The 72,089-nt window shown below is 38.9% G+C and overlaps 4 protein-coding genes and 2 pseudogenes across 12 annotated transcripts; 1 reads left to right on the top strand and 5 right to left on the bottom strand.

Moving 5' to 3' along the window:
- The first annotated feature begins 15,796 nt into the window (after positions 1-15,796).
- Positions 15,797-27,049, top strand: LOC147508880 (villin-5-like). 7 transcript variants are annotated; one of them, XR_015218275.1, is made up of 12 exons: positions 15,799-16,353; positions 16,959-17,292; positions 17,433-17,573; positions 17,661-17,779; positions 17,918-18,122; positions 18,687-21,002; positions 25,087-25,212; positions 25,330-25,395; positions 25,660-25,981; positions 26,103-26,308; positions 26,386-26,572; positions 26,685-27,049. XR_015218275.1 is itself a non-coding variant. In XM_086601234.1 (11 exons), exons 7-10 carry the CDS (start codon positions 25,330-25,332, stop codon positions 26,470-26,472), a joined length of 681 nt encoding a protein of 226 aa, XP_086457360.1. In that variant the 5' UTR covers positions 15,841-16,353; positions 16,959-17,573; positions 17,661-17,779; positions 17,918-18,122; positions 18,687-21,002; positions 25,087-25,212; the 3' UTR covers positions 26,473-26,557; positions 26,685-27,049. The 7 variants fall into 7 exon arrangements, 2 of the variants coding, with proteins under 2 accessions (XP_086457360.1, XP_086457359.1); XR_015218276.1 differs by having other exon boundaries at positions 16,959-17,324; XR_015218279.1 differs by having other exon boundaries at positions 15,800-16,353; positions 16,959-17,212.
- Positions 27,050-28,840: 1,791 nt separating this feature from the next.
- On the bottom strand, positions 28,841-33,650 carry LOC147508879 (ribulose bisphosphate carboxylase/oxygenase activase, chloroplastic-like; annotated as a pseudogene). The gene is made up of 7 exons (XR_015218274.1): positions 33,591-33,650; positions 33,206-33,285; positions 31,872-32,075; positions 30,960-31,066; positions 30,781-30,836; positions 30,203-30,295; positions 28,841-29,107 (listed from the first exon to the last, which is right to left on the bottom strand). The product of XR_015218274.1 is annotated as a ribulose bisphosphate carboxylase/oxygenase activase, chloroplastic-like (transcript).
- Positions 28,841-43,601, bottom strand: LOC147508878 (protein NRT1/ PTR FAMILY 6.2-like; annotated as a pseudogene). The gene is made up of 20 exons (XR_015218273.1): positions 43,403-43,601; positions 42,751-43,304; positions 41,518-41,854; positions 41,357-41,431; positions 40,693-40,797; positions 40,265-40,596; positions 39,601-39,657; positions 39,296-39,450; positions 38,026-38,119; positions 37,487-37,581; positions 37,149-37,280; positions 36,851-36,928; positions 34,189-34,272; positions 33,591-33,808; positions 33,206-33,285; positions 31,872-32,075; positions 30,960-31,066; positions 30,781-30,836; positions 30,203-30,295; positions 28,841-29,107 (listed from the first exon to the last, which is right to left on the bottom strand). The product of XR_015218273.1 is annotated as a protein NRT1/ PTR FAMILY 6.2-like (transcript).
- A 1,204-nt stretch (positions 43,602-44,805) lies between these two features.
- LOC147508877 (uncharacterized) lies at positions 44,806-45,216 on the bottom strand. The gene has a single exon (XM_086597645.1). It carries the CDS (start codon positions 45,214-45,216, stop codon positions 44,806-44,808), a length of 411 nt encoding a protein of 136 aa, XP_086453771.1.
- Positions 45,217-45,800: 584 nt separating this feature from the next.
- LOC147508876 (tubulin beta chain-like) lies at positions 45,801-46,229 on the bottom strand. The gene has a single exon (XM_086597644.1). It carries the CDS (start codon positions 46,227-46,229, stop codon positions 45,801-45,803), a length of 429 nt encoding a protein of 142 aa, XP_086453770.1.
- A 9,385-nt stretch (positions 46,230-55,614) lies between these two features.
- Positions 55,615-56,286, bottom strand: LOC147508875 (uncharacterized). Its single transcript, XM_086597643.1, has one exon. The coding sequence runs from the start codon at positions 56,284-56,286 to the stop codon at positions 55,615-55,617; it is 672 nt and encodes a 223-aa protein (XP_086453769.1).
- Positions 56,287-72,089: the final 15,803 nt, after the last annotated feature.

Below are 72,089 nucleotides of genomic sequence, written 5' to 3'. Positions count from 1 at the left end.
AGACAGATTGTAGTTCGAAATAAGCAAACGAACCTTCAGACGAAACTTGAAATGCTCGAAAGGGGTCAGGACGATATCTTGTCTAACTTAGAGACTATCCACCAAAGATCACCAAGCCCAAGATTATCACGAGATTTTCGGGGACTAAGATGGAAGCACAGCGCTTGTTCCGAATAGAGATGCTACGACGCATGCCACCCGTGGAGGATTCTGTTCCAGCCGAGTCTGAGAGGCATGAGCGTCGTCGCCAAAGGACAGATGGCTCAAGTCATTCTTCATCCCAGGACCAATCTCCATCTCAGGGTCCATCTCCGTCACATGGCTAGGTGTTCACCATCAGTTTGTGTTCGCTGTTATTTCATTGTTTTTATTGTTTTATTAGTTGGATTTTAATTCAGTTTTTAAATTTAAATATTAATGTGTTTGTTTTATGTTGTTTGGATTTAAATTTTATTGCTTATTTTCGAATTGTGCGTGTTTTTATCATTAATCCCAACTTCCCGAATTGTTTGGGGGTGGTAATATTTATACCGAGCATAATTCGTTATATGATCATCTTCTGTAAGGTTGTCTTGGAGTAAAGGTTGAGAATTTGGCCAATATCGGCATATCTATGATTATGTGTGGTGGTAGCATGAAATCTAGGAGAGTTTAGAAGTTACTATTCTAAATCCAGTATAAAAGATATCAGGGTTGTTAGGAAACCAAGAATATGGTTTGTTTCCGTTTTCGGGTTTGGAATTTTTCTATTTCCGAAAATTGCCTTAAAACTATTTGGCAACTTGCCAATTCGTTTTGGAAGCTCATAACCTATTTAAACTCCCTTCATTCTACACTCACAAACCACACTACACCCCACCATCATCCCTCACCTTTCACTCTAAGCTTTTCCTTCTTTTTCCTCTTAAACTTCGCCCGGCCTTACGAAAGACTGCCCCTAGACACCGCTAGAAATTTTACTTTCGAGAGCGACCAGCGCTTCAAGTTGAGCGCAACTTCGGCCAAACATCAGTAACTCCTAAAACCTCGAGTCGACCGCCCTAAGTTGAAGCGACTCTTTCAAACACTTGTAACTCCAAAACATCGAGCGACCAGCTTCAAGTGGAGCGCTGCGCGCCCGCCTCCCGTAAACACAAAAAATTTCCAATTTTCTCGGTGGTTGTTCTAGGATTTTGAGCTGTTCAAAAGAGTAGTTAAGATGACATCTCCTATAGTCATACCTGAACAGTCTTTCGAAGACGTGTTGGGAACCGAGACCTATGGACATTGGTTCCGAAACAGGATCCTGCAGTTAGGATGGCGTCATCTACTGGTAAGTGATGACACCATCCTGCAGTTAGGATGACGTCATCTACTGATAATGGAGGAGATGGAGTTCGATCCTCATGTTCATGGTGGTCATGGTAAGAGGAAGGTTGTTACTGTAGGAGCCAAGGGCAACAAGCAACCTAGGAGAGCTGGTCGTCCGGCTGGTGGCATTGTGTTTAGGTCACCACAACGTGTAGGCGACACCGATCGTCATGTTGTGGAGCGTAGCGACCTGAGGCAAGGTTGCTAAGTCACTGGTGAGAATTCGTCTCGGCGATGCGGGGATGTGGGGAGCGAATTCTACTACCTTGGGAAGACGGGGAAGAAGCGTACAATGAAACGCTCAGACTATAGCTTCCACTCGGCACCCATAGTGACTAGCCTTCTGAAGGGGATCGTTTTGGATGGTGACAAGGCGGAGGTGAAAGATGAAGATATGGAGACGTTGTTAGGGACGATGGATATGGCCGCTTGTTTGGTGAGCTCCTTATGCGCTAAGTTGTTGTGTCTGTTTCCAGGGCAACTTTGATCTTTAACTTCGTACGCGCAGTTTCTTGCAGGGTATGATAAATTGAAAGATCCAGTGCAAAATGTTGAGACTGATGATAACCCTCATGTCGAGCTGGGATGTATGCGAGCTGCGTGGGGGGCTGACAAGAGGAAGCTAGAAGTTATGACCACAAAGTATCAGAATGCTGCTGCCGAGAACGTTGCGTTGGTTATGGATATGACTGATCTAAAGGGAGAGTTAGCTGAGGTGATTGCATATGCTAAAAAATGTCAAAGGGTAGCGCGCAAAGCACGGTATAGCATACCACGGCTGTGTCACACATATGCCGCCTCGGGCCGAAAGTATCACGCTCAAGAAAGCGACCGGGGGGAGCAGGACAAGGTATCGCGGCGTGATCTTTGAGATCTGCGCGGCACACTGCTTCTACTAGCGCTGCCCCAGAAGATAAGCATGTCTTGACTGATATTTGATGATGCAATCTATCCTTGTCTATTTCAGTGAAAAATTGTGAGTGTTGTTTACGTTCTCCTCTCTTATATGAGAGTTAACAATATAGTTGTGTCTTCAGGCTTGCCTGAGCAGTTCGTTATTTTAGTACAGAGAACTGGTTTCCACAGAAGTGGCAGTTCGATGCTTTGTTAAATTTGTAATAGACACCGATCTGGATTTCCTGGGTAGTCCTAGCAGATTGGTGGATCTAGTTGTTGTGGCATTGGCCAAGTATTGCTACGGATTGTGCTCAGAATGTATGTTTCTGCTTAATTGCTTGTAGTTAGCATCCTGCTTATTATGCATGTGGCTTGAGACTTAATAACTGAGGAGCTTGAGACTTAGATTAGAGACACGTTTTGCCTGTGATTAGCGCTTTCTTCCTTGTTCATCATGTTATAAGAGAAAAAATGTTGGGAGCATTCTAGATAATCTGCGTCTAGAATTAAGAGTTCTCCACTAGGTGCATTGATCTGAGCTTAGAAGTAATACTCAAGAGAGTGTTTTGCTCAGGCAAAGCGTGTTGGCTTATAGAAGCATAATGCTCATGGAGAACGTTCTCGTATGGTCGACTCTAGAAGTATAGGTTCTTCGACGAGCGAGGTTCGGAGAGGCTGTAGAGCCTATAAGCTCCAAAGAGTTGTCTGCTCACGGAGAGCGTTCTCGTATGGTCGATCCTAGAAACATAGGTCCTCGACTTGACAAGACTTGGAGAGGTTGTGGAGCATGTAAGCTCCCGAGAGTTGTCTGCTCATGGAGAGCGTTCTCGTTTGGTCAATCCTAGAAGTATAAGTCCTCGACTTGACAAGACTTGGAGAGGATGTGGAGCCTGTAAGCTCCAGAGAGCTGTCTGCTCACGGAGAGCGTTCTCATTTGGTCGATCCTAGAAATATAGGTCCTCGACTTGACAAGACTTGGAGAGGCTGTGGAGCATGTAAGCTCCAGAGAGTTGTCTGCTCACGGAGAGTGTTCTCGTTTGGTCGATCCTAGAAATATAGGTCCTCGACTTGACAAGACTTGGAGAGGCTGTGGAGCCTGTAAGCTTCAGAAAGTTGTCTGCTCACGGAGAGCATATTAGCTTATGACAGTGTATGGCTCGTTGAGAGTGTTGGACCTGGTAAGTGTACTGGTCGTTCTTCCGGTGCGAATTGTATGACGATGCAAGTAAATGGAGTAGATTGTAATAGGCAACATAAGAAATTTAACCTTGAGTTTATACTAAATGAAAAACAGAATATACAACATCAGTGGTTTTACTGATAAAACTTTTTCAGCAGATAAGTATTCCAAGGGCGAGGCAACAATTTCCCCTCTTGGGTTTTTATCCAGTATGCTCCATTGCCTACAACGCGTTCCACGATGTATAGGCCTTCCCACGTAGGTGCTAATTTGGAGTCGTCTTGCGTCTTTTTTAGCACTAGATCTCCAGGCTGGAAAGATCTAGGGTGCACTCGTTTATTGTAGGAGTTCTTCAGAGTTTGTTGATAAGAAGCGACTCTGATGGCGGCTATGTCACGCTGTTCTTCTAGCAAGTCGACCTCTCGTGCTAAAACGGAGTCATTGTGGTCCCGCTCTCTACGAAGTTCGACCGAAAGTAGTGACTGTCAATTCGGTGGGAATTACGGCTTCTGTGCCATAACACAAGGATAATGGAGATTCGCCTATACTGGATCGAGCTGTGGTGCGATGAGCCCATAAGATGTTCTCCAACTGATTCGGCCATTGGCTCTTGTTCTTTTCAATCTTTTTCTTCAAATTTTCTAAGATTACCTTGTTGCCGGGCTTCGCCACCATTACTCGGAAATATTGTGGAGTAGAAAATGCATGAACAATCTTCCACTTGGCTAGAAATTCTTTAACTGTTCTGCCTTTGAATTGGGGGCCATTGTCCATCACTAGTGTATGTGGTAAACCAAATCTGGTGATGATGTGAGTCCAGATGAAGTTTCTGACATGTGATTCTTTGACATGCGCTAAAGGAATGGCTTCAACCCACTTAGTGAAATAGTCGGTTGCAGCTAAGACGAAGCGGAAACCAGTGCTTTTCTGTGGAATGAATGGTCCCATGATGTCCATGCCCCACATGTGAAATGGCCATGGGCTCGCTATACTGATCAGCTCGCGAGCGGGCTGGATGATGTTGTGGCCGAATGTTTGGCATTTATACACTTGAAGACGTATGCTTTGGCATCGATCTGCATACGGGACCAAAAGTATCCTTGGGAAATTGCTTTGTGGGCTAAAGAGCGACCTCCGGCATGGTTTCCACATTCTCCTTCATGGATTTCCACAAAAATCAATTGACCCTGCTCTGGAGTAATGCACCGCAAGTGTGGTTGTCACACCCCGAATTTCGACAAAATTCGGAAAAAAACATTATTTGTTCTCGACTCTTCGATCTCCGAGGTGTGACGCACTCTCAACTTCCAAAACCCATAAACAGTTCAAATATGTGGATAATTTAAAACCAATAAAAATTTTAACTTAAACAAAAGTCCTCTTCATTACAAAAATTAACAAATGAAAATGCAAATAATCTTATCTCAACTGAAAATCTACATCACCTCAAAGGAAAACAAAGCCTATCTTGAAATGCGACGCTAACGCAAACCACAAGCAGCAACCAATCTCCTTCAACACTAAACCTGTCAAGACTTATCAACTGTGTCCATTTAATGAACACACCCGATAAGCGAACATGCAAATCGGGTCAAGATTATAAAAATGCTTTGGTGTGAGTAGCTCTAAAATACAACATATACTTATACATATATTTACACAATCTATAAGGCGCTTAGTTCCTCCACCGAGGCCTTTAACTCCCAAAGAACTAATACGACATTCTTAACTACAATAGGTAAGGCGGTGTAGTTCCTCCACCGAGGCCTTTAACTTCCAACAACTAATACAACATACCATACGCATAATAAAAAGGCATTTAGTTCCTCCACGAGGCGCCTTAGGTTCTAACTAAACTCCTAACCAGCCAAATATATACAATCATCTATCTAAAGATATATCATTTACCAACATATTACCATAATTATATTAAGTAAGACTTTCTTTGTGTGTCCCTAAAATTCACGTCGTATCTATGTCTTACCTAGTTTCCCTGGCTACCACAATCACTATCCAACGCCGAACATGTACATCCACATGCCTCCCCTTACATAATGTACCACTCCGTGCGTAATTACCCTGAGCGGGATGCCGCACACCAGGTAACCCTCACACGGAAGCCATTATGTAAGTACTGCCACTATTCGGCATAAAATATCGCGCGTTTCGTTCCAATATTTGCGAACGGAATAATCAAGCCACTATTCAGCTACGATTGCCCAACACATGGGTCAATCAATATCTTATATATACACCCTACACAAGGGCCAATCATATCACATACGCCCACACAGGGCAAATCACATGAGTTGTGGTAGTCAAGTTCTAGGATTTTCGTTACGTAATTTATTCAGGTGTCGTACCTTTATGACTCATAAACATTCCACTATATCACGTGCAGGTCAAATACCTTATTGCACTAAGCCACAATATTTAGAAATATCTTAATTATATCTCATAACCACTTTCATTCTTTCACGTGCCAATATATTATTGCACTAAGCCACAATCCCGTGGGAAAATATCCACACATGCTATACTACCTCATAGTAGCATCTCACATATAAAATAATTGAGCGTTAATACATTTATGTCTCCAAAACTATTGCATTTAATATATATATCCCAACATATTATATAATGTCACAATAACAACGTCAAATCTTAATTAGATAATGACCACCAAATTTATACAAGCTTCCACAACATTTTAGCATTTGATTTGTCCATACAATTTACATCATAAAATGTAGCACAATTAAACAGTCCACAGTCCACAATCAAAGCCCAATATATATATGTTTTACACACTACTCACGTCAAATCTTAATTAGATAATGACAAACAGCGTTATATAATTTTCTACAATATTTTATTACTATATTTGTCTATATTCTTAAATATGTGAAAAACTGGAAAAAAAAGTCAACATTCCATAGTCAACGGTCAAAGGTCAAAGTCAACACATCATGGTCGAAGTCAAACTGTTAGTGTCAAAGTCAAACTGTCGTTTCTATGTTCAACAGGTTCAGGGTCATAGCCATGGTTCATGGCTAAGGTCAATGTGCATGGCTCATGGGTTCATGACCAAGGTAATGGTTCGGACCCAACTGGCCAAGCCCAAACCTTAGAACCCGAAAGTCTAAACATTTAAAGACCCAATTAGATCTATTTTAAGTTATATGGACCGGCCCCAAAACTAACCTGAAACTGGTCCAAAGAAAAGCAATTAAAACTGACCCCCAACAAGAAATAGAACCGGCCCAACTCAAAAGATTAATATCGGCCCAAAACAGAAAATTGGATTTCGGCCCAACCAACTAAACAAGCTAGGCCCCAACCAAAACTAAAACATTTCGGCCCAACTAACAAAACATTTCGGCCCAAGACAAATAATTAGAATTTGGCCAAGCAAGAAATAGAACTCGGCCCACAACTAACACTAAAACTGGTCCCAAAACTTAATGAAATCGGGCCCAAACAAAACAATCTAATTGGAAAAGGCCCAACCAAAACCAAAATAGAATCGGGCCCAACAACAAATGAACTAGCCCATAGACTAAGCCAAATTGGTCTGGCCCAAACAAAACCAAAAGGCTTTGGCCCAAGGCCCAAAGCCCAAATCGGCAACTGTTCATCTTCTCCCTCCACCACCAGCCAAAATCGACCACCACCAGCCACTACTAATCCACCCATTCCAAGCCCACGGTTTTGAACCCCGCGACAACCCCTACCACTTTACTAAAAGCTAAAACCCCAACTCTTAAACCCCCATATTCTCCAAAAACTAGATCCGGGGAAACAATTCCTCCGCCATTAATGGTCGCTACAAGCTTTCAACAGCCCCACCACTCTACAACACTCAAACCAACATCCACAACCAACCATATCAACTAAAAAATCTGCTCAAACCGCTTTTATCATTAGCGGGGTTTGGGCAAGCCACCATTAACAGAGCTTCGACAGCTCCCATCTACCGCCCCCACACACCCTACACGACCCCCATCACCAACAACTTAATCCAACCACAATTCCATCTGCCTCCAGCCAACAAACCAATCAACCAAATAAAAATGAAATTCGAGTTTGAGCTGCCGTTAACGATTTCTCCAAGCTCGGACAGAGCTTCAACAGCCCCGACATCAAACCAACAACTCGAAACAACACAGTATACCTATTATACAGGTTCAAAACAATATATCCATACCACAACAAGTAAAGAAAGTTCAACAAGCCAATAGGATTTCATTACTGTTCTGGGCGACGCCATTAGCGCCCATAAAGCTTGGATAGTTCAAATGTAGATTTCCTAGCCTCAACAGAGTTTCGACAGTTCTATATCAAATCCGAGTTTCACTAGAGTTTTAACAACTCGACAACACGACTTCGAATAAAAGCAAGACAATGAGCAGTATAAAAAAAAACATTAGACAGTATACACCGATATACGTAAACTATAAATCCGGTGAAATAGCAAAATAGCTACTCACCTTAATCCCAAGCTCCACGAATTTCTCCGAGTCCGAGTCGTCGCGCTCCAACGCTCGAGCCTCCATTTTTATTATTTTATTTTTCTTAGAACCCTATTCTCTAAAACAATGTGTTTATATACTTGGGTCTGAAACCCAAGCCCAAAACAAACTCGGGCCCAAAAACCAGGCCCGCGTATCCCAAATCCAATCCAATCAAATATTAAATAAATAATTCAATTAATAAATAAATAAATAAAATAAATACGTATTTTAAATACGGGCGTTACAGTAGTCCACTAGCAGATTTCCTAAATAACTTGTTATGAAATAAGTAATAACGATGAGCTTGATATGGGATTTGCCTGGCCTTGGTACGTTCTACAGGGAGCGTGCCATGCTGGATGTAGTCTATGATGGGCTGCATCCATGTCTGACTCAACTGATTGACGGAGAAAGGGAACAGATCGCTTATTGCTAAGGCGTGCTCGACTTGGTACGCAGGTCGGTCGACTACTTCGATGAGTAGTTGTCTTGGGACACAATTCAGTGTTTGAGTGGCTAAGTAAGCTAAACTGTCTGCGTGACGGTTCTCGTCACGCAAAAAATGATGTATGATATCTTTCTTAAAAAAAGGCAGTAAATGATGTACGACTTGAAGATATTTCAAAAGGTTACCTTCATGGGTAATGTACTATTTTGCAATCTGGCGAACGACCAGTTGCGAGTCACTAAAGACTTGAAGTTCCTGTACACCGAGCTGTAGCGCCATACGAAGTCCCATGATCAATGCTTCGTACTCTGCCTCGTTGTTGGAAGTTGTGAAGTCGATTTGAACTGACTTCTCTACCATAGTTCCATCGGGTGACACTAAGACGACCCCGATGCCACTCCCTCCAGGGTTGCTAGAGCCATCTACAAAGAGAGACCAGATTGATTTGATACGTTCTTTTGTGTCTGCGAGCTCCGTTTCTGGTTCCCAATTTGGGTCATCGACAGGGAAATCTGCTAGAAAATTTGCGACGACTTGACCTTTCTGAGAAGTTCGAGGTACAAACTCCATGTGGTGTTAGCCGAGTTCTTTGGCCCATACTGCCATACGAGTAGTCTTGTTTTCTTTGTGGAAGATTTTCTTCAAGGGGAGGTCAGTAAGTACTTTGATCGGATGTGCTTGAAAGTACGGCCTGAATTTTCTTGCCGAATACAACAAAGCAAGTACGGCTCTTTCAAGGAAAGAACAATTCCTTTCAGCTGGCGTGAGCGTCTTACTTGTAAAGTAGATCAGTTTTTCTGAGTTGTTCTTCTCTTTGAAGAGAACTGAGCTGATGGCGAAGTCTGATACTGCAAGATAGAGCCCCAGTGTTTCTCCATCTGTTGGTTTGACTAAGACGGGAGGCGTGGTGAGGTACTCTTTGAGAGTGGCTTGGTGGCATTGATCATTCCATGAGAACTGCTCGCCTTTTTTGAGGAGTTGTAGGAACGGTCGGCACTTGTCTGACGCCCTGGATATGAATCGGTTGAGTCAAAATGACCATGCCCGCGATTTCTCGTATCTGTTTCTTTGTCTGTGGATCGGGCATGTCTAAGAACGCTCGGATTTGATCTGGATTTACTTCGATCCCTCGTTGTGACACCTGATATCCTAGAAACTTTCCGGAGGACGATCCAAAGAGACATTTCTCTGGGTTCAGCTTCATTCGAGTTCGGCGTAATCTGGAGAACGCTTGCTCAAGGTGAGTGAGGTGGTCGCCTGCTTTCTTGCTTTTTTGACGACCATGTCGTCGATGTAAACCTCCATGATATCTCCTAACATGTCTTGGAACATGTCAGTTACCAGACGTTGATACGTCGCTCCAGCATTCTTAAGGCCGAACGGGAGAACGTTGTAGCAATAAATTCCTTGCCCGATAATGAACGAAGTCTTCTCTTGATCCTCCTCAGTGAGTGGGATTTGGTTGTATCCGCTGTTCGCGTCCATGAAGGAGAGAAGTTCATGACCACAGGTTTGGTCGACAAGTCGGTCAATACGAGGTAGGGGAAAACTATCTTTCAGTGTTTATTGATTGACATTCGTGAAATCGACGCATAGGCGAACTGTTCCATTCTTTTTGGGGACTGCGACGATATTGGCGATCCAGTCTGGATAGTCTACCTTTCTGATGAAACCGACTTGCTTGAGTTTGTCGACCTCATCGTTGATAGCTTTCTGAAATCGCAGGGATAATCGGCGAGGCCATTGGAGAACTGGTTTAGCATTGGGATTTACATTTAATCTATGACATGCTACATTAGGATCTATTCCGGGCACGTCGATATACGACCAAGCGAAAACATATTTATTCATGGCCAAAAAGTTTACAAGTTGGGCCTTAAGTGTGGGGTCAAGGTTATCCCCTACATATACGAACTTGGGATCATCCTCAGTTCCTAGGTTCACTCGCTCTCTGTCTGCATGTTGAGGTGTTGTCTTTGGCGCTGATGCTTCCTCAGATGGTGATACTTTATCGATCTGAGGGAGAGTGAAATTGGCCGCAAGAGCTGGATCGATTTATATGGCGACGACAACAGGGGCTGGAATGGCCTCTGTGGTAATGACAACAGAGTCTGGAGTGACCTCCGGAATTGATATTTGTTTCGCGAAACATGACGGCTCGACTTTTGGGGTGCTAACTGGTGGAACAACAACAGCGGAGGTGACTTCTGGGGTCTTGACTACTGGATTGACAAAAACTGATGCGACTTCTAGGATCCGATCTGATGGATCGACAATGGTTGGACTGACTTCTGGAGTTGAAACATACGACTTAACCTTCTTGCTGGAGCCCCGGAGCGTGCTGTTTTGATGCTTTGGCTCTGACCTCGGCAACCAGGTCTTTGGCCATTGTATAACTGGTGGGCTCGTTCCTTATATGGATTGGTACACTGCCGGTCTTACTTGTTGATAGGATTTGGTTACAATGATACGCTTCAAGCTGATTGCTGCGCAGTTCCATCATTCCTCTAGGGCCTGGAAAACAGAGAATTTGATGTAATGTTGACGGTACAGCTTATATTTGATGGATCCACCGCCGACCTAGTATGGCGTTGTAGGACGACTTGATGTCCAGAACGCTGAAGCGTGTATTGCAGCTGACTTTATCTTCTCTAAACCCTATCGATACTGGGAGTATGATGTCACCGACGGGGTCGGCCCTGGAGCCATTGAACCCATATAGGGGGGCAATCGGATCTATGAGGACTGATTTGGGTAAACTCATTTCTTGAACGGTGTGATAGAATAAAATGTCGCACGAGCTCCCAGGGTCGATAAGGACGCGCTTTACTGTCCAGTCGCTAATCTTGACGTGGACGACAAGTGCGTCGTTGTGAGGGAGGCAGACCTTGTTGAGGTCGGCCTCTGTGAAAATGATATCTCCTAAGTTGCGACCTGAGCTTCGCGGAGCATGTGCTGCCTGGGAAGTGAAATGATACACTTCCTGAAGAGCGCTGACACGACGTCTTTTCTTTCTGGAGGAGGTTACAGAATCATCGGGGAAAGTAATTATATGAATGGTTCTAGCATTGTCACGATCTGACGAGTGTTGTCTTCGCTCGTGGCGAGAACGGTCTCTGGGACGTCCTCTGCTTTAAGGGTGAGCTTGAAACTCTTGGTGGTTACGGCGAGGCGGAGATCGACTGCGTACTCGGCGAGTTATAAGTTTATGGCGTAAGTCTCCGTCAGGAATATTGGTGTACTGTTTAATATGACCAACTTCCACGAGGTCCTGGGGATAGTGCTTAAGCCCCCAGCACGCATTGGTTTCATGGCATTTTGCTTTGTGGAATGCGCAGTAGGGTTTGTCAGGTCGATCTATTGGTTGCCTCACATCTGGTCGGAAATATGAGGCTCGCTGGATCTTGTCCAGTATGTAACTGGGAGAGCGTGTCAAGACAGCGAACTCTCTGTTGTTGTCTGGTCGGGTACCTGCCTTTGGTGCAAGCGACCTGGATCGCTTTTTGGCACGCGGGGTGTGATAAGAAATCGCTGCCACCTCCTGGTCCTCGGCTAAGCCATGGAACTTCAAACTTTCTTGCAACTTAATATACTTGTCTAGTCGAGCGTACAGTTCGGACAGCGTTTCTGGGCGCTTTTTCATCAATGATCTGGAGAAGTCGGTATTACGCACTCGACAGGCGTTAGAGAATGCCAGTGTGGCAAAAGACTCTTTCAGGCCGCTTTCCATACATAACAGCTCGACCTTGAACCGTCCTAAGAATTGGCGAATGGTTTCATCTTTCCTGAATGATAGTTGGAACAGTGAGTCAAGATTCGCTTTATTTCGTCTGTTGTGCACGTATTGACTGGCAAACAGATCAGTAAGCTGTTCAAAAGTTTTGATAGAATCAGACTCAAGTGAGAAGAACCAATCAAGTGCGCCATCCTTGAGACTGGCTGGAAATAATCGACAGTGAAGGTGATCAAACTCGGGAGAACTGTAGAGTACCAGACTTTGAATGTAGCGAGCCACATGCTGACCGGGGCATGTGCTGCCATCGTACATTGGGAAACGTGGCTAGATAAAATCTTGAAGAGAGGGTTTATTGAGGACCTCGGCATTGAACGGAGACGCGCGATATGTCTTGAGCATTTTTTGAACAATTTGGGTCGCATCCTTTCTTACTGCACTCTGGCTGATCCTTTGCGATAATTCGTTAATCTGTTGATTAACTTCGTTAATGCCGTTCTCAGCGACGTTACCGACTGGTTGCTGTTGGTAAGCATCTACTTGTGCTTTATTTCGTCTGTTGTGGTCTCGATTACTTGAACAACCACTTTCACACAAGGAAATGCTCTCGTTTGTTAAACCCAGCTGGTTTGCGAGGTTTTGGACTTGAGCTTCGAGGCTTGCCATGCTTCGTGGGCTTGAGAATTGTTGGTTTTTGAGTTGTGTGAAAGTGGTTGCTCAAGTAATCGAGACCACAGACGACGCCAATGTAAAGGGGTGTTTAAGTTTTTCTTTAGATGCAATGAAGAGAGGAAAATGGGTTGAGGTTTTTTGGAGAGACCGAGTTCGCTGATGAGCGAGCTGCCTACGTATCTTCTTTTGGTTTTTAAGGGGAGAGAAGAAACAGGTCTCACATAGTTCAAGTAGATGGTATTTATAGGCCAAATGGAGTGTTGATCTTTGAGACACGTGTACCCTCTTGTACATATGTAGGGTGGAGATTGTGAATGTGTGTTGGGCTGGTTTTAGTATAAGTCGTGGGTTGATTGGGAGTTGGTGCGGTAGTCCCTATTTCCCAGTGGTGGGAAGTACAAGTAAGATTTTGGTAATGATTACACCTGGTGGTGACTTTATCTGAGGCGTTCTGTCTCCAGCCGTTTGTTCGTCCTGAGACATCCTTGAACGAGCTTAGGCATACCACCTACATGAAAGGAGCTGCTCACAGATCGGTCTTGGAGGTCGATGTCCTGAGTTCGATTATGCTTCGCGCGTGCGCAATATTCCTTAATGAGGATATTGCTCCCCTACACATGCCTATTTATTTACCCGTGTATTTATTAGTGGACAATGAAACGTGTTATATCTTATTAGCTAGAAAATTCTATTGTCGTTTGTGTATTTACACGTGTCGCACATATCTTTAGAACTCTCCACGCCTCCTGGTTGAAATAATAAAAAAAATGTTTAATTATGACTAGTGAGGTAATGTAGGAAACCGCCCTAGAGAGGAACTAAGGTATTTGCCTTGTGGGTTGGTTCTATTTCTTGAGTGTATGGGAATGTAGGTCTGAATTTCTTGAATGTACGGGAATGACCTGTTAGTTTTATGCCCATAAGAGGCTTGCTTTTATGAGCATTAAAAGCCCAGAGATGCCTGTGACTCACAAGTACGAGTTTACAAGAGGGATATATGATATTTATGCGAGACAAATAAGGCTAAGAACTACGAAGGCTTGATTCCAATCTTGAAAGATTTGGATATGTAGGCAGCTTTGAGCAAAAGTGCAGCCACCATATTACATATTATATATTAGTTTTAGTGATAACTATATGTGTACAATGTTAGTATTAAATTGTGTACGTGATAATGGTGGTTTAAAAATGTATTCATTGAATGTGTCGTGAATAATCTGTTGGTGTTATGATAGATATTCTTTAAATGTGGCGGGAATGACCCAATCAGGTATTCATTGAATGTGTCATAAATAACCTGTTAGTGTAATGATAAGTGATATTTCCTAATATGCGGGATGCACTATGTGGTATCAATTAGGCTTTAATGTCTTAAATGAGGTTTTGATTATGAATGGAAATTTGACTGGTTGAGATAAATCCTTTTATTGTGATGTCTAACTCTGTTTTTGCAGGAGGGTAGGATCTGTTAATCTTGTATGTATGGACGTAAATATCCTACCCTAAGATGTCGTGCTGGCTTAAAGGTAAAGTGTATCAAACTCATATTTAAATAAGTTATCATATGTGTATTTAATAAGTGGAATGTAAGTGGTATTTATATTGTGAGTTAATTTGGAAAATGGGTTATTAGGATTTCGTTTTATCCTGAGTTTTCAGATGATTGAATAGGGTGAATTTTTTTGGAAATTTGAAGTGTGACAAAGCTGCTCCTATGGCCACCCTCTTTTGGAGTTCTTTTGGGAAGTCGTTGTTTGGTCTTTCCCTTTTGGGAAGTAGGAATGGCATCTCCGGAAAGGTGGAGTCAAGTGTGGAAGCTTTTTTTCCAGCTGACCCTTTTTAATGAATAGATCCAATCGCAACTTCGAATATGGAATTAAAAGGGATCAAATATATTTTTCTTTTATTTCATTTTGTTACATGCGAACAATTCTAAAACTGGACGTGAGTTTGTTTTTTTTTGCCGAAATCATTGGAAAAATTGAAGTATCCACCTAAGAGAAAAAAGGGGACTCACGTGTTTCAATAGGAGCATTCTCAAGTGTTCAGTATTAATGGTATTTGATATGCTTCAAGGCATATCATCCAACTCAACTCACTTTTCAAAATTCCTTTTTTTTTTAGAACTCATCCATTCAACCGCCACTATTGTCTCACTTTACATGGGAAAACTATAGCGTTGGATACGAAGGCGTCCAACATTGCTTATTAACGGAACACCTATATATGGACCTAAATCACGAAGTGCGTGATCTATACGTATGTTGAGATTATTATACCAAAAAAATCATTTTGTTTTGCAATTTCAAACTTCACCAAAAAAGCTTAAGATTTTTCATTAACTTGCATGATTCCAATTTGTTTCAGAACGACAATTATGTGGTTTGAAGATCTCCATGATATCAAGATTATCCTCCCAAAAGTCATATCCAATTTGTTTATTTGACTAAGCGTTGGTAGAAAGACTCCTCCGTGTTACGAATATCTCTCCGTGTGATTCTCTTTCAAACACTGTCTATCTAGCTTGTATAGTTGTACGATGCCTTCTTCTATTGTCATAAAAATGATAATTTGTTTACAAACTCATTGTTTCGATTTCCTCCTATATATATCCACTTCATCAAAACGCCAAAAGTCACTTGTGTCGAGCATATCTTATGCCTAAAATAATTTCCTAATGAACTTTGAGGCCCACTTACTCTGAAGTGTTTATACATAAAAATTGAGGTACCTAACACCTTTTTTATCTTCATTGGTGGTGTAGAATATGATTATTGTAAGAAAGACAATCAGAGTGACTATTAGAATGATAATAGTGGTGGTGAGGGCAATTCTGATTTTTCTAAAGATATTGATTGCAAATGGACTAAGCTTCAATCAAAGATTTCTAATAGACTAGTTTTCGAATGAAAAATACAATTTTTAATTGTTATTAAATTGAAAAAAAATTATTATTATCTAAATTGTAGTTAAAACAAAAAATGTATAAATCGGGTTAAATATAATTGAAACCTATTAGTGCTACTTGGAATGATTAATTTGTTATCATTTCTCTTGTGAATTTGTTCTCAAATCGTAGAGCAGTTTCTTATTTATTTAAGCCTGAAATTTAATACTTGAACCTTAGAATGGAATCTATGAAAAATTACAATGTGATAACCAAAACTACCTGCCTTTCAAAAGAAACGGACGATTTTTCTCTTACTTTTGTTTAGTCTCTATCACATTTCGAACATTGTCTGGTATATAAAATTGAAAATTCTTGTTTTTTCCAATATTGTAATTGAAAGTTATAATTATTTGGGGATTTGAAGACAAACAAGTTCAAAACCATCAATTTTTTTGGCTACCTCAAACATGGTTAAGCAATATTGAAATCGTTGGAAGAGGAAGAAAATGAGGAGAGTGAATTGCAGACTGTGGTGACCCAAACAATTTTCCGGATGATTTTATCATTTTTTTTGGTTGGTTTCTTCCTTCATCAACTTGCTCACTTGATATCGTCATTGTTTCAATTATTGCTTCCCCAAATAAGCTTTCTAATCAACCAGATCTTCAGGTTTTTACTTCACTTTAAGAAATTTCATTAATTGGGTTTGTTGTTTTTATCATCTTGGAAAGTTTCTTTATGAATGAATGAAAGATTAATAATGTTGCGAAATGATATGTCTCTATAAACAGTATCTGCTTTCTCCCTGTTGACACATGCAATACTTTTCCAAATTAGCCAGACACTGTGACAATGTTGTGTTTTCGAGGCAAGCCTTATATATCTCCAAGTGCTTTAATGTTGTGTATCTGATGCGGAGAAGAAAGAGAAGGGTTCTATCCATTGTTTAAACTTTAATACTAATTGTTATTTGATTTGGGGCGTTTAATTTTGGTCAGCAAGTTACATGCATTCAGTGTCAAACTAGTTTTCTTCTTAGAATCCTACTAATTACTAAACTTGTATTTATAATTACATTTTATTCATTCATGAGAATCTTATTTTTATTCCTCAAACATTATTTCTAACAAGGCTATGCCAACATAACTCAAGTTATTTTGTAAACTGTTAATTTCTTTGCTTTAAAAATCTTGAACTTTGACTCTTGATGGCTTTGGTGGGTCTGTCGGTGGGTGTTTTTTCTTCCCCAAAAACTTATTTTCTCTTCTTATCAGGGATATTTGCATTGTACAAATGGAAAAATGGCTCAATTGCTTCAAGACAAAGCAACATTTTCTATCTTGGGATATTGTACATTGGAAAGTAATTTCCAGACACCACACCAAGGTTGGATTGGAAGATGGTCCCTCTAACGAGTGTGAATACATTAGTCGGGATTTACGAGAAGAAAGCCATGAACAATTGAGCTGTGGATGCCACAAACTTGATGGATTCTTAGAGGAACATAGGCGATTGGCTGTTAAGAGCGGTGACTGGATTCAATTGTCATATCAAATTCTTAGCTGTACTTGTAAGGTTGGACACCCAGGTTGCATCACATACACTGGGGTAGGAAGCTAGTGCCTAGTAGTGATGTCTATGTGTGTAAAATCAGGATGACCTATACTACTTTATTCTGGCTTCACTCATGTAACTAGTATTTGTTGTTATTTTTCCTAAAATCTTCTTTGTATATGTATCAATATCAGGTAATAATCTATGAGCCACCCACTGTTGGTTCACGCCATTGCTCACTGAAATCTTTGGGTTCTACTGAACAAGTGAGAGAACATTTCAAGAGCCCTATGTGGATCGATGCTCTTTACAAAAAGCAACCACTGTCTGACTTGGTAACATTTTATTATTTCAGTTGACGGTTTATGTTTTTTCATTTTTTGGGGTTAATTTTTCAAATTCCTGCTTTCATCCATGTATAGATTGTATACACACTGTCATCTTTGCAGTCAACAGTGCGACTTCTACTAAGATAGATTTTTGAGGCTTGTTTCGGCCCAAAAAACAAAAGCAACTCTCATCAGTTCTCACCCATTTTTGTGTAATCTCTCTCTCTCTCTCTCCCTCTCTCTCTCTGAATTGCGATATATCAAAGTTTCCATTTATCACTCTTCCCATGCCTGTTTATCTGCATGCTGATGGTCTTTTCTGTGACTACTCCGGTTGGTTTCTATCACAGGTCATTTCGCAGCCTTGTTTTTGGCTTCATTCTTTACTCTCATATACAGTATCCTTCAGTTGTTCCATAGACTTCTTTGCTATGGATCACAAGCTTCTCTTTGTGCTGTTTTAGAGAAAGTATTCACCCATACATGGGAGAACATTTATATCCGCAGTTGCCGGCTTCTTTATGGGCCCATATGTCTACAGGATAGTGGATTCAGGTAAGCTCAAAAAATTATTACTCCAGAATTATTTGATCAAGTTATTAGCTATATGATGATATCATATGCCCATATGGCCTGCTTGTGGCATGGCCAATGAGTACATGACATTTCATGACCAATCACAATAAAAAGTTGCACCTGTGGACTGGACTGTGCATGGAAAATGTCCGACTTTGTTCCTTGATGTAGTCATTTGACTATATAATTCTCTTAGATGTGTAAAGTTGGGGAATGAATGCTTACAATCAAGAAACCAGGTCGAGTCGTGACTCCTCTTCTTGTGCTGCATAAGTAGGGTAGGCGTATATTTTGCTTGTAGCATACCAATATCTACATGAAGACATTTCTTGACTCATCATGGTTGTAAGTTGTAACTAGCTTGTAACCATGGATTGTGTATGCGGAATGCCTTGGTGTGATCCCTGGTGAATCCCACTATGACATGACTTGCGAGTCGTGACTCCTCTTCATGTGCTCCACAAGCAGGCTTTTTAAAAATTCGAGTACTTGAACTTACGGTAATCCTCTTGTTTAGCCTTATTTTTTATTATTACCTTCTAGGTCTCAGTCAAATGTGGAATATGCACATAGAGCTGCGTTACATAGGCATACCATGTGGTCAAGTGTAGCAGTTGATATCCTTCTGGGAAATGCCGTTGGTTTCACATTATTGCTCCACATAGATACTGCATGCTCATGGGTTTTGGCCCTCCCACATGACATTACAAACAATTGGTTGCGGTCTGGTTGTGTGTGGCTGATGGGTGTCCCAGCAGGTTTCAAGCTAAACACGGAGCTAGCAGGAATTCTGGGGGTCATCTCACTTAATGCAATTTGGATTTGCTTGACTCTGTGGATCTGTGTGGCTTTTCTATTTCATTACAGGACTTGCCTCATCTGGTATTATCTCCGGGCTAACAATACCTGCTGCTCTAATTATAGATATGATTATGCTCGCAACTTCTCATGTATCAACAATTCATCTTTTGATCTCACTTGTATACTCACATCAGATGAAGTCTTTTCTCACCATTTGCTTTTCATCCCTTTAGTGAACAATCCGTCTTTGTCTCTGTGTAAGCCTCAACCCCTTCTGTGAGTTTTAACACTACCGCCCACAAACTCCATTACCAACTAAAGCTTCATCCCCGGTTTTTTATACATCTCCCCTTCAGTTCCTCTTTCCATCCAATATTTTTAGTATGGTTACTTGACTAAACCTTACTATGGAAGAAAGAAAACCAAATAACTCCTATTATGGATATGATGTGGAAAGATCTTTTATATGCCCTGAACAATGGACCATGGGAAGTCAAAAATCATGTGTTCTCAGTAAAGAGATGGTAGAATGGATAATATTAATTTTCATAGTCCCCTTCTGGGTCCAGATCTTTGGCCTACCTTTAGAAAGATTCAACTATGAAGATGTTAAATCTGCGAGTCGAGAGGTGGGTAGTTTTATGGAACTTGATAGAAATGGCATAACGGTACTGAACTCACCAGCTGCAAGAGTTCAAGTTATTCTAAATATCAGAGAACAACTGGTGAAGGAGACCATTCTAGAGTTTGATAACAAGATCAGAATCCCAGTAAAGTTTAAGTATGAAAGGCTTCCTTTCTTCTGCGTTATAATAGGACATGAGATGAAGAACTGTAGTGTGAAGGAGAAATACATTGCAAGGTTTGGGTATGTTCGGGAAACAAAGGAGATGAATCTGAATTTCACTCTTAGTCTGAAGGCGTTGATATACTACAATGGCAGAGCAAGACAGTTGGAGTCGATCAAGATTATAGGAGGTCCCAGTGATAGAGATGAGATAATAGAACTGAATGCAAACCGGAAATCGCTAGTTGAGTTGGAGGACCAACAACAAATCACAAGGAATCAGGTAGCGGCACAGGATAAGAAAGGCAAAGGCAACAGAGTCAACATCCACCAATGGGGCTTCTAGAAGGAAACCCAACAGAGTCAAGCTCGCCTAATCTACTCAATCAGAGAGTTCTAACAAAACCGAATGCTTTGGAGGGAAAGAAAAGATTTGCTGGATCAGTGTGAACACTCAAAGGTCATATTTTGCTAAGGAGATTACAAAGAGATCAGTTCCAAAAAGAAAACATGAGGGCTGCAAATGCTAGAGCAAAGACACAAACTGAAGTGAGAAGACACCATATAACAAAGCTTCGAGAAGTAAGGAGAAATCATCTAGTTCTGGAACAGTCTGAACGGAGAGCAAAAGAAATCAGAGAGAAGAGAGAAAGAGCTGGGGCTGAGAACATGAGTCCAGATAATGCAGTGATAGCTGATGTGGATGCAGTATCTCAACTCATTCCATTTTTAGGAGATGTCCATCTCCCCATGATTAAGTATAATGATACTGATCAGGATGTTTTGAATGTGGTTCCATTGGCTCAACAAACGCCAAGTCTTTTTTCTATAGAAGGGCAGATTGATGTGACAAATAGTGAACAGTTCCAGCAGGAAAGCAGAGAGGTAGTGAAGTCAGTCAGAAGAGTAACAACAGTAGAGTCATGGCAACAGATGGTGAGGAGTCTATCAGTTACCAGGTAGTGAATAGGGAAAGGGTGGCCTCCCAGAATAGGCCACCACAAATATAATGTTGCTGTGGAATTGCCGGGGAATGGGTACCTCCATGGTAGTTTTGACTCTAAAGGACCTGGTCTGAAGGGAGAATCTGGACCTCATCTTTTTGGTAGAAACTAAGGCGGATAACAATAAGGTAAAGACACTACAGAAGACTCTCTCCTATCCAAATTCATACGTGATCGAGGCTATGGGCAGAAGTGGTGGACTAGCTATATTCAATAAGGATAACATTTCTCTGGACATCATTGGATCATCTTAGAATGTGGTAACAGGTAAACTCACTAATTACATTACGAATTATGACTGGTATTACTCTTGTGTATGGACACCCTATTGCAAGTAGAAGAAGATTAATATGGGATCATTTTAGAACTGTTAAAGGCTGCTGTAATGGTCCCTGGCTTTTGTGGGGGGATTTCAATGCTATTCTAAGTACCGATGAAAAATTGGGAGGGGCTAAGGTTAATCTAAAAACTATGTCCGAGTTCCAGGAGCTGACTTGTGACCTTGAGCTCATTGATTTAGGTTTTACTGGTCCTAAATATACTTGGTGCAATAATAAAATAGGAAAGACTAATATCAAGGAAAGGCTTGACCATGCTTTAGCCAATGTAGATTGGTTTAATATTTTTCCACAAGCTTTCCTTCAACACATCCCAAATGCTGCATCTGATCATCTCATTTTATCCTTAAATCTCAAAAAAAAAAATCCTCCCAACAAAAAAGACCTTTCAAATTCCAAGAGATGTGGTTAAGAGATGCTTCTCTCGCTCTCCGTAATGTCATCTCCAATTCCTGGAACATGACTGTATCAGGCTCTCCTTCTTTTGTTCTCAATTCTAAACTCTCCAAAGCTTCAGAGAGACCTGGCTATATGGAATACTAACACTTTTGGTAATGTTTTTCTTCAAATGAGAAAGTGTGAGAGAAAACTTGCAGAGATGAATGATTTTCCTCCTACCCCAGAAAACACCCTTTCTATTAGTAGTTTGAGAGCTTCTCTTGAAGAATTGCTGCTGAGAGAAGAGGAGTATTGGAGGCAAAATTCTAGAAACACAAAGATTAAGAATGGAGATAGGAATACATAGTTTTTTCATACTTATGCATCTTTTAGAAGAAAGAATAACTCTATCAATAGATTGTTCTTGGAGAGAGGTGAATGGACTAATGACCCAAAAGAGATAGAGAATGAAATAACATCTTTCTATTCTGAACTCTTCACCTCTTCGCAACCTTCTGTCAATGAAGATATCCTTTCTTTGTTCCACCCATGTATAACTGAAGTTGATAACACCAATCTTATTGCCATACCTTCTCCATCAGAGATTCATAAGGTAGTGAAAAGATGAGTAGCCTAAAAGCTCCAGGGTCTGATGGCTTTCAACTCTTGTTCTATTAGAAATTCTGGAAGGTGGTAGGTAAGGAAGTCATAAGTGTGGTTCAAAATTTCTTCAGAGATGGGCAGTTTGGGTCTTCTCTCAACAAAACATTTATCTCTCTCATACCTAAACTTACCAATCCTTCTAAGATTTAACAGTTTCGACCTATTAGTCTTTGCAATGTAACTTATAAAGTCATATAAAAATTATTGCTAATAGGTTAAAACCTCTTCTTGTCAAGTTCATATCCCCCCATGAAGGAGCGTTTGCCCCAAACGGAGTTATTAGAGATAATGTAGGGGTTGTTCATGAGGCTATGCATAAACTGAACTCTATGAAGAAACATAAACAAGGGTGGTGTGCTATTAAGTTGGACATGGTCAAGGCCTACAATAGGGTGGAGTGGCCCTTTATAGCTCAAATTCTCCATAAACTTGGCTTCACAGCTAAATGGTGTCAGTTGATTGATTTCTGTATTTCCACAGTTCAGTATAATATTCTCTTCAATGGCATTCCTCCTCAAACCATCACACCGTACCATCCAGAGGCATTAGGCAAGGTGACCCACTGTCACCTACCTCTTCATCATTTTAGCTGAAGCTCTTTCCAGACTCTTCAATAAAGCTGAACTCTCTCACTCCATTTCTAGTCTTAAAATAGCTAGAAGAGCTCCAGGCATTACTCATATGATGTATGCAGATGACTTAATAGTGTTCAGTAAAGCCACCCTCCAAGAAGTTTTAAAGGTCAAAGACACCCTCCAACTCCAAGTGTACTATGAGGCCTCTGGACAAGCTATAAAACTAGAGAAATCCTACCATATCTTTTAGCCCCAATGTTCACCAAAACCATCAAAAGTTCCTGAAAGACCATCTCATGATTAAAGATATGAATCTCAAGGATTTCTATCTTGGTTCTCCCCTGAAATTCTCTAAGTCAAAAAATCAGGATTTCCTCTTTTCTCATTGACAAAGTGTCTGCTGCCATTGAAGGATGGCAAACCAGTCTTTTATCTCAAGCAGGAAGGACAACTCTTATAAAGACTGTTGCCCAAGCCATCCCCATTTATTCTCTTTCCTCCTTTGCTATACCTTCTGGCACCACCTCTAAACTGGATAAACTCTGTAGAGACTTCTGGTGGAGGGGTAGTAGAACAAGTAAGAGTGTGCATTTATGCAAATGGGAATCTAAATGCCAGAAAATAAGTGAAGGTGGACTTGGGTTGAGACTTTTCAAACATATAAACTTGGCTTTGCTGTCCAAGTTATATTGGAAGATCATTAATGGGGAAGAATCAATATGGAGGAGTATAATGCTTGGCCAAGTATGGCAAACATCTCAAACCTTTTTCTGAGTCTTCTCTCCCAAGCAATGCCTCCTATATGATGAGAAACATTAACAAAGCTAAGGAGATCATTACTAAAGGTTCAGCATACATCATTAGAGATGGCAGAAGTGTTGATTTCTGGAATGATTGTTGGGTTCCTATGATGAATAGATATGTGGCACCAGGAGAGATGGCAGAGAACAGAATAGAAGGCATTTATAAGGTACAAGATGCCATGCTGGACTTCGGGATATGGAATGATGATGTTTTAAACCAACTACAACCCCCTCTTAAATCAGCCATCCAATCTACTCTCCCTAGAATCACTACACAGGATAATTTGGTATGGTTAAGTGATAGAAAAGGTCTGTTTTCTACTAAGTAAGCTTATCACCTCTCAGTTGAACTTAGTAGAAACAAGAAGGATATGTCGGGTCAATCCTCAAGCTATAGCAATCAGAGAAATCTCTCACATGTCTGGAAACTACCCATTCTTGCTAGAGTCCAACTTTTCACTTGAAAGATTCTCAAAAACATTATACCCACCAATGAAAATCTCATTAAACACCACCTGAATATAGAACCCATGTGCTGTCTTTGTGGCAACACTTTAGAGGACTCTAATCACATCTTTTTCCTTTGTGAATGGACTAGAGGAATATGGTTTACTTCCCCACTTAATCTTAGAGTGGATGCTAATGATTTTGACCCTGGAGATTGGTTTGAATCGTGCCTGAAACTTGAGAAGTCTGACACAGTAGATGAACCTTCTAAGCTGACTTTGTTTATTGCAATTCTGGATGCCATCTGGCAAGCCAGAAACAATCTTCTCTTCAGTAGCATCAGACCCTCACCTGAATCAGTTCTGCAACATGCCTCCACTATAAACGGATATTGGTTTAAGGCCTATGAGGACTCTAATCCACAGGAGGAACCGCCTGACCTGACACGAGAGTGTTCCTAAGGAGTCTGCATGGCTTCTGCCTCCACCTGGATGGTTCAAATTGAACTTTGATGCAGCTTTTAAACTTTGTAATTCTATTGCTCATATTGCTGTAATAGCCAGGGAGTCTAGTGGAGCTCCAACTGGAGGATGTGCAAAACTAGTAAAAGCTTGTAAAAAGAGAGCAAGAGTACAAAGCGAAGAGAAGTTGACTGCAAATTTAGTAACTGCTTCTGTCTTATCCCTATACAGTACCATGATGCGCATGATTTCAACAATCTTGTCCCAATTTAGAAATTGCCTTTCTTCTTTTGACTCATTGACAAGCGTCTCAGCCAAATTCGTGATTGATATGGCTTTGATATTACACGATTTGGCACAACCTAGTACCAACTATGGCTCGAGGGATCTGGTTTTTGGACTCAGCTTGCCTCCACCTATGACTTGGCTTTTACTTGAGCCTGGTTCTTGTCAGCTTTCAAACATTACCTGACTCAACCTTGACTTGGTATTGTCAGCATTGTGGGATTGTACAGCGACTTGACTTGGAATTGTCTGCATAAAACTGAATCAGTGTCCATTCCTATTATGTTGCCAACTCATTAGATTTACAAAATTCAATACCCTTTTGTTGTTTATTTTTGCCTCTGATAGTAATCAGGTACAAGTATTAGCTATCTTCCCAGTGTTGTTTTTCTCATCCACAGAAATTTCTTCAACATGATTTCCTTTGTGAAAAACTTTCTCAAGAGGCTCCAATATTTATCATCACTGAAGGTAGTGAACCACCATTCTTTACACGTTTCTTTTCATGAGACTCTGCAAAATCGGCTGTAAGTAAATGTACTTTATGTGAAGTCGCACAAGTTACCATTTCTTGTGGTTTTACTCTTCTCCTTTTTTTAATCGGTTTCTGTATTTATTTTTATCTTATTTTATTTTATCTTTAGATGCATGGAAACTCTTTTCAGAGGAAGCTTGCTATAGTGAAGAACAGAGTCACTCCAACATTAGATGTAAGAACCTTTGTTCCTTTTATGATAAGACACACAAAAGGTCCATATTGTGATATGAAGTAGCCTGTAACAATTGGTTTCTGATATTTTGCCAATTCAGCTTATTACTCTCTCTCTCTCTCCCTTCTTTTTGTTTTCGAAGGTTCCATTTTCAATAACTATTAGGCTGTATGCATTGGTTTATTTTGGTTTCGTTTCATATTTCCTTTCTCGAATTCCTTCGTATAGAATCTAATTTCTGATGAGATGTCGAATGCATGTCAGAAACCCAAGAGGAGAACTCCAGTATCATATGGAGGAAGGTCTAGTGTGCCAAACACATCACAACGATCCCGGAGCATGTCTTTTAGTCCTGACCGAGTTCGTGTGAGGGGCAGGTCCCCTGCCTTCAATGCCTTAGCTGCTACTTTTGAGAGTCCAAATAGCAGAAATCGTTCAACTCCTCCTCCTGTTGTTAGAAAGCTCTATCCAAAGTCTGTTACACCTGATTCAGCAAAATTAGCTTCAAGATCGACAACTATATCAGCCCTAATGGCTGGTTTTGAGCAACCGACTCCAGAAAACAATGTACCCAGACCACTTAAAGGTACATAATTTTCCCCCCCAAAAGACGAGGGAATGAATATCCCTATTCTTATGCTTGTAATTTTTTTTTTTTTTTTTTTTTTTATGTTTTATTTATTAGTATAATTTTTTTATTGGTGAAGGGAGACCGGAATCTCCTAAGCCCAAACCTGAGTCAAATTCAAAGGAGAATTCCAATTCAATGAGCAGTAGAATAGAAGCCCTTACAATACAGGAAGATGTGGAGGGTGAGGCCGAAGATGAGGAAGGACTTCCAACATATCCTTATGAACGCCTTAAAACAACCTCAACTGATCCTGTTACAGAAATTGAGGTGACAAAACGGGAGGTAAAAATAGAAAGCAATGTTGTTGCTGTATTTTACTACTTATATTAATCGGTCTAAGATTTATGTGGTGCATGCAGATATATCTTTCTTCAGGAGAGTTCCGAGAGAAACTCGGGATGACAAAAGATGCATTTTATAAGGTGCCCAAATGGAAGCAGAATTAGATGAAAATGGCTCTCCAACTGTTCTGAGTCTCCCTGAATGCTTATCTATCTTCAGCTACTGCAGTAATCTTGCTGATGGAAGAAGGCATGGTTCCAACTTGTATGAAACTTCTATCCCTAATTCAACGTCTCCATTTCATCTCAGCGGAATTTATAAGCATTCAGTTCAGTTATCTTTCTTTTTTATGGTCTTATTTTTCTCTTTTCTGCAGGGGAGCTGAATTTCTCAATACGACAGGGGACAGCATCAGTGCCTTTTTAGCTGCTTCTGCTCCCAAGAAGCTTGTTTTCATTATTTATGGACAGTACCAGGTTTTCCCATTTTTCCTTTGTTTGGGTTTGCATTTTTTTTAGCGGCTTGGTATTCTTTACAGTCACGGATTGGTTGTGAGCTTGAAAGCTTATTTTTTTTATAGTTCTATTTATCCATTGTTTGTAGTGGAAAGAATTAGAGGTCTTATTGGCTCAAACAAACTTAGATTGCATTGTGTAGTTGAGGGAGAGGTGTGTACAGCAGAGTGTAGAAAAACAATTTGCTTTGTCTGTTTGGTAATAAAGATTTCTTTTTTCTTTTTTCTTTTTCAATTTTTTTAATATCAGAGCTTTGTTTCAGGTGGTTTGAGTCGATAATTCATGCGAGTGTCACAAGACTACCATTACTGTAATTATTCTCTCCCCTTTCAAAGTATAGAATCCCACACGTGAGAGCCAAATACCCAACAACATTGCATTGCTATTCTCTGCCTAATTTACTCCAAGAACGGGAAAAGAAATGGAACAGGAAAAAGTTTACTGAAAGCCAATTTAATCAAAGACAAAACTGGAAATGTTCTGTTGTGGTTTTACTTACTAATTTAATATTTGTTTTGCCACAAGCCACAAAAGGCAACATACAGAGCTCTCTCTCTCTCTCACCCATTTGGTAGCCATAGATGAAAGATCATTCTCTATTCTAAGGTGGTACAATTTGCACCTGCCTTGACAAACATTAGAAATATTATTGATCCACTTCTGGTGTGACAAATTAAGAATAAAATCATGGCCAATTTCAAAAAAGTCAATACAGAGTAAAATCTGGAAACAGACACACATAAGAATCAAGTCAATCAACTATTCTTAATTCCAAATATAACTGAGAACTACAATTAGAATTAACAACAAAAAATATTTCACTGGTCAAGTACATAAAAATTTGCAGTTTAAAATACAAGAAATAATCACATAGAGTGGCAATGCATCCTAATTAGAACAGATGTTGAACAGGAAGATCACTAAGAAGTGCTGCGATCTGCTCGCTATCCTCATCCAAGAACTCCGACGACGAAAACGGACCACAATTTTCACTAACCTCAATCGCGTCATAAGTATCAACGTTATTTGATTCACAATAAGGATCATCCTCATTGGAAGTTGTCGCAACAATGAGATCATCCACATCAAAGAAAACGTCCTCGGCGCCAACAAACTCTGCCAAGTCTTCCTCTGTGTTTGAACCTGATGAGCCTTCAGCAATGTTGAGAATATACTCAAATTCTTCCAACGATGGCCATACGAAATCTTCTCTCTCGGACTCATTAGCAACAAAATTACTTGGCTGATCAAGAACCATGGTTGACGAAGTCGACGCCCCATCAAGTTTTTCCAACCGAGTCAAAACATCATGTTTTAGATTTTTTAACCTCATCTCAACCCTACGCAACTCATCCAACGAATTAATTTTGGACGTATCAATATTTTGCCACCATCCTTGCACGTCAAGTTTTTCAACAACATTAACATTGTAGTATCTATCGATTATTGCGTCAAGTGAAGAAGAATTAGAGAAGGAATAGAGTTTTTTGCCAGAAGGTGAGAAGACCACAATACCAATGTCGGCATTGCAAAGAGAGCATAGTTGCTGTGCTTTGCTGAAAAGCCCCTTGCGTCTCTTTGAGAATGTCACTTGCAGCTTGTTTTTACTATCTATCTTCTCAATCTCTATTTTCCTCTTACCCATTATCTCTCTCTCTAGAATTGAACAGCAAGAACTGAAGAAGAAGTAGTAGTGAACAAGAAAACTGAGAAGAAAACAGAGTGTTTGTTTTATAGGTTTTGGTTTAGTAGTACTTCAAGTGGTTGTTTCCTAAAGCGGCGATTGTGTTTAGCTTAGGACAGCTGTAAGGCACAGTACTTGAAAACCATGGTCACGTATTTAGAAACTTCTGCCTACTGCGGGCTAAAAGAAAAAAGCCCACATACAAGCCCATAACCTCCTACTTGAAAAGCCCAGCACTCTGTAGTTACAAACTTACAAGTTACAATAACCATGCTCCCTTGTTCACCAATCACGTCAAGATGCTGTTCAAGCTAATTATTAGACAGTTCGAGAGGCTGCAACATATCCATGATAACAAATACTACACAACTTTGGCCAAATTTATATAAGCTTCACTATATCCATCACAGCCCAGTGGCATTGGTAACCAAATGAAGCATCCAAGTACAACATAGAACACTCTAGGAAAGACAGTATTTGAATTCTCCAATTCTAGTCATCCATGTTTTTCATGTATTCTTTGGAGAGTTTGTTTTCCATTATCAGCTGTTGTTCTTTGAGGAGAGAGTAACCTGATTCGAGTAGGGCTTCCACAGTTTGCTGTTTCACCATAGCCAACAAAAGAAATTTCAGTCTTACTATTCTGAAAAAAGAGAGTTGCAGACTTAAATTTCAGTTAAACATAACAGAGTCCTCGGCCAGTTTGGCTGGAAAGACAGTAATGTGCATTCCATAGACTAGCTACCCCAAAGCATCATATTCAAACAATCAGGCCCCATTTTCTTTAATTAAACTAAATACTCATGATAGAACTATAATTTATGTTTACTGGGGACAATAAAGAATAAAAATAAAAAACAAAATGTAAAAACTATAATAAGATGTTCAATTGTTCACTAGGGGCATGGCCAAGAGAAGGAAGACCTTTACGTATACATTTTAGTTCAGCATCTTAGGATGCTGCTGTTTTCACTAAACATTCAATTGAAGTCCTTTTCCAGTTTAGCACCCTATGCTGGGCATGCGAGGCTTGGGAAAGTGTGCCGTATTTCAATATCATGAAGATTTTAATAGAGGAAAAACCACGAAATTTGGTCCCTTCATACCCTTTTTATTCCCATCAGTAAAGTGCATTCAATCAAACATAAGAAAAAAAAGGCCACGGAAACTACCTAAAATAGGAAGAAAGTTAGAGAAGCATGACAATGAAAAAAATGAAGAAACGTTGTGGTATTCAATATTTAATTGTTCCCTTCAATATTTCGGGTGTTCGATTGCAAAAAGGAAATTTCACCGCTAAATCCCAATATTAGTGGCAAATCTTCATGACGTAGAAAGCATACAGGAGAAGATTTGCCACCTTTAAGAACATACTCAAAGAATTCTCCCATAAACATTTCTTCCCTATGCTCTCTATGTAGATTCACCACGTGATATTGTCATGGAAACTCTTGAGGGTGGTAAACCTCTCCGTACCATCCCTATATATGCATTTGAAGATTCTATATCAAAAACTGGAGTTGCCTAGTACAAATTCCTTTGAGAAATCAAAGACGCCATTAAACATAATAATTGCAATCACTAAACCTTGACACACTATAACCAGGAGTAAGTATTGAATAAAACATCGAAATAAGCATAGGAAGAAATGTTGGCACTTATTGCTTATATACGAATGTGAGTAAAGCTTAGTACCTTAGGCGGAACAAAAGTAGTTAGCTGATCATCCTTTCTTCTCTTGAGAAGTGTCGTTCCGAGATTCTTTATGCCACCAATGTCACCTACCCACTAGAAATTAACAAATTTATGTGTTAAACATTCACCACTTAATGGCACTGAATTACAGTAAGACAGCATGGTAAAGACCTGCATCACAGCTCAAGCGGTACAGGTGAAAATCATACCGGAACATGATGAATATCATGTTAAAACTACTTCCCATGAAAAACCCTGGGTTGCGATCCCCTGGTCTGTCTAATTCAATTTCAGTAGCTTCTAGCAATTGAATAGTCAAGAACTAGGAGCAACAAGTTGCTTATGAAAATATTGACCTGTTTCCAAAAACAACAAATAACAGGTCCTTCTTCAACTTTTTCGTGCCAAATTGACAATGCCTAAGGGGCATGGTAATACTTTGTAGGCCAGGGACACAGGTATACTGCTAAAATGGTTAAGCCCAAGAGGCAATAGAGATACCAAGTTTTGCAATATCTACAAGCATTCTCAGTACTCCCACTGAAAAAAAATGCTTAGGATCATAGTTAAGCGACTACCTTAGAGACCGATCAATCATATGTTCGCGACCTAAGAGCTCCATAAAAATCCAAAGCTGCCCAATCCAAAGATAGAAGTTGATAACTGAATGCAGACGTTCATTGACTACTTTAAAAGAACCATGCCTGCCTCTAAAATTATGAGCTCTAATCTCTACAGGAATGCAACAATGAAATACCTTGATTAGGAAATGAATCCACAACGTTCACGACGGCCTCCCTTGATATACCATCTTTTTCATACATTTTGCAGACAATATTTGTGATATCTTCGTGTGTCGGCTGCCTGATTACAGACAAGTTTCAGAAAATGGAATAAGCTTCATTGCCATTATAACACTGAGCAGGGCATATCACATAAGTATGGGTCAAATCAGAAATTCAAAACAAATGCAAATAACTGAAATGACAACCAGGAAACTGCATATTAAATATCTCCTTCTAGAAGTGGGAACATCTACTTAATAGGCAATGTTGGCACATGGTAAGTGTCAAGGTATAAGAACTTTAAAAAACAGTATCATGTACAACTGTTCAAAAGTTTTTTCACTCTGCACATGCGGACTATATCTTATCCATACACTAAGCCACCATGATGTCTCAGTACATGAACTGTATTGCAGAAAAGTAAACAGGAATACATAAGGTCCTAAATGGGCTAGTAGCCTACTACTCATGAAAAATAAGTATCTAAAATTCAAATTAACAATAAAATACTATTGATATTTCGCCCTTTACTTCAAAATCCCATGCATCAGATGATAAAACCTATAAAATCCTCATAGTTAGGTTAGTGTTCTAAATGCAACAGACAAAGATGCAGATGCTAAAGATAAAGATGCAGCATAATGAAGTTTTGATAAGGTATCAGAATCTGGGTACAACATTTTTGTCAACAATTTTTATATTCAAGTTGTGTAAAGGTGATTCTCCTTTGGAAGGACTGGTGGAGCAGTCTGCCTTCTCCCAAGAATGAACTCATGATTTTCAACTATTGAATCAGATAAGCTGATAAGGTCTTTAAAGTTAGACTGTTAGAGCCTACATTTTCACAATACAAAAAATTAAGTAGCATTTAGCAATTTACGCACCAATAGAACTTGTCCATCCTTCCATCACGGATCAGTGGAGCATAAATTGTTGACAAATCATTCCCTGTCACTATAATAGGTATTCTATGTGAAATATCTGAATCTCTCCAGTCTTGCCCAACGCTAACTCGGGTAGGATTATCTCTGACAAGTTCATCAGCATCCCAACAACTATTTGGTTGTTGACTGTCATTTGAGTGTTTCCTACATAAACACAAACGATAAACATGTGAACAAAAAATCGTGGTGCACAAATCAATCGTGAGCTGAGACTCATTGAATTCACCTATTGTCTATGTATCTTAATTAAAACATGGCATTCCAATATAAGTAAGATAATATAGCGTAGTTAATCCAAGATCTTTCAAGATTTCTTCAATTCTCTTTTTCATCTACTATGACATCACAAAACTATTTTCTGCATGAAAACCATCCATTGGGTAGAAAACTGCAGCCGTTACCATGGTCACCTTAAGTTTCAGTTGACTTGTAGTATGCCAATTACACGTTTCTCCCAAGCCTATGAAAACCAAATAATTCATACTCGAATCTCACCTTATTGATCAACAGGGTTACGTATTGACCCAGAATGCAAATAAAAGTTGCCAAGTATCTCTTCTAATCCCTCAATTAAATAAAGTACGTAAAGATCATCAGGAATTTTTGGCCATTATATTTCCTTATCCCAGCCTTGTTGACGTAGTAGACTCAAAATAATTACATGAGAAGCATAGATTAAATCCTGAATAGCGATAATTAAAATTTACTTAATAAGGTAGTGGCATACGAAAATATATTTCACTTATGCAATCTTTTCTATGGCCTTTAGCCTTAGTCACTAACTTCAAACTTGAAAGGATATCGATTAGACAACTAACCATCAAGTAATTTTACAGTGCAAAAGCCACCATAGTTCCCTCTGTCTACGATGCTTTGTTTCAAAGTTCTATGGCTATTACATCAATGTTCAGCCTGGCATATGTCAATGTGAATTTAATGGGTATGAGATTGGCAAATATCAAAAGTTCTATTGAGCTACAGATAGGTAGCAGGACAAAAAACTCTATTGATCAGTTAAAAAGAAAAAAAAATTATCAACTGGAATAATTCCCTTTCCCATTAAACTTCTTGTCAGCATAAACTACAGCAAGCTTGATCTTAACCGAAGTTTTTTTTGCATGAAATAGCCACGATAATGGATAGCAAAAAGACATAAAATATAGCAACTTGATTTTGAAGACTGAAACGAAACTTAAATGAGAAAATACATGCTAATTTTAAAGAACTACATGGAGATGGAGTAGGCATAGGGCTCAACAAATTTGATTGAGTACCTTGTATTTTCTGCGTGCATCTCCTTACGATTGTGAAACAGTTTTTTCCGACCATTGCAACAATTGCACTTCTATTGTACCTAAGACAACATTATATACATTTGTTGAGAAACGTATCTATACCACCTTGAAAAAGAAGGAAAATATGCAAATAATCATATGTAGGTTTAACCACTTCCATCCACCAAAAGTTGTTAATGTCACTAAATTTCACATTATTCATTTGCCTACATCAAATTATAAAATAACATATACATGTCAACAAAACAACTATGAAGCCCGCTATCACGACAGTCATAAAAATGTTTTTTTCTTCGCGATTTCTAGAGATTCAAAAAGCAAACATAAGATGAAGGCAATTTTACAACCGTAAAAAATTGCTTACCCTTAGATTTTTTGTTGTCCGCTAGCATGATGTTGTAACCATTAATCTTCGTTGTATGTAAGGATTCTTCCGATCCTTCCTGTTGCAAGTGCCATCAATAGCTGTGGTATATAGCTCCAAATACTTGGTCATAGTTGTGTGTTATAAACTCAAAGGCATGCATCATCCATGAGACCACTTCACAGGCTTGATCGACATTTCTCAACACTCATGTTAGCCTGCACGTGTTTATATGAAATATTTAAAGTTAGCTCCATCTGATCATCTGAAACCCATTAAGGTTTCTCATGTCACCAACGTCACCCAAAATTCGGACTTGAACTGGTTTTTAAGTGGCATCAACATGGACACCGCCTATACACATGTGAGATATGGATTATAGACTACAAAAGCAAGGTTAGAAGTTAGTATGTTGTTGGATTTAGGAATTTGTATTGGATGGACATGATGACATTAAGTAGAGTATCTGACAAAATGAAATTTGAGTCTACATCTAATTCTTTTAAACATCTACTACAACAATAATGTCAATTTTCTATACAGAAATAAACTGAAATCAATTTAAAGTATGATACCAAATAAAGAATGCACTACTTACAATTGAGTCCATGAACAATGCAGACAGCAAAAAGTAAGATTGAACAATTGATTCTCGACAAATCCATTTCTCTAGAAAATTAGTCTGTCAAACAAAACAATAGGAACCAACAATTATAACTTGAGTTATGAATAACTAAGTAATTAAACTAAAAAATATTAAGAATAGAAATAATGAAATATTTTGTCTTTTGCTAACAAAAAAGAAAAGGAAAAGAAAATGTTACATGATTTCATGTAGTCATCAAATCTTCAAACACCAAAAAAAAATGAATTTTACCGTGGAATCATTTGATAACACAACATTTGCAGATTGAATCATTGTTAAATAAGATTGATGGCCATTTTGAAAATAATCAAAAAACTAACCTACAAACAATTTAAAAAATACATCTTAGCTAGAGAGTAATGACTTATTCTCGTCGCAAAATCACTTGAGAAACTAAACTATGTTGCATCAGGGTTCTCAATCTTAGTAAGGAATGGAGCTATATGATCACACCATAGCTTGCAGTTTTTGGCCATGGAAGAACTTTTGCTTGCAGAGATGTCTGCAGCAAAGTTTGCCTCCCTACAGGTGTTCGTGATGACGATGGTAGCATCATTTGTTCTCTTTTTGTCCCAAAGAGCCCTAGCTTTCCAATAGACCTTGTCGGTGTGGAATGCTATGGTAGCTGGTCTAGAGTCGGTCTCAATCCCAAGATGTTTCCACCCTTGCTGCAATGCTACTTATGACTACATACATGCCATGTGAATCTAAGGGAATTATTGGATTAATTTATTTGTAGTGATTAGATCAGAAAGAATTACATATTGTTGGTACAGGTACTACGGAGTACGGTGTTAGGTAGTTGGAAATATCAGGTCATGAAAATGGAAGGGGGTTGGGGTGATATAACAATTTTCCCTTGACAATATGGTTTAGTCCATGCCCATTGAGGTCCAATCACTCCTACACTGATAAACTTGTATAATCAACTAAGGATAAGGAAGAGATAAAATCAGACCAAGACAATTGTATCTTTTATTTCTAGTCATTTACTAACATAAATGACTACTTCACCTTTAGTTGTCCTAACCAAAATCCTTGAGATGCCTTGGAGTTTACTTGAGGATCAGTTTCCAAAAAAGATTTAAAAGTTCAATCTTCATGTATTCATTCATTTTAGCAATGGTAATTTCTTCGTGGTAGAGTATATACAACGGCGTATATATAGAGATAAACACAAAGAGACCACTTACATTGGAATTGAGCATATAGAAGCCATTTTATGTTGGTCACAATTATCTGGACCGTCCTTTGTTATAATTTTGTTTTGTAGCGCTCAAAAAATTCTCCTTTAGTTTAAGCTGGGCAGAATCAGAAAGTATAACAGGTCTAAATGATAAAGAGCATTTGCAGATTGGCATAAACAGCATGCACGAAACATTTGGATGCACCTATAAAAAACAAAGAAACTTATACATCTTTCTTCGACTATCATTGCTCTAAAGTTGGTATGCAAACTGTTGTTGTTCTAAGTTTCTACAACACTATCACCAAGATGCACTATAGGAGGCTGGCCTCATTTATTTCATGGGGTAAACTTTCAAACCAAAGACTTGCTCCAAAAAAAAAGACCTGGCCCTAAAGGTTCCTAAGCTAGTAATTCTTATAAGAGCATTTGTCAAACCATTTAATAACCAATCACGCTCATAACGCAAAATATGTAATCCTAAAAGTTTGAACACAACTTTGATTTCTCAAACAATCAGGATGATTCTTATCAGAACAATGAACATATTTATCCAATAAATTCCAATGCAAAAGAAAAAGAAAAAAAAAAAAAAAAGTTGGTTGCCAGGGAACACTGTAATTATTTATTGGCTTAATTTCTTTAACAGAGATCCCTCAGAGGAGAAGACTTTAACAACAATGCAATCAAATGCAAACACCAATGGGAACACTAACCTAATTTCCAGTGAATCATCAATGGAACAATATAGGAAAATTGAAGTTAAATACCAACTTTTTTTTTGGTCAAGAGGGAAACACTGAACTGCAAAACAAATTAAATGGGTAAGTGAAAGCAATATGTTATTGAAGAAAAATCAAACAAAAAATTAAATTGGGGGGGGGGGATCAATTTCGAGAGAGATGAATAGTGTTTATGAAAGAGTGTGTTGAGGTTTTAGGGTTTTCTTAGTTTTAATTTCGAGGAAATGTTTTAATTTCGTAAGATTGTTTTCGCAGTTTTTTCCTCCTGATTTTTCGTAATTAGTCTGGACACGTGGACACTCTAGAAACGCTTCCTCAATTGAGGAGGGGAGAGCTATAATATAATTGAAACAGAAGGTATCCACCAATTACCAAAAACTACGGTGCCTAAAGTCGAACTCCATCAATTAAAATCCAAAGTGAATTAGACATCAGTTAAGAAATTAGCCATAAAGTAAAGTAGTAGTATGTAAATATGCACCCAATGTAGTAACTAAATACCGTCATTCACATAACCTACTTCAGTTCATTAAGCAAGGTGCAAGGGAGATAGAACACTTGCATAAACTTTAGAAGATGAACAACTGGCAAAGACTTTAAGTTGTGCGAATAACATATCACAGAAAAGTGTTAGACTTATCAAGAAAGAATTCCAAGAGACCATCTTTCAAGGTACATAAATTACCTGGAAGTTAATGAATCAATTGGATCCCAAGCATCCCGATCCTTGTCCCTCAAACAGTTAGAAGCAATAGATGAATATCTGTAGAATTTTGCATATTATCCGTCAAACAAAATAATATATTATATAAAAATCAGCGGGAAAAGTTGAATGATGGGAACATACAAATATAATCTAATTTGTACATAGATTTTAGCGAATCCAATCAACACCATTCTAATCACATAAATCTAATGAAAAAAAATGAAGATTAGATAGATAAATTGCTTTGAAGAGAAAATGAAAAGTACAAACACCATACCTGATTGAGAAGTATTAAAGGTTCATAGAGCAGGGTGTTGAAGTCTCAAAGGGATTGTCAATGGACTGCCAAGGTAAATAGTGACTTCTGTAGATAGAGAATCCATTTAGATGGACCTTTCCATTTTCTCTCCTACGATAGGAAAAGGAAACTTTAATCAGCAAGTAGAAGTTAATACCTTCTGCACATTAGCAGATTCCAGTAACGTGTACTCCATACATCACCAAATTGCAAACTTTGATTTAAGCAAAAATCAATGAATGAACAGTTAGTGCGTGTATATACCTTTTATTTTTAACTATGGAATATAAGCATATCAAGAAATAAAATATGTTTACCTTTGAAGAAAGCGTGAAGAAGATGCAAGATGAGGTTCGATTTTCTCATTGGCTCCACCACCGAGTAGTTTGACTTTGCCGAAAGAAACCCGAATCTGAGAAGCGAGTTAAATTGATAATGGGGTTCACGGAGAGAGAGAAGAGAGACGTATTTTAAATCCAAAAGATAGCTTCGGTGCGGTTTAGTGTTTTGTTCGCCCCGTGAAACTATGAAAGTTTTATTTCTGCTTTATCTCCTGATTTCTCGTAGACACCCTCAGATCTCTCCAAAAGGACTGCTATTATATATATATATATATATATATATATATATAAAGAACCCAATTGATTTTCTTAGGTTCTTAAGGCAAAGGCTTAAGTCTGTAATATTTGACCGAATTCAAAATATATGCTATAGAACACAAAAAATTTCTCAAAGAAAGTTGCAATTGATTTGAACTTGACTACATTTCAACAAATAACTACTATTAACACACTTCAACAGAGAATGAGAATGAAAAATGTTCAACAGAGAAGGAGAATCTAAAGAATTGTTTCACCTAGTACGACGGGCCTTATCCAAGGGATTAGTTTTGTAGTGACACTCGAGTCCGCAAAATCGGGATTGTTGGAGTCCCAAATGTCCACATTTAGCTACAAAGTTCAAAATTGAAATTTGGTTCACTAACTGACCATAAAAATAGGAAGAACCAAAGATTGAGTTATTGTAGCTTGAACCAAAGATTGAGTTATATATTGTTCCCCCAACTTGGAACTTGAATCAGACTACTTCTAGGCACAACATGATGCATTTGAATTGGAAAACAACACTGAAAGGATTAAGATGACTTATGAGCACTTGATACGCATGCTAATGTGCCATGGTTCAATAATCGACTTTCAAAAAGACTTTGTGAAGTGTGTTGCTCAGATGTCATATTGTGAGATTAACAAATAAATTTCATACTTTTGATCCAATCCCGAAAGTTAAATTCCAAATGAATAGCTAAAGAAAGACAATATTCCCCTGAATTTGAGTACACTAATAGATGGATATGCACCACGGTATCTTCTCCCACAAAACCTGTTTTCATGTATGTGTAGCACTGTCAAAATCTAATCTATCAGTATCATTATTTGTAGAAGAGGTATCATTTATCAAAGAGTCGAGGACAACAAATGATATACTAACATGTGTGAGTGATAATTGCCCTATTACATAGATATGCACCACACACTATTCCCCTGAATTTGAGAACACTAATAGATGGATATGCACCACGGTATCTTCTCCCACAAAATATAATGCCTAGAATATAATAGATGGATTGCATGTCTAGAATTTTCATGCCGTGGGTGTTAAGCTTATTTGTTTCTGAATCTAAGATTGAACCCATTGAAAATAGCAGTCCCTTTTCCTGCTCTCTGAGGGTGTCCACGTCACCAGAGGGATTACAAAAAAAGTAGAGAGAAAAATGGGATTTTACGTGGACCATTTTCAATTTTTTATTTTTTATTTATTTTTATTTTTATTTTTATTTTTATTTATTTTTTTATTTTTTCTATCTTATAACACTAATAGATGGATATGCACCACGGTATCTTCTCCCACAAAACATAATGCTGAGAATATAATAGCTGGATTGTATGTCTAGAATTTTCATGTCGTGGGTGTTCAACTTATTTGTTTTTGAATCTGAGATTGAACCCATTGAAATTATTATTATCCATATTTAAATAAATATAATTCTACCACAAACTTAATAATTCCTCCAACATAGTGAAAAAGATAAACACAATTCAATGTTTTGTAAAAAAAAAAATTCGTACCTGAACCCTAAATCCAAGATGCACCAGTACAACAATAAGTGGTAGAGCAACGAAGAACATGAATATCCATTCATATATACCTTGTGAAATTCTAGGGTGTCTCCCTGGGATTTCCAAAGCTCAACCATAAACAACGACGGAGCAACCTCAAAAATCTGGGCAAACAAATAATTTTCAAGAAGTATTAGTATCTGTAAATGAAATACAACAATGAGACTTCTAGATGCACAATTTCTCTAACTAAGTAGTATATTGACTCAATCAAAGCCGAATCCACCAAGGACTTATGATTTGAAGAGATATACCTCTGTTGCAATAGATAAATGGCCTTTCCGTCCAGTTTTCTCCCCTTGCAGTTTCATCTGAAGGTAACAAACAAAACTGCTTTTAACAGAAATAGAAGAGGAACACCCTATAGATAATAATCATCAATACAACTGAGCCCACCATACATGAAAACACAGTTCTGTGGGGGAATACATGCAACTGAAGGTAAAAGAAAGAAACAACTACACTAATCTCATCTTGTCTCCTTACCTCAACAACATTGGATGCCAAAATGATTCAATAACAGTGTGCATTAATTTTTATAATACTTTTATGCAAATCATTGGGCTTTCATCTTCTTCCTCTTTAAACGATCTGAAACTTACGTCGTGTTGATCAACAATGAATAGAGTTTTGATTTGAGGTGGGGAATCAATTAGCGCAGAGTTTGGATTTGAGATAAACGAAAATCATACTTCACCAACAATGACAAAACTTGCTTAAGCTAAGGCCAAATTCAAACCTACTGGGTGGAGCGAAAAAAAAAACTTTAAAATAAATACAAACTTTGAAGTACATTAATTAAAGTACAGTAGAGTTGAAACGGTGACACCAAATTACTTTTAGCTTATTTTAATGCTAAAAATTGAGAAAACCGCGCTGATATAATTGAGAGAGAGGGATTTAAGGTTTGAAGCACACCTTTTGACATAATCCTTTAGTAGGTGGAGTGACTTTCCTAGTAGTTCGAAGAGTTTGGTGCTCTGACTGCTGTTGATTATGATGAAGAGAAGTAACTGAACGTATTGGGTTTTGCGATTGAGAGATGAGTCTATAATCTTACCAATTTCAGAAGAGAACGATTCTCCCAATTTCGAATGGTCGTTACAACTTCCCTTCGTATCTCTACGTCATCTGGAAAATCCTCAACTTCCCTTAATTGTTGCCCAGGCGAATACTCTTCGATATGGGATTTCTCCTTACGAATGTTTCGACCACCCGCTGTTGGTGAATGTGTGATTCTCGCATTAGCCCTAAAACATTTGATAATATGCACAAGTTTCAAAGTTTCAAATGGTGATCAAAGTTCGAAGCAATAAAGGAAGGACAGAAGCACCAAAATATCTAACCTGGAGTAGCGAGTTTCATCCTGTTTAGCTACCTCAAGACCATCATTAAGCGCAACCAAGTTGGTTCTAACCAAGACTGTGTTCGTTGCCTGACATTCCTAGTTACTATCTTGGTCGCAGCACAACACTTTAGTAATCTATGATACATATTAATTTGGAAACAACAAGACCTACATGAAGATGGACATATATATCTGTGCTGAACTACAAGTTACACTTATAGCTAAGGCGTTTTTTGTTTAAACATGTTATGTTTTGCAAACATGGTTAATCTGCAAGAAGCTATTATTTGGTAATTAAGTGACAATCGTTTGTCCTAATATCCATTCCAAGATTTAGAGAGCCATGATGATTTAGGCTGTTACTGCATGTATAATATAGATGGTGCGTACTGTCAAATGAGAAATAGAGAAAATGTCGTTTAGACTGTTATAAAACCAATAAAACAAAGGGTTTACTAGTATTATCCCCTACTAGATGAGAAATTAGGATTTCCCCCTCACTAGATGGGGAAATTAGGGTCTCACCCCAAGTATACACAAAAAAAAAGTCAACAAACTGGTTAACCCTAAAACAAATAAACTGTTGACTGTACATGTAGTAGAATTAATGATTTCAAGTAAATCGACCGTTACTAGCGAAAAAGAGATAGTAAAGCACATACAGCCATACTGCAGGGCCATTCCAATTGTTGACATGATGAGTCCTTTCGAAATACTTTGCAAGCTGCTGAAACCTGTTGTAGGTACAAGAAATCACTGGTTAGCATAAAATGGTGTATACTTGCATTGCTAACATTTTTCTTTCAACCATACCATGTTTAATGTTTTCCTTTCCATTTCTTCCAAAATGGCATGATCAAACGGTCATAGACTGCAGTGGTGATCATTATGGCTCCCACAAAGAAGGCAGTAAGTGAGCCTGCTGGAATTTGAAAATGACCAATTGATCTCCGCAGAGTAGTAGCTTGTTCTACAGAGATGGTGATCATTTGTGCATATGTTGTCCAAAATATGGTTGTCGTTGCCCAGACCGGAAGTAACCTGATCACCATTTTCACTTCTTCTATCTTTGTAATTGAACAGAGTCTCCAAGGTTTGGGGATGATGAACCATTTCTTTGAAAATTCTCTTCTACAGTTATGGCAACCTTGTCCAAGAAACTGAAAGAAAAGCTTCCAGTCATCAGTTGTACAATCCTCAGAAAATGACTGATGATTGAATTGGATATTCATATTCTGTCCAAGAGTAGACCCTTTTTTTTTTTTTTTTAAAAAAACCTCTTCTTTTTTCTCTTGTTTATTATGAGGCTTGGTACATGTCAACCAAACTATTCATGCTGTAAATGAAGTTTTGTAGGCCAGTAGGCTGTAGCACAGAGTTTTGATGTTTTTTTCCTCGGTAACACGTTTTTTTGCTCGCAAAATGTACCCAGACTCTGGAACCGGACAATCATCCAGATGCCAGGCCAGCATTCCCTATTGCCTGGGGTCCCAAAGGAGGTCTGAACTTGCGTCCTCTTCTTAAGTCTGGTTAATCCTAATCTGCTGCCCCAGCAGTGCCGGCCCTGAGGCAAAGCCACACAAGCAAGCGCTTTGGGCCCCCATTATTTTGGCAAAGTAAGGGGCCACCAGTCCACCACTAGAGTCTACTGAAACAATTTAACGCCTACCTTGCAATATACACTTATTAATAAGAACAATATAGTTATAGGCTTAATTGAAGCTTATATATGGCTAATGAAATTATTAAATCCACTTGCTATTTCATATATTACAAAGTCAAACGATGCATAAAATCTTAATTGTTACATAAAACAATAAAACAAAAAGAAATTCGACTAAAAAGAGGAGATAACAAATAATAACGCTAGACAAAAAATGCATTGATTTTTGTTTTTGACATGTGAATTTACACATATAGGGCCACATTTAAAGAGTTGGTTTCGGGCCACCAAAAACTCAAGGCCGACACTGTGCCCCAGGTGTTGGTTGCATACTACTTACTGGAGCAGTGTTATCTTAGTGTACGGACTCATGCAAAGAAATCTACTAGTCACCTAAACTGATCCGTGTGATAGATTCTTGAGGCCAGAGGACAATCTTCATATAATATATAAGCTGATATTTGAAGGCATGTTGAGCTTTCTTTTCTTTATAGAAGCTACAATAACTTGAAAATTTTGGACCATAGGACTTCCTGACCCTTTCTTGTATCTGTATCTCTTAGTCCCAGATAAGAATATCAACACTGCAATAAACATTGCAGTAGAACAAATTCCATATGCCCTACTTCTCCTTAGCTACTTCATCCTGAATGTACACTAGGACTGTGACAGCAGTTAAGGTCCCCATACTGATAAATAATAAAAACCTATTGAAGAAATAGGCCATCTGAGCCTTTTCCTTCTCGTCTTTGTCGTCAAATTGGTCTGTTCCAAATCCAGATACACTAGATTTAAGGCCACCAGTTCCCAGAGCTATCACATAAAGAGACATGTAGAAAATACTCATTTGGAATCCAGAGGCACATGCAGGTCTCAGATGTTATTTTTTTGCAAGGGGGTGAGTGTAGGTCTGGTAGTCTTGTAGATATTGCTAAAATTCAAGTTCCCTGATTCACCATGATTAACACCATTATATTCATTAGAAAATAAGATAAGATGTATAATGGAAAATATACTAGGCTGATGTTGGTCACTTTGTTGTAACACTTTCAACTGACTGCACCACAGCAAAAATTGCGATAGTCTTGTATCTGCCTAAAAAGGAATCAGCAGGGAAGCCCCCAAGCAAACACATGAGAAATGAAGTGCCCATGAAATCTGTTACAATGTTGGCTGAAGTTGCACTAGGTAAGTGCATGCATTGTTCCAACCAAGTATGTCACAAGGTTCACTGCTATGCCCATCGTTGACAACTTCTCGCATATTTCAATAACTGGAAAATTTCATTTAATAATAATTAGTTTGATGTGAAAAGAATGAAGAAGCTATTCTTATGTTTTTGCTATGCTCAAGGGAAATAGCAGACTGATGTAAAATCTTGTAACATTATTATGAGAGTTAATGTAAGAATCATAGGTTTAACCAGATTGTTCAGGAAGTTGACCAATATTCACTAGGTGCTAAGTGAGTGGAGAATTTAGTAAGCTGATTGGGAATATGGAGATCTTGAATATTAGAGCTGAATGAAAAAGTAGTCAACCATAGAAATATATTCAGGAATCTGATGATGAACTAACCACCCATGTCCACCTTTGTTGAGAATTTGGGACTTCTAAATAAGTGCCCATTTCTATGGAAAGTGATGAAAAACCTTCTACAAAACTATATATCCCTTCTAAATCCTTCGCTTCCCATGACAATGTTGCCCAGTTGTTACTTTTTCTTTTGCACCTTTTGGTCCGCCTTTTCATTTGATGAAGAATTAAAATGACGTGAAATTCTTCAGTGGTAGTTGTGAGGAGATTTTAAGGAGTGAGTATTAGGGAAGAGTTTGAGATGATGTGTGTTGCTGTCTTGCAAGTACGTGGAATCATACTTACTAATTTTTTGCTTCTGAAGAATCGGAAATTGTAGAAGAGGTATGAGCATATTATTCCAAAGGAGTGTTTGGCCTTTGGCGCCACAGATGAGAAAGGAGTCTATGACAAAGTTCTCTAACAGAAACAAAGCTATATGTTGCTCTGTCAGATATTATTTGAGAAATGGCACTGCAATCTGCTAAGTTACATACCAAGTTCGACCTATATGCAGTTATGTAGGTTTACTGCTGAACAAACTAAGTAGTTTGGAAAATAAAACACGAATATATATAGACCTGCAAACAGATAACATAATAGTATATCATCGCAAACATACAAAACCCAGAATCCAGTCCAGGGAACCAGAGAACTCAGGAGATAAACAGTTTTCTATTCTGAAGCTAATTAAGTGAAAGCCTATCAAACTGATCATCTATATATGAACAATACAGTCTCAAAAACCCAACTTTGAAGTAGTGAATACAGTAATGATATGAAACAAACTGATTCCATACAACAACCACGCCATACGCAGATGAAGTTTCACTTATATGAAACCTGGACATTAAAAGCCTCTTCCTATGCGTTACTAACAGTCGCAGTATTGCTGGTATTCAAGCATCTGATCATTCCAGTTCCTCTCACTGTCAGTGAACTCCATGTCATCTATGTCCTCACCAGTGTAACAAAGTAAACAAGCCTTCCATGTGAACAGAGTTATGATTTGGTCACTGTCCCTCTGGAACATCTCTGGGATAGAGGTCGAGTTTCCAGTAATTGTTGAAGCCATCTTAAGAGCCTTTGGGGGGATATCACATACACTTGGTTTCACATTGTTGAGAATCTCCATGTCGTATATGCCCTCACCAGTGTACCAATGCAAGAAATCCTTCTTCCTGAACGTCACTGTGATCTGTTCACTGTGCCTCTGAAATCTGAAACATCTCTTGGTTAGTGGTTGAGTTTCCAATAATTGTAGATGACATCTTAAAACTTCCATTTGGTGAGGCGTCGCATATGGTTTCACATGGTTGGGTATCCATTCACCAATGTAAGATGAGTTCTTGTTTTGAATACGAGAATAGGGCAGTGATAAAATATGGAGACACCATTATACTAAAAGTTGAATAAAGAGTCCACATTAGAAACTGGACACACTAAAGTACTAGAAACAGCAAATATTGGAGATTACAATTTGGAAACAGTGCGCTACAGGTGAGTGTGGAAAGCTTAGGAGCGCGTCAATGACACTCGTGTCACGTCCGTGTTGAACAAAAAAAAAAACTCAAAGTCGCCACTGTCTCTCCAATATATAGCAAGGACGCATACAGTGCAATGCATTACACACCCTAGGTATATTTTAAGTTTATCTTCCCTATACCTCTTCTTGCTTACTGATGAGGGAATCTAACACAATCTAGCAAACTACAGCAGAACTACAAAACCGACAATGTGGGGACATCGATATATCCCAATACAAACTTTCGTTGAGCATCCTGAATGCTCTTTGGAATCGTAACTACGTACCATCAATAAAATGTGAAATCACTCGGACATTCTTTCTACAAATCTAGCATTTTCAACTTATCTTACCAGAAAAGGAAACAAAAACAACAAGAATTGAACATAGGAAATAATGTTACCCTGCAAACAATTGTAATCCTCTGCTTCTTTACTAAGAACATAAAGAACAGAATCAGTAAGCTCGGCACCTTCAGTATCATGATCTTTATCCCAATTATTCCCAGCATTAGATTGAACGAAAGAAAATATATCACCTTGAATGTAAGAGAGTACACTAATGGTTGGAGATGTTTTGATGGGGTGATCATTTGAATCAAGAACAAGAGAACTAAGAACAGAATCCATAAGCTCTACATTTTCAGTATGATGACCTTTAACGCAATTACTCCCAGCAGCAGAATGACTAAGAACAAATTTTTCACCACTGTATTTCCCTATTGCATCGATTTCAAGTTCATCCCAAAACTTAGCTCGATCTGCTTTCCACATTGTCCACCTTGAATGTGATGAAGAATTACTCTAATGGGAATGTTAAAATCAAGAACAAGAAAAAGAACATTAAAAGAAATGCAGAAATGAGTTGAGGGTTGAGTGGTCAGTTGGTGCTGTGGGGGTTTTCCGCTTTTCAGGTGCGTAGGGGATTAATGAAACTGAAACCGTGCAGCACCAAGAAGAACAGGAAAAACAACAAGGAAAAGAACAGGAAGAAGAAGAAGAAGAAGAAGAAAAGGCGTTATATTGAGAGAGAAGATGAAAACTAAGGATTAAAGATTAATGGAAAAAAGGAAAACGAGGTTGGTGATCAAGATGAATACAAGAAGCACTTAAAGAACAAGTGAAGAAGATAGAAGATAACAATGATGTCGAGATTAATTAGTGAAGAACCAGTGGATGTAAATAATGAAATCAATAAATTGAAAGAAAAGAATGTAAGTAGTGCAAAGGATGTAAACGAAAAGAAGAAAGTCTATTCTATCCATCTTCCAATTTTGTTTGTAGAATCATGCACACTGATTGAATGGTCTGAAAATGAGAGAATGTTAGCTAGAAATGATGTTTTTGTGTTTGTAAATTTATAGACTAGAGAGAGAGAGGGCAAGAAGCGGACTTGAAATTGTGGTAAAGAGCCAATTTTTTTGTTACTTGGTGCACAAGATAAAAGGCTGGTGCTACTGCAACTGATGGGAGTGAGACAAGAAAAAAACAGAAAAAAATAAAAAACTGTTGTACGCGTACGGTTATGGACGCGGCGTTGTTGTTAAAATATCGAAATTAATGAAATATAGTTACTATGAGAGCTGGAATTATGGAATTTTTTGGAGCATTGTCTGAAATTTCATGTTTTGGGTGTCACTCATTACTCTACTCCGTTGCGACATATCTAGATTTCCAAGTTTCCAAGTTTCCTAAGAACTCTGACCTATTCTGATGAAACTTTGGCCTATGGTGAACAAAGGTTTCCCATGAAATTCGACTATTTTAACGAAATCTTGATCTATGCGAGGCTCATATGTTTCAACAATTTTGCCATATTTTGATATATTTCAACGAAGTGCGTGAGAATTCCAGCTACCACGCTTATATGATGCGTGAGCGTGGAAATTAGTCTGTTCAGATATTATGGAGTTTATATCGTGACTTTCTGGTGAATCAATGTGCATGACACTATGTAGTGTTGCTAAAGGTTGAGTTACTGAAGCTTAACGTACAAGTTTGTAGTGTTAAGTTGTGGGAGTGTTTTTTATATCGTGACCTATATGCAAGACATACGCCTCACCTCCCTAATTCAAATCCGGGTAAACTTATCCTCCTCCATTCCACGGATACCCACAAAACCCCACTCTTTTCAATCCTTCACTAAATAACCTCCCTTCTTTTGTTAAAATAAATAACATAATCCTAGTCTAATTTGGGATTCCCGTAGACAATTTGTATCCTTTCTAATAACCTTTCTATTAAAGAGTGACATTTACCATTTTCTTGTTTTAAGGATGGAGAAAAACAATGTTTCAAAGAATCTCTCCCTCAATGAACTTCGATCTCTCTCTCAATCACCTTTGATTTTTATCTTTAATCAATTTTGATAGACTTGGTTTGAAACTATATTTTATTTTTCTAGACAGGAGCTTGGTTTGTTTGAAAGATTGAATTTTGAATCTATTAACTAATTTTCTTAACTATTTTAGATCTTCTTCAATTTCATCTTATTATTAGGTCTCAATCTTTTTCAAATTAACCGAAGATTTGATGATGTTATCTCAACTTGAGGGTTTGAACAAATAGTTATATTTTTTCTCTTCTTCTATCTTTTTTCTCAATTTTTCAGTGTGCAAATGTATTCTCATTAGAAATTCTACTATGTAGATATATTTTTACATATGAGTTTTTGTAAATTTATTTTTGCATACTCGTTTTTCTATGCAAATATATTTTTGCATACCAGTTTTTTTATGTAATTAAAATTATTTTTGCATAGTATTTTATATGCAAATTTAATTTTTCAAACAAATTTTTCTATACAAATCAATTTTTGCATAGTAGTTGATAAACATCCAAAACTGTAATATAAAACCCCGTAGAGACATAACATTTTGGTTAATTATGTGTGTAATAATAATTAATTAATTGTATTTTCGTGCTTTTACAGGTTTTCACAATCAACGAAAAAATGAGGATAAAACCAGTATTTAAGCACGGAATAGTGTGTCTACATTAAGTATTCCGATTTACTCCATGTGAAACTCAATGAAGTCTGACCAAAGCTTGGGACTCAAACAGGACATTCCCATGTCAAAACATGATTAACGTGCCAAAAAACATCAAACTTCCGACACGCATATCTTCTAAACTTGGACTCCAATTTCTATAAGTGAACTGTCAGACGATCAGTGCGACGAGCTCTACACAATGTAGGACTTTGCAAAAAGTCAACTTTCAGACCCACCACTGGTCAAAACATGTGAGGCCACTATGTGGATCCACATAATTTGGTTCTTCATTATTGATCAAGCTCACGTCAAACTCTCATAATGTGTAATCAAGTCAAGCTCCACTATTAATTATGGATGACTTTTGTCCACTTTGACATAAAAGTCTTGATTAGGTGGTTGATTAGGTAAAGTCTTGATTAGGTGGTAGTATTAAAAAGAGGGAGCTGATTCACGTGGGTGGAAGAAAAAAAAGAGGAAGCACTCTCTAATGCTTAAGAGGGTGAGAGTCTTCATTCGCAAGGGAGTTGGGTAGAGACACACTCCATAGTTTTACTTTACTGCATGTTTTAGAACTTAGTCTTTTCCATTTTTCTTCAAGCAAAATTCCATTTTCATTTTCTAACTTTCTAGTTGTAATCTTAAGCTTGTAATATATTTCAATTCAAAGTTGCTAATAAAAAATCATTTCTAAAGTGCAAATTAGAATTCTCTTTTCTTCTTCTATTTCTTATAATTCTCATTAGATTCATTTTTAGGGACATGAGCTAAAACCTAATCTGGTGGATGGTTAATGAAGCTCATGTGAAGATCAGACTCTGTTTTAGGAGACCTAAATCATTGCTTAGAGGTATAGGTTATATTTTATATCCTGTCACAAAATGACAGTGATCGGCCAAATTTGGAGTCTGGAACTCTAGACAAGGTCGCATGCGTGACCCAGGTGACACTGGGGCTAGTTGCACGCGTGACCCTCTGGTAAAACCAGGTTTTAAAAATTGAATGATTGGTGTAGAATAGAACCATGAATTGAAATGGTATTTCAGAGATGAAATATCAGTTCAATTTCTCATGCCAGCAAGATGAACTTAGAGATAGGTGCATGATGTTAGGTGTTTGGGTGAGAACTCACACAAACACACCAATGATCTTGTTGGAGAGGTTGTTATGGAATGAGAGAGACTGTACCACCAATGGCTGCCTACGTATCCAAATCACTTTCTCGAATCAAGTCTAAAAAATGCACGTAGTTCTTTTGGGAATGAAAATGAGATATTTATAGGTGGGCTTATCTCTTTAAAATCTTATTCATATCTTTTTATAGAAAGATATCTTGCCTTATTTGTATATATACCAAAATCTGCCATATCAGGATGAGTGGACCGATTATGCTAGCCATACAAGAGGGCAGTAAAAAGTTGGCTAGCTTAGTTGGCCATAACAATAGGCTAGTTTAGTTGGCCAGCTTGGTTGGCAATAAAAGAAGGCCAGTTTAGTTGGCTAGCTCGGTTGGCAATAAAAATAGGCCAGCTTAGTGGGCGATGCGAGTCGGTCACATTCGTAGGCGGTGCCAGTGTGCAACCTTTGGTACCTAACGATGACCGTTTGTAGGGGTAAGAATGTAGTCGTATATACACCGACCCCTCTTTGCTAGATGAAATTGATTTCTTGCGGCAAAGAATAGTAAACACGATTCAAAGCATGTTATTTGATTGGGGGTTGAGGCTATGACTCGATTCAAGCTTAGTGAACCGTAAGACATTTTTGCCTTTGCAACCTGGGGTAAGCTAGTTCATGCGCTTCTTGCATGAATAATATTTGTGCTTTAGCATAGTGTTTGTTGGTGTTGCCACTACTTGATGATTTTTTTTTTTTTTTTGTGTGTGTGGAGTGAGGTGTTTGCCAAAACAAACCACATGACTTTTTGGGTGCCTAGAGAGAGGTATTGCAAACGTGAACTCCATTATTGGTGATGTGCAGAGTAAGGTATGGCGAATGCAAACTCCGTGACTTTTTGATGCATGGAGAGAAGTATTGAAAACGCAAACTCCACGATTTTTTTTTTTATTGGGTGCATGGAAAGAGGTGTTGAAAACGTAAACTCTACGACCTTTTGGTGTATGGAGAGAGGTGTTGAAAACGCAAACTTCATGACTTTTTGGTGCGTGGAGAGAGGTGTTGAAAACGCAAACTCCATGACTTTTTGGTACATGGAGAGAGGTTGAAAACGCAAACTCCATGACTTTTTGGTGCATGGAGAGAGGTGTTGAAAATGCAAACTCCATGACTTTTGAATTTGTATATGTTTGTATAGTTTAGCCTTCATATCAACTGTTTGTCTTTAAGAATGGTAATTGAGTAATTTATATATATTATTTTTGACTAACTAATTGAATGAAAATAACGAAATGTGAAATAATGCATTTTATTGATGATTGACAATTGGAAAAACAAAACAAGATTACGTCAAGAATCCGTTCTAAGGAACTGTCAACCCACACTACTAATTTTTGCTAATGGGAAGCAAGGTTAGCGATAAAAACGCCTAAGATGGAGTGTGTTCCATGGTTTTGGGAAAGGGGTGCCTTCAATTGTGTTGAGGAAATATGATCCCTTGGAGGCGGGTGGTCAATGATGAAAGGTTTTTCCCAATTTTCGCCTAGTTTTCCTGCCCAATTTTCGCCTAGGAAATATGAAAGGTTTTTCCCAATTTTCGCCTAGTTAGCATAAGACCCAGTCGCCCGGATGAAAAACTTTCAAGCAAAGCTTTTTGTCATATTGCTTCTTCATTGTTGTCTGGTAATGGAGCAAACGAGCAATACTTTCCTCACAGACTTCATCTACATTGGTTTTTCAATGAGCTAGTAATTCGTCATTAAGACCCGCACCTAAAGCATCAGTGCGGGTTGTCCCAGCAAAAACTTCAGTAGGTAATACTGCTTCTGCTCCAAAAGCTAGGTTAAATGGTGACAGTCCTGTTGAACGCTTTGGAGTAGTTCTATATGCCCATAGAACGGCTGGTAGCTCTCTTGTCCACTTTCTCTTGGCTTGCTTAAGTCGATGTTTGAGGATTGCTAAGATGGACTTGTTTGTCGCCTCGGCTTGCCCGTTTGCTTGAGGGTGATATGGTGATGAAAAGTTGTGTTGAATATGGAGACTAGCACATAACTTATGTATTTCTTCTGCATCAAATTGCTTTCCATTGTCTGATATTAACTCGGCGAGGACACCGAAATGACATGCGATATCCTTCCATAGGAACCGCTTCACGTCGGAAGCTTGTATGTGCACTAAGGGTTGTACTTCTTCCCACCTGGTAAAGTAATCAGTAGCAACCAGCAAAAACCGGATATTCCCTGGAGCTCCAGGGAAAGGCCCAATGATGTCTAAACCTCATTTTGCGAACAACCAATGTGAGAAAATTGGATGCAATTCATTTGCAGAAAGAGTACCCATATGGTAATGCTTCTGACAAGGGATACATGTCTACGAAATGTGTTTTGCATTTAACTGCATGTGAGGCCACCAGTACCCTTGTGTCATTTCCTTGTGGGCCAAACTCTGCCCGCCTGCCGCATATCCCTACATGGATTTCTTATAGCACAGCCAAGCCTTCCTGTGCTGTGAGGCACCTCAGCATAGGAGACAATGCATTGCCTTTTCTATACAATTGTAGAGTTTCGGCCAGCAGAAGAAGATACTAGTATAAACTTCCATGCATCTCGTTTAACAGTATCCGTGATTTTGGGCTCTATTGGAACTATGCCTTTGTGTAGAAATGCAATAAATGGTGATCGCCAATCGTCTGTATCTATTGCAACTCCTGGAAAAGTGAGGGTGCCATGATCTTCTTGTAACTCATCATCCTCTTGATCGTTACTAGCAGGTAGAGGGGGGAAGTCTATGTCACTTTCTTGCAGGATCATGTTTCTATCTTCCTGGGATATTTCTGAGTTAAGCTTTCAGTCTTATAGCAGAGTGTCATACTTTCTTTTCCTCGTGTTGACAACATTAATGCTTGGAGGTACTGGTTCTAAAGAAGCGTTAAAGAAACAACACGCATTGATATAGATGTCTGTGAGCTGTTCTATAGACAAGTCAATGCTCGGGTTCTGTTGGAAATCAACATTAACTTGTCTTGGGCCATCGATATCCACCGCAGCAGATAAGTATGTCAATGCATCGGCATGTCGGACGTCATTTCGAGGCCTCTGTACAATCGAGATGGTCTCAAACTGACGAGCAAGTCTGTGTAGTAGACTTAGGAATGCTGCCATTCTATCGTCCCGAGCTTCAAAGGAACCAGTGAACTGACCGGCCACCAATTGTGAGTCAGTGAAAACTTGTACCTTTCGAACTCCTAAGTCTAAAGATGTTTGTATGGCGTAAAGGACAGCCTCATACTCTATTACATTATTGGATGCCTTAAACCCGAAACGAACTAAGCGCTTGATGGCCGATTTATCTGGTTTGATAAAAAACATCCTAATCCAAAGCCGACTTTGTTATGTGAGCTATTATTGTACACAATCCATGAATTGGGTGATGGGGATGTAAGATTTGTTGGGGCTTCTTTGCCCCCAACTGTTGGCACTTCACTAGAGATGCTTTCATCTTGGTTGATTTCAGGGACAAAATCATCAATTGAAAAATCTGTCATTAGGGAGGCAAGGGTGTGACCCTTTTCTGAAATGCAAGGTTCAAAGACAATGTTGTAAGCACTTAAATAGATGTCCCATTCAGCCAGCCTGCTTGACTCCTGAGCACTACGGAAAACTTTGCGCAGTGGGTATTCAGTATATACCTTGACCAATATTCCTTGGAAGTATGGCTTGAAGCGTCTAGCAGCATGAACCAATGCTAAAACGATTTTTTCAACTCTTGCATATCTAGTTTTCGCCCCCGTTAGGGTCTTACTAATGAAGAAGATTTGACAACCATCTTCGCCATCGATAAATAATATTGTACTGACTGCAGTGTCTGTAGCAGCCAAGTAAACTCCAACAGGTTGCCCTGTAGCTGGGCTGGCCAAAATTGGTGGCGAGACTAAGTATTTCTTGATGGATTGGAAGGCATTTTCACAGTCCTCATTCCACACCACTGAGTCTTTTAAAGTCTGAAAGAAAAGACGACATCTGTCCAAGTATTTAGAGATGAAACGGTTGAGAGCTGCTAAGTGTCCTGTGAGCTATTTAATCTCCTTTTTTTTTGGAGTTGGCATGACTTGAATGGATTGGATCTGCTCTAGGTTAGCTTCGATGGCTCAATGAGTCATCAAATACCCCAGAAATTTTCCAGAGATTAGCCCGAAAGCGCATTTCGAAGGATTGAGCCGCATGTTGAATTCTTCAATTCTGTCAAAAACTGATTGTAAGTCAGAGATGTGATCTCCCTTATGCTTGGATTTTACAGCCATGTCGTCAATGTACGCCTCCATTATCTTGCCTGACATATCTCCGAATATGGTGTTGATCGTCCTCTGATAAGTGGCACCCGCATTGTTTAAACCAAAAGGCATTACTTGGTAACTGAAAATTCCCTTATCAGTTATGAATGCAGTTGCTTCTTGGTCTTTAATAGATAGCGAAATCTGGTGGTATCCTGAAGAAGCATCCATAAATGATAATCACAAGTAGCCAGATGTGGCATCTACCAGTTCTGATATCCGCAGAAGAGGGTAATGATGAATTGGGCAAGCTTTGTTAAGGTTTGTGAAATCGATGCACACTCTCATTTTACCATCTTTCTTAGGTACTACCACTACGTTAGACAACCATTTAGGATATGAAACTGGCCGAATAAACTTGAGTGTGAGTAGATGATCGATCTCATCTTTGACCTTGAGTTTTCTATCCGGTGCCATACGCCTAGGTTTCTACCACACTGGCTTGATTGTAGGATCAATGTCAAGCGTGTTGCAATATCTGGGCTAATTCCAGGCATTTGTTCCACTAACCAAGAAAATATCGTCTTGCTTTTTATGAGGAGTGCAATCATCTCTACTTGTTCATTTTCTGACAGTTCTGCCGATATGAAAGGTGTTTCGCCGCTTGAATTCCCAATCTGCACTTCTAAGAGGCGGTGTATAGTCGGCGGCCCTTCATTTCGTGAACTACCAGTGCAAATATTGTATGGTACTGATTCTGACTTAGACACCTCCTGCAAATTGCTGAGAACTGTATTTCCTCGCAAATCGAACTGATGATACTCCTCCAAGACTTTTTTGTGGCAGCTGTGGGAAGCCAACTGGTCGCCCGTATCTTACAAATTTTGCCGAGGGATGGGAACTTGACTACCTGATGAAAAGTAGAGACTACCGCCCCCATACTGTGGAGCCAATCCCTTCCTAAGATTGTATTGTAAAGGGATTTGCAATTCATCAGAAGGAATTCAATGTCTGCCATCTTATCCATGAGTGTGACTAGTAAAGAAACACCTCCCACTGGGGTTGTTGTTGTTCCATCAAAACCGACTATTGGATTATTTTCTGCAACCACCAAATTCTCTGAAAGCTGCATGTTCTTATAGCAACCTGCAAAAATGACGCTGACAGAACTCCCAATGTCTATCATTATGCGTTAAACTTGCCATAATCCAATGAAAGCAGAGATGACGACCGCATCATAATGAGGATGATGGACGCTAATTAGGTTTTTATCACTAAAACATAAGGGACCGGGTTCAGTAGTTTCTGAACAAATTCCTTCTACAAAATCAATGTTATTTAGGTGATAAAATTCACGCAATAAACCAAACTTGGCTCGCTGCTCATACTTCTGCCTTGTTCGTGAAATGTCATTGATTTTGGCGTGACCAGCTCGTATGACATTGTAGCCCATCGTTGCTAAATTTTGCTTCACAGTCTTTGGAAGTAAAAACTCGTTTATCTGTCTTTTTTCAACTAACTTTTGTATTTTTCCCTTGAGAGATCTGCAATCTTCAATTTCATGACCGAAATCATTATGGAAGTGACACCAAAGATTTTTGTCACTTCTAGACTTTGTGTTTTCAGGTAAGGGCATTAGAGGAAAAAGTAAGTTACGTCCTTTAATATTCTCATATATCGATGCATATTTGGCATTAAATAGAGTGAGCTTCATTTCTTCACGAACTGTGTCCTTTTTGTAGTCTGATTTTTGTTGTTGTCCCTCTGTAATGTTTTGCTTCTATTTGGCTTTATCATCGCTTGAATCTTTACTTCGAAGATAATATTTGTCTCTTGAGGCTTTTGCTCTAACATCTTCTTCGACGTTAATGAACTGTTGTGCTCGTGTAAATAAATCGGACTTGGATTGCAGGGGGTCCCGTACAAGGGAATTGTAAATTCCATTTTTATCGAAATGGACTCCTTCCTTGAATGCATGAACGATCATTACGTCAGGGACATCAGTAACCTCTGCTTGCACTTGGCCGAAACGAATTACGAACTTTGCCAGAGTTTCGTTCTTTTGCTGCTTGGTATTTAGCAAGATGTTGACATCCTTAGGACGTGTCCAATTATGCTTAAACCGGTTTGTGAACTGACTTGCTAATTCTTGGAATGATGTGATAGAACGAGCTGGCAGGCTGGAGAGCCAACGGAGAGCTTCTCCTTTTAATGTCGACGGAAAAAGTTTGCATAAGAGGGGGTCATCTCCACGCCAGAGAATTAGTTTGCTTTTAAATTCCATGATATAATCATTCGGGTCACCTCCTGCTTTATCAAACTTATGAACATCTGGTTGTTTGAAGCCATCTTGATGTTTTGTATTTTGTCTGATCAGAGAAAATCGCCCAACGGCATCTTCGTTCACTGCAAGGTCTTTCCATCGAGTTTCAGCCACACCCGCATTGCTCATTGTTTTCTTTATGATGTCTCTGATTTTTTATTCCATAAATGATGCTCCTACAGCCTCTTAACTTTCAACTTGAGGAGTGACTTCACTATGTTGCATCTCACAGTGTGGTGGCCCCCAGTTGTTGCTTACTTCTAGATTTTGTTGGTGCCTTGGACTATGGGATCTGTGTCAGTAAGACAAGCTAGGTTGCCGTACTAGGGAGTAGTTCCTTTGGTGTGGTTGCATTCTAGGTTGACCTGCATTAAATCTTCTATACCGGTTTGCTGCATTCAAACCATGTCTAAGGTCGTGATGTAATTCAGCTCTGAGGTCATAATCTTGGCATCTAGCACTGCCTCTTATGGTGGCTATTGTCCACCTTTCTGACGCGTTACGACCAACGTTCAATGGCCTTGGCTTGTTAAGGGAGGTATGATGATTACCTAACAATGTGTATTATTGTTCTTCGTGCCTTGTGTTATGACCACTGCTACACCTAGTGTTGTTGGTATTTCGAGATCTGGATCGCCCTCTTGAATGGGATGAATGTGTGCTTGACCTTGAGTAATTTTGACAATGTTCGAGGATGGGTTCCAATGGATGGGATCCACTGTTATTATCTTGTATTCGGTTTAATACACTCTAGTTTTCGCCAGATCTGGGGGCTCTTGCCGATGTGGAAGATGCAGCATCGACGTCATCCCTTTGTACTTGCTTCCCTTGGTCCAATTGCTTTTGCAAGTTTTTGTTGTGTTCCTTCTCTCTTATGAACTTTTGACGCATCATTTCTAACGTAACATAATCATCGTTTGCCGCCATATTTTCTGGATCTACTTCGTTTGCATTTGTAGCATATAGATCTTGAAAGTGAGTTACTAAAGACTTAGGTGGCGGATGTCTAGATCTGAATTGTCGTGGCACTTGGAGTTGTGAAGGCTGATCTTGCAGATATGTTGCAACGGGTTGATCTATCACTAGCTTCCTGATTGATTAGAACTTCTGGATTTTCTTCTTCTTGTTGTTGTGTTCTTGCATTCTTGTTCACTTGGGATCTTGGGATCTTGTAGTTTTTGCCATTAATGGTGCTTGGAAGAAGTAACATGGAAGAGGGCCCGTCAATAAGGGCCACAGACGATGCCAATTATGTTTGGGTGAAAACTCACGCAAACACATCAATAATCTTGTTGGAGAGGTTGTTATGGAATGAGAGAGACTGTACCACCAATGGCTGCCTACATATCCAAATCGCTTTCTGGAATCAAGTCTAAAAAATGCATATAGTTCTTTTGGGAATGAAAATGAGATATTTATAGGTGGGCTTATCTCCTTAAAATCTTATTCATATCCTTTTATAGAAAGATATCTTGCGTTGTTTGTATATATACCAAAATATGCCATATCAGGATGAGTTGGCCGATTATGCTAGCCATACAAGAGGGCAGTAAAAAGTCGGCCAGCTTAGTTGGCCATAACAATAGGCCAATTTAGTTGGCCAGCTTGGTTGGCAATAAAAGTAGGCCAGTTTAGTTGGCCAGCTCGGTTGGCAATAAAAATAGGCCTACTTAGTGGGCGATGCGAGTTGGTCGCATTCGTTGGCGGTGCCAGTGTGCAACCTTTGGTACCCAACGATGACCGTTTGTAGGGGTAAGAATGTAGTCGTACATACATTAAGGATCAACACTCTAATTCGTTTTGGGTTTGTCTATGAACCCAAAATAGGTTAGAGACAACATGATAAAGTATTCTTAACTATGGAACTAATTTCATATAAGTAGATTTAACTCTCCACCATTCTTTCTCTCTTTTGTATTAAGCAAAGTTAGGATAACTAAACATGCATTTTAGTAACTTGATATCCAAGTAACTTAGTAAAGAAGTTTAAATCACCAATCAAAATCTTTCTCACATCAGATCTGTCACAGCCCGAATTTCTAAACAATTACAAAGTGAATATTTGAAATATAAATATCTCAAACAACACTATGTTCAATTGTCTAAAAACCCAGGCTATGACAGTGTAGATACAACACATGCCAAAACCGAAAACCCACATCATAAAGAATCAACTTAACAACAATAATCTCCCAAAATTTCTCAACCATCACCTTATTAAAGACTATCTTCTATCCCCAAAAATCATCAATATAACATTCTAACAATAATAGGTATTCAACATTGTATTCTTATGTCATATGAATATAAAACTACGTTATTACATACTTCCAAAAAGATCAGACCTAATAAAAATAAACTCCCGGACTGCTCCAGAAACAAATCCAAATCAAACGCCGCGGTTCCATTGCCTTCCACCTATGTTCCCAAGAATACACCCACGTTGCCAAAACAAAGCAAACATAGGTCAACAAAATAGAATTTGCTGGTAGGAGTAGACTAACCACATATAAACATTTCCAATCTTTACTTATCCAACTAACACTTTAAATATATCATAATATAATCATTCTCAGCTTGGAAGACATGTAGTTCCGTCATTTCAACCAGCATAGTTTCTTCCCAAGCAAGACTCACATCTTATTAACTCGTTATAATAACTTGTTTTAATAACTAAGTAATTGAATTAAAACTTATCGATATCCACTGCTATATAAGGGTAGGACCGCGTCCCTGCACAAAATATTATTAAGTCCTACCCTCCTACAAAAGAAAGTTAGAAATTTTATATAACATATGTAGATATCATATAGGTATTCAAATGCAAGTCCAAGCACACCCGTACAATCAATGAATACAACTAACCCGCAAGGCGAATACCTTAGTTCCTCCCTAGGGCAGTCCAAACAATCTAGTCATTCATGGCACATTCAATGAATACCTATTTATAACGCTAACGGGCCATTATGGCACATTCAATAAATGCCCACCTAACATATGACATCATCAGTCATAAAACTCCTTTAAAAAACTTGAGACGTGGAGAGATTAAAAAAGAGTGTGGTAAATTTGTTTACGCATTATTGAACTTTATTGTATATATTATTTCAGAGAACGAAGGAGTATCTTGTTTCTTGTATTTTTGGTTTACGCGTTATTAATTATATGAATGTCTAAGTGTCATAACGTTGTATATCATAAAAGACTGAAATATCACATAATAGTTAATACACGTACACAAGTATATATAGAAAGGTCTTAGCCTAAAGCCAAGCATGCTAATAGCCTTAGACCTATCCTAATAGACCAAATCATAATTCGAGTTAAAAGTCACACTGGGTCAACTGGTCAACAGTCAACAATCAACTCTAGTCAACAGTCAACTTTGGTCAAAACCCCAAAGACTAAGGCCCAAAGGGTTTAGTCTTTCCCAGGCCCAATCTAACATAACTTAAGCCCATAAAAGAAAAAGAAAGAAAAAAAACCCACAAGCCCACATACTAGCTCGGCCCAAGCCCACCTAAACAAAACTCACGAACAGTGGTAGGGCTGTCAATGGGCCGGGCTAGGCCCGAAACCCGATTGGATCCGAACCGATAATATAGGGACTTAGACTTAAAATTAGGTCTGATAGTCTTAATGGGCCAGTTCTGGACACAACTATGTCTGGTCCATTAGTGGCCCGGCCCGACATTTTGATACTTGTAGTTGTATTTTTTAGGGCTAGTTAGACTTACCCCCCCATTACTAGTTGCAATTAGTGTTAACCCCCCCCATTTTCAAAAATATTATTTGAGTGATCTAACGGTCAGATTTCTTCATCTGAAAAAAAAAATCATCTCGTAACCGTTGGATATTGCAATTGGAGGGGTATCACTAATATTTTTGAAAACGGGGGGGGGGTAACACTAATTGCAACTAGTAATGGGGGGGTAAGTCTAACTGACCCTATTTTTTATTTGTTTTTAAGCTTTACGAGTATTAGTTTAGGTTAAACAAAGTTAGAACAAATAGATTGTGTAGTTTGTTGGATAACTTTCTAGTTGCCAGACATGAGATCGAGGTTCGATTCCCATGACCAACAAAGAATTTTTTAGAAATCAATTAGTATATTTCGGACATGGGCTAGGCCCGATTAGTCTTAGGTCCGAAAAGAATTAGGCCGGGCCGGGCTTGGACTTAACAAAACTGTAATTGGACCAGGCCTGGACATACCTAGGTCCGGCTCGAATTCGGCCCGTTGACAGCCCTAAACAGTGGTCTTCTTCTTCTTCTTCCTCACTTCACCAATGCCTCCACCACCACAACAGCCACCACCGGCCATCTATCTCCACTATGAACCCAGCGGTTTGGTTCCTTAAGAAAACCCCCATATACCTATACCAACAAATCATACTTCCCTTATACTAAAAAAAATCGCAATCTACGCCATTAACACTCTGTAAAAGCTTCAATCGTCCCCTCTCCAGCACCCAATCAACCACCAACAATCCACCTCAACCCAACAACAATCTCACAACAAAATTCAAACAAAAACAATAATTTAAACAGCACAAAACTCAGGGCGGTATGGGATTTTTGTTTGGACGCCATTACTGCTCCTCTGGAGCTTCAACAGCCCCATCTCGCGACACCAACAACCAATTAAAAACCCACCACAACCACCATTCAATTCAATCGTCAGAAACAATTCAAAGATATAACATATATAATCTCAGACATCAATGAAAACAGTTTACACTCACAACAAGTTTTGATTTAATCTAAGAACAATGAAATACTCGATTCCATTCATGGTTAAACAAAAGATAAAGTCTTTAACCTTCCATCGATATCAAACGACGAAGTTGCAGTATATCTGTTCTGCGTTATAAGTCTAGTTTTTCTTTGTTAGACCATTTAGTTCAAAACAATACATGCTACATGCGTATACAACCAAATTTCCAATAATTTTACAGTTGACAAAAAAACAATTATCCAACAGTAAAACAGTGTTTTAAAGATTTTCAAAGTGTAATCTTTTATATCGTTGAAAGTATCTACTCACCCGTGATTAGCTCCGACTGTCAGCTAGCTATTTGTAGATTTCCAGAAAAACTTCTCTCCTCCCTTTCTGATAAACATAAAATGAGTAGTTTACCTACGAAATGAACGATGAATTCACAACGTAAGTAAACTAAACTATACTTTTACGTGTCTTTTTATCAAAGCTTCTACTCTCAATGCGAATTGCACTAAATGGAGTACGAAGTTCGTTCCACTCCTAGTTCCCTAGCATGGATTGTTTTCTAAGTCTAAGAAATCAGTCTTAAGTCAATGAGAGCTTTACGAAATGTTATGCTACGATACTTACTGAATTTGATTACTTGAGTTTAACTACAAATGCTATGGAAATACTATTGTTTGAATCTAGATAAAGAGATTAGAGGGGAATTGAATCCACCTCGAATCCAACTTAATAACCTAGTATAGATTGTCGTATCTCGATTCTTACGTTTTCACGGCAAGAATTTCGAGTCTAATCCCTAGTGTTCATGGCATTTCTACCAAGTACTAACTAGCATGTGAGGTCGTCCACCCATTCTCATGGCGAAACACGACCTTCTAGAGTGGAATAGCAACCAATTCTATACTAATAACTAAGTTTTCATCAAGGCTTCATCAACCCCTCTAATGGAGGTTTTAGCCTTGACTCATCACACTAACATTTCCCATTGAATCTAAACTAAACATAATGTAAGGAATTGAAATTTACTTAATTAAACAATAATGAATCTAATTTAATGGCTAGAATGGAATAAGAACAAGAATTGAAATTAGATCTATAATGGAAATGACAAAATTCGAACTTGATAAAAATACTACTTTATTTATCTACTCAATCAAGAACAATCATTCAAGGATTTAATCTAAAACGAGAATTCAAATGGAACTAAAACTTAATTAATTAATAAAACTAGATCTAGAATTCTATATCTTAATTTAGGTCTAACTAGCTACCATTAACAAAGAGCTAAGCTTTTGTTTTTATACATCCAGATCCAAAATTCGTGCATGGGCTTGGAGCCATGTTTTGGGCCGCAGAATCAGGCCCAAAACCCAATTCTTTCAGTCCAAAAAGGCCTCTTCAGCTGCAGTTGGCTTCCACAGACTTTTCGTCCACTTCTGCTCCTATGATTGGATCAAGGCTTGGACCATTGCAAAGCTCTTTCCGAGCCGGTCGTTTTGACATAAGGTAGGCCCATTCCGGTGGTCCGAGTCCAAAGATATGGCATTCGGAGGTTTTATCGACTTTTGCTCCTTTATCTCGCTAATGTGGCACATTTCTGCACATAATGGACTTTGAAGCCCTGAAATGCATAAAACACGTAATCAGTATTAACTCTTACTTATTATTCACATAATTGGTCTAACAAGATGATTATTAAGGGGTTAAAACTACAGTTTTGGGCTCTTATCAAACCACCCCCAAACAAAGATTTTGCTTGTCCTCAAGCAAAGATGAGAAATTAGAATAAGTGACCAAAAATAGAGTTCTAACTACTCTCGCTTTATTTGAGTGCGATTGCATTGACCATATGCAACAAGGCCTTTAAACCACTAGGAATTCCCTAGTGGACGAAGTTATAGCCTCGTGAGAGTTTTCCAAAGAAGGTACTCCCAAACTTCATCTATACTACAACGACTAAGAAATAAAACTATTGTTTTCTCCTTCATGTCTCAACTATCTATACATCTCTCTAGCAATTACATAAGAATAACCCAAAACCTAAGCTAATATATGCATAATAATCAATCATCTAAAATAAACATATAACAATGAGTAATACTATGAAATGTAATAGCAGTCCGTTTAAAACTAGGAATAGCGCCCCAAGTAGGTCCTCACATAAATGTCAAGACAAAACCACTCTGATTTTTCCACTCAAGTTTCATTACTCCAAAGCAGTGGGCACACTTTACCTTACAATCTCAATGACAAACAAGGAAGCCGAGTCGATCAAACACATCCGCCACTTACTATCACACTAACCTATTCCTAATCGAGCTAGAGGTCTTTATTAGGTGTCATGGGATTAGGAGATGGTTTAAGAAGGAAGGGAATGGATATTCTAGAGGACAAGTCTGAGATAATAGAGTCTTCATATTATGTAACTAGAGAAAACCTTGTTATTTACTTTTGCTTCTACACTTTGTTTCCATCCTTAGCCATATTTTTCTTTTTCTTTGCTTTGGCCTTTGACTCCCTTTTATTCTATTTTTTTGGAGTTTTTATTTTTATTTTTATTTTTTTCTTTTCTTTTTTTTTTCTTTTCTTTGGATGGAAACTTCTTTTCTTTATTTTCTGAAGCAACTAACTAATTTTTGTTTACACAGGTTTTTCTCTTCTTCTTTCTTCCTCATTCTATTCTCAGACTTATTCTAAATTGGGTAGGTTGATTTTTTATTTTGTTTTGTTTTTGTAACAGGGTAAAGAAATTGTGGTTTATGGAAGGCTAAAGAAAGGCTCAGAGGGGCGACTAGCGGAAAATAATTCATAGGTTTGAATTTCTGGCTATATCGATCCAAAGAGGGCCTAAATTCTCGCTTAGGATATGGTTTAGTGATCAAGCAAGTGGACGTGTGATTTCTCTATCCGATTTTTACTTCTCCCTTTGTGTCATTTCTCAAATGTTTCGCTCATATAAGGCTTTAGGCTATATTCTCACAGGATTTGTAGAATAAGTACTCTAGCCTAGATTTTAGAAACTTACTGCTAACAATCATAGATACTCATGTAATAAATTTAAAGGTAGATGCAAAGATTATTACCTACATATTAACCTAAGTTTCTAACAATTATTCTGATGCAACAGCTATGTGAGACTTCTAGATTGTTAAGAGCATGGAGAAAGAAAACAATACCAATATTCCTAAGTGTATAGCATAAACTTATTTATTTATATTTTGAAATTTTTGAAATTTTAACTAGAAAACAAATGCATATTATATATATCTATATCCTAACAGATGTCTTAATTACACGTGATTCTATGCCCCCCCCCCCCAAACAAGAAGCATGCTTTGTCCTCAAAGCATTGTAAATAAAGAGGGTAGGAAAAATACCATTGAAGTTGCGTGGAAATTCGTAAACATCTGCAAAACAATGTTAGAACGTACTAATATAGGAAATAAAAACTGACGCAACTCTATAAGAGTTCCACCCATTATGAGGTTAACAGAATGAAATTGCTTGGGACATAAGCAGACACTAACTTAACTAAAAACTTACCTGCACCCCAAAGATTTACTCGCCATCCTCCTCTTCTATATGAGGTTCTTTTTCGCATCCCCGCCATGCCATAACAACTTGCCATGCCTTCCGTGTATCATCAACTAGTGCTAACTTCTCTAGTGTTACTTGGTCTGATGGGGTGTAAGGGGCAACCAAATGCGGTTGACCGCCATCCCGCCAAGTCATGGCTCGAATGATCTTACCATCGCTGATTGGTGGGTCTCATGATTTCGACCCTTTCCCCAATCTGCGGTAATCGCGGTACAGAATCACGGTAGGCAAGCGCCAAGATAATGCGGCAAACCAAGACAGGCATAAGAAGGTACTTATGCCTCAAGGTATGGTTCGCCCGTGAGTAGCAACTAAAACTCGGAGAATGTCATACCTACGACGCCCCTCGCCTAAAAGCAAGGAAAACGCCACCAAATATTATTGGCGTATAAACCGCCGTTCCCCTAGAATGTTCATCATGATGAACAACATGGTTGGCCTACATTCACCGATAGGCTACTCAGTATGACATGTTATATTGGTCTTGGTCCATGATACTGAAATACCCTCCCCATAATACTCATGGAAATAGGCATATTCATATAGGTATGAAGTTATCCGTCATATATCCCCACGCATAGCATAGGGTCGTAATGGCAATCCCAAAACCAAAGCTATCAAGTGCTTATCAATTCCATAGTCGCATTCATCAATAGCAAGAGAAAATTTTTGTTCTCCTTCTTGGGTACAAAAAAAAATATAATATTATTATAGAAGAATTCAGTTAGCTTAGGTGAAAAGAATCGCCATCACTCACCGAAAGATGCCGCCATCCTAATTGCACGATCCGCCGCTTTAACGATGCTCCATAGGTATAGGTTCCCATCAAGTCTTCAAATGACTGCTCAGAATCACTATAGGTGGTGTCATGTCAAAACTACTCAGAGAACACCGCGAAAACTGAAGAAAACTCGTAAAATCGAAATTTCCCGCGGTTATCGGAGAGGCGCTGGCGCTGCCAGATAGAGCGAAGTCGCTCTTTGGTTTTTGAATTACAGAGTTTGAGCTGGTCGTCGATTGATCGATTGCTGGCTGCTGGCTTCGCTGAATTTTTGATTTCCGGTGTTTGGCGCTGGTCGCTTTACTTGCTTACTGCTTCTAGTGATTTTTCGATTTACGATGTAATAGGGCGAAGTCGCTCTGCTCTCTTGCGAGAGGGCGCTAAAATGTAGAAAGTGAGTTTCTAAGAAAAACAAGAAAAAAGGTTGGAGTGAAAAGTGAAAGATGATTGTGGGGTGTAGTGTGGGTTGTGAGTGTAGTATGATGGAAGTTTAAATAGGTTCTGGGTTTCCAAAACGAATCGGCAAGTTGCCAAATTGTTTTAAGGCAATTTCCGGAAATAGAAAACTGCCAAACCCGAAAACGGAAAGTAACCATAGTTTTGATTCCTAACAACCCTGGTATCTTTTAAACTTGGTTTAGAATAGTAACTTCTAAACTCTCCTACATATCATGCTACCACTACAAAAAATATAGATATGCCGATATCGGCCTAATTTTCAACTTTTACTCCAAGACAACCTTTCGAAAGATGATCAAAATAAATTATATTAAAATAATATGAAATCCAAGCAATCTAAAGCAAACAACTTAATATTCAACTCTAACTACTGAAATAAAATTCCACTAACAAAACAATAAAAAACAATGAAATAAAAGGACACAACTGATGGTGAACACCTAGGCGTGTGAAGAAGATGGTCCCTGAGATGGAGACTGGTTCTGTGGTGAAGAATGGCTTGAGCCATCCGCCTCAAGGCGACGATGCTCATGCCTCTCGTGACTCAAATTGAGACAGACTCATCCACGAAAGTGGCATGCGTCAGTAGCATCTCTATCATGAACAAGCTACCGCGGCTTCCATCTCGCCTTGAGTACGCATACCGGGCTTGGTGATTCTTGTGGATAACCTCCAAGTTAGACAAGATATCTTCCCTCGACCCTTTTCGAGCATTTCAACTCTCGCCCCAAGGTTCGCTTTGCTTATTTCGGCACAATTTGTCTATGTCGGATATATCTTCACGATATCGATAACCGCGATCGCAAACCAGTTTCGCAAATTATCATTCGCTTCTAAATTAGAAGTATGACTATCGAAATTATCCTCAACCAACCATGTCATATCTTCCTTTTCATCATCCGACTCAACTTCCTTCTCTGCAGACAACGGCCAAGTCTCTTGGATGCATTCCTTATAAATACTTGCATTAGAAGGCAATTTGATCTTAATAGGAGCAGATTTAGCGACAGCTCTAAATGAGAGCATAATCTTAGTGATCAATACGGAAGAGGCTGCCCGGCTCTTTCCCACTCTCTAATCACATTCAAAATTAAATCGAGGATGTAGAAATTACACTCATTTCGTTTGCAAAATCCGAGAACGTCGCGCATTAATCGAAGTCCGATGTCGCCGACTTTGTCTTTCCCGGGGCGTTCTTACCAATCCACCGAAGCTACTGCCGGTTGATTGGTTCTCGTGGTCGTCCGCTTAACGAATGAGATATCGTGATTGTATTCACCCTCATGACCGTATCTTTCATCAAAACAGAACCGCAGATAATCGATTCCTGAATGGTCGATCTAGGTTGGTTATAGGCGTGATTCCTAATAGCTCACCAACAACCGCCTCGTAACTTCCTCCGCTGCCTTCTATCCTAATGAAAATCCTATTTCCCTCCACTTCGTTTCTTATAAAACTGTTCTACCAAATCATAGTGATAGAAATCCTCGTCGAATACCACAAAACGCTCCAATGTCTCTTAAACATCTCCGCGTCATAAAATGGCGCGAAACTGTCGGGGGCAAACGCGTTTTCCGGCAGAAGGGTCATTGAAGTTTGAACTGATTTGGGGTTTGTAGGTGGTGGTGGATGCGAGTTTGATGAAACCTAACTAAACACAACGGTGGTGGTTATGGTAGGTACGACGGCAGGTTTGAAAACTTGAATTGGTGGGCGTTTTCTTGGTGGAAACGGTTGGAGATTGTGTTGGTGTTTCACAATGGGGTTGGGTGGTCTTTCTATTTTGATGTATTCTATTTTTATTTTTATTTTTTTTATTTGGGTTGCTAGGGTTTGGATTTAAAAGTGTGTCCAGCGGTTGGAGAAGATGAAGTCGCGATTTCATTTTGGAAAGGGGGGCGCGGGCGCGCTGTAGGTGAGCGCGAGTTCGGCCCAAGCCCAATTCGATTTTTCGACTTTCGTCGATTTTTAGCGCAACTTCAAACTAAATTTCCCGCTTCGTTATCGGTCCGATTTTTGCGAATGAGATATGGAAATGATCAGGAGAGAATTTCCAATCCAATGATCCATAAAACACTCGATTCCAACCATGGGTGACGTATGAGAGGGTGGAAGGACGCCTCGAAGTGCGTGTGTGACGTAAGTTATGCGAACGAATGAACTCTAAATTTAGATAATGTCAACCCCAATGAACTTATACTAAAGGACCTAAGCAACGCAAAAGGAAGGTTCGAGCAATCCGGATGCAAGGATCGACTGCCCACCCCCAAACAAATTTTTAAACACAAAATTTGTTTACAACGTGGGTCGCGTTTAAAAAGTCGATTCCCAAGACTTGTTGGATTGCTATGTCTATGATTTTTAAGAATTTTAATTTTATTTTTATTTGTTAAGAAACACGAAAAACAATAAATACATAATTCACTCCATAGAGGAACATGACTCAAAAATCGAGAAAACATGTGAAAGTGGAAAACGTGAATTATGTGAACTGTGGACTTAGGATCCGGTACTTACAGCCACACACTCCATAGGGAGGGCCCGGTTACCTGAATGGTGTACTTATCAGTATATGGAAATGCAAGTAAGTACACCAAATGACAAGAGTCAGTCCTCATAGACAGGGTCCTGTAAAAGGACTTCCTCCACATCGTGGGGACGCCAGTTCGGAAAAATGTTTTAACCGTTGACCATTAACTTGAAAGGTACTGTTGTCCTTGGATTTACCAAGGTAATTGCCCCGTAAGGGTGACTTCAAGAACTGAGAAAAGGGCCGCACCAACGGGTTTTAGTTTCCCGGGAAAATATGTAGACGGGAGTTGTAAAGCAAAACCTTTTGTCCGACCACAAACTCTTTGGCGCAAGATATGCTTATCATGAACACGCTTCATGTTGGCTTTATAATCCTTCATGAGATCGTAAGAATCGCCACGGATTTCTTCAAGCTCATTTAATTGTAACTTGGCGCTTGACACCCGCCTCATCAATATTGAAGTTAAGGCTTTTATAACCCATAGAGCACGGTGCTCTAATTCAACTGGCAAATGACATGGTTTCCCAAATACAAGTCTAAAGGGAGACATACCTATAGGAGTTTTGAAAGTAGTTCTATATGCCCATAAGGCATCCGATAGACGCTTTGACCAGGTCTTTCCTATCGTGGTTTACCGTTGTTTCTAAAATCTTTTGATTTCCTATTAGAAACTTCTACTTGTCCGCTAGTTTGTGGATGATAAGGAGTTGCTATTTTGTGTGTAACTCCATACTTTTAACTAGGGATGCAACAACTCTCATTTGCAAAATGTGTTCCACCATCACTAATGATGGCTTTAGGAATGCCAAACCGGCCGAAAATATATTCTTTAATAAAAATACCACGGTCTTATGGTCATTGCTACGGCAAGCTAGGGCCTCTATCCATTTAGACACGTAGTCCACGGCAACTAGAATATAAATATAACCGTGGGAAACAGGGAAAGGGCCCATGAAATCAATACCCCAAACATCAAAAATTTTTCTACTATTAAGATTGGATTTAATGGCATCATATTACGCCAGATTCGCCAAGTTGTTGGCAACTCGAATACACGCCTTGCAATGCACTTGGGCATCCTTAAAAGGGTAGGCCAATAAAATCCACATTGAAGAACTTTAGCGGCTGTTTTCATTCCACTAAAGTGGCCACCACACTTTTGTCATGGCGAATGATAGAACTTCATTATATTCCCACCGGGAATGCAACGACGAATAATCGATCCGCGACAATACTTAAAAGGTAGGGCTCATCCCAAAGTAGTATAACTTGACTCGCCAAGAACTTCTTACGCTCATTTCTTGACCAATTATAAGGCATAACATCAGCCGCTAAATAATTTAACGATGTCCGCGATACCATGGTGATGAAAAAAATAGCATACGATGCTCATCGTGAAAAGAGTCCGGTATGGACTCGAATCACTACTATCGCCATTTGTAAGTCTAGATAAGTGGTCGGCAACTACGCTTTCCCCCTTTTGTCCTTTATTTCTAATGTGAACTCTTGCGGAGAAGAATCCATCGAATTAATCTCGCTTAGCATCCTTCTTTGCAAGGAGGTACCTAAGCGGTCAGATGGTCCGTGGTAAAAACTAAAGTTTTAGAACCAACCAAATAAGGACGAAACTTATCTAAAGCATAAATGACAGCTAAGAATTCTTTTTCAGTAGTTGTATAATTCCGTTGAGCCGCCGCTTAATGTTTTACTAGCATAATAAATAACCGTGGACTTATTATCTATTTTCGTCCCCAAAACAAGACCAACCGTGATAGTCACTAGCATCACACATGAGTTCGAAAGGTTTAGACCAATCGTGAGGTCAGATAATAGGTGCAAGGTTGCATGGGCGGCTTTTAAGGTTTCAAAAAGCCCGTTTACGCTTAAAATTAAAATCAAAGATTGCATCCTTCAAAAAGCAAGTTAGTTAAAGGCCTAGCTATTTTCGAAAAATCTTTAATGAAACGCCTATAAAACCCCCTCGATGGCCTAGAAAGGCTCTAAATCACCGGACAGTCGTGGTTTAGGTAGGGTCGCTATCTTATCTAGTTTGGCTTTATCTACTTCGATGCCATCACTAGATACAATATGACCTAGTACTATGCCCTTTTGACCATGAAATGACACTTTTCCCAATTTAAAAACGAGGCTCTTTTCTTCACACCGTGTCAAGACCTTTAGATAGGTTAGACAAGCATTCTCAGAAAGGAGTCTCCATAGATAGAAAAATCATCCATGAACACTTCCATAAAGCGCCTACCATGTCACTAAATATATGAAGCATACATCACCGGAAGGTACTGGGGGCATTACAAAGGCCAAAAGGCATTCGCTTTATAGGCATATGTTCCGGGGACATGTGAAGGTTGTCTTTTCTTGGTCATCAATATCAATAATAATCTGAAAATAGCCGAGTAGCCATCCGTGAAACAATAAAAGGCATGACCAGCCTAGACGCTCTAGCATTTGATCTATAAATGGTAAGGGAAAGTGATCCTTTTCGGTCATAGCATTTAAACGTCCTCAGAATCAATACAGATTCTCCATTTCATAGGACCTCGAGTGACAACATAGTCACCCTTCCCGCTACGCACCATGGTAATCCCCATTTTTAGGAACTACATGAATGGGACTTACCCATTCGCTATCGGAGATTGGGTATATAATACCCGCGATCGAAAGTAATCGCAAGACTTCTTCCCTAACCACCTCTTTCATGGCGGGGGTTCAAGACGGCCGAGGTTCGCGAGAAGTTCGCGTTATCCTCCAAATGGATACGATGAGTGCAAACATTAGGGTCAATGCCCTTAATGTCAACTAGGGACCAACCAATCGCAGACCGATGTTCCCTAATCACCCTTATTAAACATGTCTCCTCATCCTTAGTTAACAGAGAAGATATAATTATCGGGTGACTACCATCCGGATCAAGTTGAATATATTTTAACTCCGGGGGAAGAGGTTTAAGCACTGGTTTGGACGGAATGTCCGGTGATGTTTCATACGTGTCCTTATCTTGCGTGATGAAGACTTGCTTAGGTAGCAAGTCTTCATACTCAGTATATGGAGCAACCGACGGGTCTACAATAATTGGTGTGGACTCCAGATGGTGTTGACTTCCTCTAAGTAGGAGTCATTTACAAAATCTGAAGTTCCAAAAAGAAAGGAATTTGTACATATTGTTTTCGTGAAACGCGTGTTGTTAAAATACCCTTGAGCTAAACTCTCGATCATGCTAACCTCCCCATCTACGCATCGAATCCGTAACCGCTTTCATCATTTTAAAACATTTACCTCGGCGTAAAGATGGCCAAAAGATAAGGACATCTTTCCATCGCGACAATTTATAAGCGCGATTGGCAGTTGCCAAGAAGGGGCGCCCTAAGATGATCGGGTACAGAGTCATTAGCGACTTCGACGAGAATAACAAAATCAGCCAGGATAGTAGAAATCCCTAACCTTAACAAGCACGCTTTTCCACTACACCTTTAGGATACTTAATTGACCCGTCCGCTTAATTGCAACGCTATTTTGTAGGTTGCATTTCCTCGAGACTATTTGTTTATACAAGTAATACGGGAGTAAGTTAACACTTCGCCCCGTGTCTAATAAAGCGTCGCCGTGGTAGGAATCTCCTAAGGTGCATTTGACAAGAGGGACTACCGTAGTCCTTGTACTTAACAATTCCATTATTTTCGATAAAGTTGGGAACCGCTCGCTTAAAAAGGCGCCTTTGGGTATGTTGGTCTTACGCCTAGTAGTGCACAACTCTTTAAGAAACTTAGCGTGGTTAGGTAGCTTTTAATAGCTTCGAAAAAGGAAGGTTTATCGTT

This window comes from Coptis chinensis, chromosome 3 (assembly GCF_015680905.1).
Source record: "Coptis chinensis isolate HL-2020 chromosome 3, ASM1568090v1, whole genome shotgun sequence".
NCBI lineage: Eukaryota > Viridiplantae > Streptophyta > Magnoliopsida > Ranunculales > Ranunculaceae > Coptis > Coptis chinensis.
Note: the sequence above shows the minus strand (reverse complement) of the source record. Positions and strands in the feature narration are given on the sequence as shown.

Coding starts and splice junctions, on each gene's coding strand:
- LOC147508877 (XM_086597645.1), bottom strand. CDS start 45,216: ATGGAAGTTTTAAGATGTCATCTACAATTATTGGAAACTCAACCACTA.
- LOC147508875 (XM_086597643.1), bottom strand. CDS start 56,286: ATGAGCAATGCGGGTGTGGCTGAAACTCGATGGAAAGACCTTGCAGTG.
- LOC147508880 (XM_086601234.1), top strand. CDS start 25,330: ATGCATGGAAACTCTTTTCAGAGGAAGCTTGCTATAGTGAAGAACAGA. Junction 25,396..25,659: donor GAGTCACTCCAACATTAGAT/GTAAGAACCTTT, acceptor AATGCATGTCAG/AAACCCAAGAGGAGAACTCC. Junction 26,309..26,385: donor TTGAGGTGACAAAACGGGAG/GTAAAAATAGAA, acceptor TGGTGCATGCAG/ATATATCTTTCTTCAGGAGA.
- LOC147508876 (XM_086597644.1), bottom strand. CDS start 46,229: ATGTGGAAAGCAGATCGAGCTAAGTTTTGGGATGAACTTGAAATCGAT.